Raw genomic sequence first — 64,028 nt, 5'->3', positions numbered from 1 at the left:
GGACAAATAGTCCAGTGGACTGTCTGCACCTTGGCACCAGCCATGATGCCCGGGCAATGAGGGCTGTGTATTTACTGATGAGAGGGGCTGCTGCTTCCTCTGCCATGGCTTACCTGGGTGCATGCTCTGCTAACTCTGATGCAAGGCCTCCTGACCTGCCGCCCACCACAGACTTCTCTGACCTGGGCTCAGCAGGGGTGTACCACTCCTGCAACCAGACTGTTGACTCTCCTCACTTCCACAACTTTGGCTTTAAAGGGGGTTGACTCTGACTTTGATGTCTTTGACTGTGGGGGACATTCATTCTAGTGGGGAAATGATGACATCTACTGCCAAGACTTTCAATCCTCCTGTCCATCCTTAATAGAGCCTCACAGTGGAGGTGTCATAATACCCATAAAACTTCGCGGTCAAACAGGGAATTGGTTCCAATCGCTTTTACACCATTTTTCCCATGGAATTTTAGAAACACTTAAAATAAGGGCTATGTTTTGTGTAGGCTTACCATGGCATGACGTTTTGATAACCATGTAAATCTCTCTCGGACAAGGTGATTTCTAAAATCCCCTATGGGAAAAATGATTGGAACCATTTCCTTGTTTGACCGCTAGGTTTTATGGGTATTATGACTCATACTGTGGTACTCTATGAAAATACAAGGGCAAACAAGGAAATGTTGTCTTATTGTTAGCCCATTTGTAAGTGATATGTGGTGATAAAAAAAACATTGGAGCTCTATTTTCTTATTTTTTATCCTTGTTTGTTTTCAACCTGTCTGTATCCATTCTCTGGCTGTGGATAGAGCATGGCTTTCTTGATACTGTTTTTAATGATGTAATGTAAGCATACCTTCTCTTTTCAACTATTTGTTTTTAGTTTACTTATATGTTGCTTAATTAAATACCAGGGTCCAATGGAAAAGTGTTTCATTGTCTCTTATCCCCATAGCGAGCAATATGCTGCCTTGTGTACCCTAGTTAGTACACAATAATGCATCATCACAAACATTTGATTGATATAAATGTACATAGCCGGCTATACTGTTGCGCATCTTTGTCTACAGAAAACAGTCTTCAATTGCAATAAGGCAGTTCACAATTTCCCTAGTTTTCTACAAGGTCATCCAAGCAAGGAGTACAACTATAAGAGCATTAGGTAAACACCAATTATTGATTTAAAAAATAAAGTTTATAAAGACAAATTCCCTCTCTTGACATAAATATTTGATTCCCTTGTGGAAGGAAGGGAACACAGCGGTCAAAACCTTTTGCCGATTTCTCTCAACGTCAGCTTCCGTAGTTTCTTGTTTGGTTGCCAAGGAAATGAGGATCATGGTGGCTTCAGCATTTTCATCTGATTGAATCCAAGCGGTAGCTGTGTTTTTGACATTATTGTTTTTGTTTTACTGACTATGTTTTGTATAAAGTGATGTATTAAAACGTTCATCAAATGTTCTAGTTTGCTAACTAACTAACAACCATATTTCAGGCCAGCTATGTTGACGAATTTATCATTTGAACCTACGACTACGAGGCTAGCTGGCTAACGTTAGCCAGATAGCTAACTAGCTAGCTAATCCCAGCTAGCCACTGACACTGTAAACAGATGTTCAATTCAGCGTTATTACGTGCTTTACCTGCAGGCAGAGGAGCTGCACATATACCGGTAATGGCAGAGCTGCACATTATCGGTCAGATAGTTGGGGCAAGCGGCTTCCCCCAGAGCAGTCTCTTCTGCAAGTGGGGAATTCATACAGGTGTCTTGTTGTATTCAGATTATTTTATTGAGCATTTTACTTCACCTCATCCGTTGTGATTGTGATACTCAGTTTCCAACCACACGTCTATTTCGTTATGTAAGGGGGTGCATGGCGACTTCTCTCTGGGTTGAAGGAGGGGCAGACCCAAGTGGATTTGCCTCAGACAGGGGACATGGCATCCTGGAGTCATCCCATTGATCTGCACTACACCACTAAAGGACTGCAAGGTAGTTAGCTAGCTTCCTGACAATTTATAAGTAGCAGTTCATCACAGACGTCAATTAAAAGCTACATAACTTACATACCTACATCTACCAAGCCTAGCTTTCAGGTTAATAATAACAGGGTAAGACTGGAAAATTGTCAAAGACTCCAGCCACCCAAGCCATAGACTGTTCACTCTGCTACTGCACGGCAAGCAGTACCGGAGTGCCAAGTCTGGGACCAAAAGGCACCTGAACAGCTTCTACCCCCAATTCATAACACTGCTGAACAGTTGATCAAATGGCTACCCGGACTATTTGCATTTACCTTTTTTTGCACAGACTCTTTTACACTGACTCTATGCGTGGACACTCATTGGACTCTACCCACACACATACACTGACATTCCAACATATGCACACACGTTACACACACACATGCATATAGACGCCTCACACACACACTTTCACACTCTCCACATACGCTGCTGCTCTGTTTATTTTCTATCCTGATTGCCTTGTCACTTTTACCCCTACCTACATGTATATATTACCTCAACTACCTCGTACCCCTGCACATTGACTCAGAACCGGTACTTGTATGTAGCCTCGCTGTTGTTATTTATTATGATTGTTATTCATTGTGTTACTATTTTCTATTTTTATTTGCTAATTTTCTTACTTTTTAATTCTGCATTGTTGGGCTCATATGTAAGCATTTCACAGTAACGTCTACACCTGTTGTATTTGGCACGTGACAAATAAAATGTTACTTTATTTGACTTCTCTTCCCCATTAGGCTGGCCCAAGCTTCACCTGCAGGTTTGGCACCAGGATGCATTTGGGCGCTGTCAGCTGTATGGGTATGGATATTGCCATGTGCCCTCCAGCCCAGGGCACCACCATGTATGCTGTGTGACCTGAAGACCACTGGGATCCTGGCAAGAGCAGATAGCTCAAACCTTTGTGGGTGGAAGTCCCCAGCTGCGCTCCCCAGACATCATATACAGTGGGGCAGACAGATATAGGCTGCACACAGTGGCTATGGGCACTGTAGAGCTGGAGCTAGGCATCATCATGCGACACTTTGACAGATATGGTGTAGAGAGCTGAAATGTTGAGAGATGGGACAGAGCAATGGGTGAATGGAGAGAGGCCTGAATGGAGCACTGTATTGTTAGTGGGTGTGGATTTTGACCATATCTGCAATGGGTACATAAGACTGAGCAGGTCAGATTAGATATTTTGCCTTGTGAGATGTGTTGATGTTGCATACATACACTATAGATACAAAAGTATGTGGACACCAATTCAAATTAGTGGATTTGGCTATTTCAGCCACACCCATTGCTGACAGGTGTATAAAATCAAGCACACTGCCATGCAATCTCCATAGGTAAATATTGGCAGTAGAATGGCCTTACTGAAGAGTTCAGTGACTTTCAACATGGCACGGTCTTAGGATGCCATATTTCCAACAAGTCAGTTTGTCAAATTTCTGCCCTGCTAGAGCTGACCCGGTCAACTGTAAGTGATGTTATTGTGAAGTGGAAATATCTAGGAGCAATAACAGCTCAGCCGTGAAGTGGTAGGCACACAAGCTCACAGAACGGGGCTGCCGAGTGCTGAAGCGTGTAGCGTGTAAAAATCGCACTCAATACCAAGTTCCAAACTGCCTCTGGAAGCAACGTCAGCACAATAACTGTTTGTCAGGAGCTTCATGAAATGGGTTTCCATGGCCAAGCAGCCGCACACAAGCCTAAGATCACCATGCGCAATGCCAAGCGTTGGCTGGAGTGGTGTAAAGCTCGCCGCAGTTGAACTCTGGAACAGTGGAAACGTGTTCTCTGGAGTGATGAATCACGCTTCACATTCTGGCAGTCCGACGAACAAATCTGGATTTGTCGGATGCTAGGAGAACGCTACCTGCCCCAATGCATAGTGCTAACTCTAAAGTTTGATGGAGGAGGAATAATGGTCTGGGGCTGTTTTTCATGGTTCGGGCTAGGCCCCTTTTTTCCAGTGAAGGGAAATCTTAAAGCTACAGCATACAATGACATTCTAGATGATTCTGTGCTTCCAAATTTGTGGTAGGCCTTTTCCTGTTTCAGCATGACAATGCCCCATGCACAAAGCAAGGTCCATACAGAAATGGTTTGCTGAGATCGGTGTGGAAGAACTTGACTGGCCTGCACAGAGCCCTGACCTCAGCCCCATTGAACACTTTTGGAATGAATTGGAACGCCGACTGCGAGCCAGGCCTAATCGCCCAACATCAGTGCCCGACCTTACTAATGCTCTTGTGGCAGAATGGAAGCATGTCCCTGCAGCAATGTTCCAACATGTAGTGGAAAGCCTTCCCAGAAGAGTTGAGGCTGATATAGCAGCAAAGGGGGGACCAACTCCATATTAATAGCCATGATTTTGGAATGAGATGTTCGAGCAGGTGTCCACATCATTTTGGTCATGTATGTGTATGCTGAGAAGACCCCAACATGCAAATGTGTGTCTTTCCCCTCTTTCTCCACAAAGGGGGGGTGTGAGCCTTTAAACACCATCTGCCTTCCTGATTTTCAATATTTTATATTATTTTAAACATTTTATATAACTGAGGTATTTAAAAATGCAAACCAGATTTTATACTGTACTTAATTTCAGTTTTCTATTAACTTAAAAAAATATATATAGTAGAATTATGTAAATAAATCATTACCTGCATGCCTGTGATCTATAATCTAACCTGCATCATTTTGCTTTACAAATATTCCCTCAAAGTTTGCAAGTTTCATATCTACTGACACAATTAATTCACTCATCAATAATTTTATTTTTTGTAATAATATGCAGTCTTTAAAGTTTGATAGTATATTGTAGTAAACACAGGATGGAGACAAAATACACTGAATATACAAAGCATTAGGAACACCTTCCTAATATTGAGTTGCACCCCCCCCCCCCCAGTTTGCCCTCAAAAAAGCCTAAATTCGTCGGGGCATGGACTCTACAAGGTGTCGAAAGCATTCCACAGGGATGCTGGCCCATGTTGACTCCAATGCTTCCCACAGCTGTGTCAAGTTTGCTGGATGTCCTTTGGGTGGTCGACCATTCTTGATACAAACAGGAAACTGAGCACGAAAAACCCATCAGCGTTGCAGTTCTTGACACAAACCGTTGCGCCTGGCAGCTACTACCATACCCGTTTCAAAGGCACTTAAATATTTTGTCTTGCCCATTCACCCTCAATGCCACACATACACAATCCATGTCTCAAGGTTTGAAAATCCTTCTTTAACCTGTCTCCTCCCCTTCATCTACACTGATTGAAGTGGATTTAACAATAAGGGATCATAGCTCTTACCTGGTCAGTCTGTCATTGAAAGAGTTTTGTATACTCAGTTTTGTACTGCCAGTGTACAGTTGAAGTCAGAAGTGTACATACACCTTAGCCAAATACATTTAAACTCAGTTTTTCACAATCCCTGACATTTAATCCTAGTAAAAATTCCCTGTCTTAGGTCAGTTAGGATCACCACTTTATTTTAAGAATGTGAAATGTCAGAATAATAGTAGAGCGAATTATTTAGTTCAGTTTTTATTTCTTTCATCACATTCCCAGTAGGTCAGTAGTTTACATACACTCAATTAGTATTTGGTAGCATTACCTTTAAATTGTTGAACTTGGGTCAAATGTTTCGGGTAGCCTTCCACAAGATTCCCACAATAAGTTGGGTGAATTTTGGCCCATTCCTCCTGACAGAGCTGATGTAACTGAGTCAGGTTTGTAGGACTCCTTGCTCGCACACACTTTTTCAGTTCTTCCCACAAATGTTCTATAGGATTGAGGTCAGGGCTTTGTGATGGCCACTCCAATACCTTGACTTTGTTGTCCTTAAGCCATTTTGCCACAACTTTGGAGGTATGCTTGGGGTCATTGTCCATTTGGAAGACCCATTTGCAACCAAGCTTTAACTTCCTGACTGATGTCTTGAGACGTTGCTTCAATATATCCACATAATTTTCCTGCCTCATGGTGCCATCTATTTTGTGAAGTGCACCAGTCCCTCCTGCAGCAAAGCACCCCCACAACATGATGCTGCCACCCCCGTGTTTCACGGTTGGGATGGTGTTCTTCGGCTTACAAGCCTCCCCCTTTTTCCTCCAAACATAACGATGGTCATTATGGCCAAACAGTTCTATTTTTGTTTCATCAGAACAGAGGACATTTCTCCAAAAAGTACGATCTTTGTCCCCATGTGCAGTTGCAAACCGTAGTCTGGCTTTTTTATGGTTTCTTCCTTGCTGAGCGGCCTTTCAGGTTATGTCGACATAGAACTCGTTTTACTGTGGATATAGATACTTTTGTACCCGTTTCCTCCAGCATCTTCACAAGGTCCTTTGCTGTTCTGGGATTGATTTGCACTTTTCGCACCAAAGTACGTTCATCTCTAGGAGACAGAACACATCTCCTTCCTGAGCGGTATGACGGCTGCGTGGTCCCATGGTGTTTATACTTGCGTACTATTGTTTGTACAGATGAACGTGGTACCTTCAGGCGTTTGGAAATTGCTCCCAAGGATGAACCAGACTTGTGGAGGTCTACACATTTTTTTCTGAGGTCTTGGCTGATTTATTTTGATTTTCCCATAATGTCAAGCAAAGAGGCACGGAGTTTGAAGGCAGGCCTTGAAATACATCCACAGTTACACCTCCAATTGAATCAAATGATGTCAATTAGCCTGTCAGAAGCTTCTAAAGCCATGACATCATTTTCTGAAATTTTCCAAGCTGTTTGAAGGCAGTCAACTTAGTGTATATAAACTTCTGACCCACTGGAATTGTGATACAGTGAATTATAAGAAAAAGTACTTGTGTCATGCACAAAGTAGATGTCCTAACCGACTTGCCAAAACTATAGTTTGTTAACAAGACATTTGTGGAGTGTTTGAAAAACGAGTTTTAATGACTCCAACCTAAGTGTATGTTAACTTCCGACTTCAACTGTATATGAACTATAAAGATATTGTAGCCATGTCAGTCTTTTTAGATGATACTATGGATGATGCTACGTTTTTAGCACTTGCAGGTGAATTGAATTTAGCAAATCAACCAGTTATTTTAAGTTCTTCCATGTGTCTTGTCTTCCAGCAAAGCTAACAGAACAAGCAGCCCTGTGCTTTGAAATGGCAGAAGTTTCACAATGCTGCTCACTTCCTGGACTTAGTGTCATACATTTTTAGTGCAAGAGAGGAACTAGATAGAAATTCAAAGGAACTTGAGAAAAATATCAGTGGCTGAGGATGACTAGTAAAACAAACCGCACAATGAAATGTGTGAACAGTAGGGTCTAACAGGAAAGATTGTGTGCAGAGTTTTTATTTTAGTCTGAAACGTTTTAACTAACTGGATCTGAATATAGTAAAGACTAGAGAGGGAGCTGTAACTACGTGTGGGCGAGTTTGTTGTTGCTGTTAGGATGTCTCTGCTCTTTCATTTGTTGTGGTGTTCTCTGGCAAGGTTGGGATTGGAAAGTGCGTCTACTGGTCTAGTGAGTGACAGCATCAGTCTTGGAGAATTTGAATTGAAACTAGGCAGTAGTTTTTGACTCCTAACATTTCTTGTGCTTAAAGCAATATGCTGTGTGCATGTGTTTATGAATAACTCATTAAGACATTTCCATTTTTCAATATTGTGATTTTTCTACACTAATGAAACGGCCCTTTTGCTTGGAAAGGGAATTGGGTCAATTGACAAACATTTCTTCAGTAATGTTGTAAGAATACTGTCACATTTGCAAAAAAAAATTCATTGAGATTTCCCTTTTATAGTTCATGACTTTCCAAACCTCACAGTTTACACAGGGCCACCTGTTTCCAGAGCTTGTTTGTTATATTAACGCGTGTGTGTGTATTTGGGTCCCAATGACAGGTAGTAATGTGGTGACAGGACATTCCTGAATTGAGACTGCCTCTAGGGAGCACTGAGAGTCTGTGCGGCACCGTACCAGTGAGACAGTGACTCAGTCTAGGCTGAGCTCTTGTGGTGCTTCTCCGTGGTCTGACCTCGGTTCCACAGCGTGCGCCAGTCACAGAGGAGCTCAACTCGAGATCCTGAAGAGCCTCCTGTGTTTCAGTGAGTATTGTGACAGCAGCAGGAGTAGTGCATTGAAATCAGCTCCCGCAACGGGACTCGGCGAGCTCAAACAGGACGGTAAAATCCACATAATAGTCATCTCTGAAAGCCTGCTGTCTTTAGACATCGTTCCTCTTTTAAAGTGTGCCATGAGGGCAGAATGTTTGACGCTGGTTGTCTTATTGGCGCTGGAATATTTGTGTCGGAGTGAAGCCATGTCCACCTGTAAGTCACTGGACTTGGAGCTGGTGAAGAGAAAACGCATTGAGGCCATCCGTGGACAGATACTGAGCAAGCTGCGGCTGCCCAAGGAGCCAGAGACTGATCAGGAGGGAGACACTGAGGAGGTCCCAACCTCCCTGATGTCCATCTACAACAGCACAGTGGAGATGAGTGAGGAGCAGGTGCACCCGTTCATACCGCCCACTCAGGATGCAGAAGAGGAGGCATACTTTGCAAAGGAGGTCCACAAGTTCAGCATGAAACAAAGTGAGTACACTCAGTGCACTACCCTTGCAAGGATAATGACGCTGAGCCTTTTTCTAAAATGTTTTATGAGATTAGTGGACACATTGGAAGGGATCTTAGACCGGCAGGTAGCCTAGTGGTTAGAGCGTTGGACTAGTAACTTAGGTTGCAAGATCGAATCCCCGAGCTGACAAGGTAAAAATCTGTTGTTTTGCCCCTGAACAAGGCAGGTAACCCACTGTTCCTAGGCCGTCATTGAAAATAAGAATTTGTTCTTAACTGACTTGCCTAGTTAAATAAAGGTGAAATAAAAAATTCCTCCATACAGAATCTTTCCAGATCCTTGATATCCTTCATCTGCTCTTTCGGACTGCCCTCTTCAATTCAAACCATAGGTTTTCATTGGGGTTCAAGTCCGGAGACTGAGATGGCCATTGCAAAATGTTGGTTTTGTGGTCAATTAACCATTTATTCGTGGATTTTTGATGTGTGCTTATGTTATTGTCTTGCTGGAAGATCCAATTGTGGCCAAGTGTCATCCTCTTAGCAGAGGCAACCAGGTTTTGGCTAAAATGTCATGGTACTTTGTAAAGTTCCTGATGCTGTTGACCTTAACAAAGGCCCCAGGACTAGTTGAAGCAGAATGGCCCCATAACACCATACCATTGCAAGTAACAAAATATATTTTGGTACTTGTAACAAAATATATTTCTCTGTGCAATTGTATTAGTATATTATCATTTGCAAATGTTTTGAGCATGCTATGTAGCTCGGTATTTGTATGACTTGTTGTACTATTTATTTTGCTAATCTTTATCAAGGGGGCCAATAATTCTTAACCTACCTGTATATCCATGCATGCTGCTGCTTACACAGATAATAAAGCCTGGGTAATTCCAGTCCTCGGGGGGCCTCATTGGTGTCACACTTCTTCTCCATCCCTAGCAAACACAGCTGATTTAAACTAATTGCGTTCTAAACTGAAGATCATGATTAGTTGATTATTGGAGTCAGGTGTGTTAGCTGGGACTGGGGCAAAAAGTGTGACACCAATCAGGCCCCCGAGGACTAGCGTGGCCCAGGCATGCTAGTAGCTTGTCAAGTTAAAGTGGATGTTTCCCTAGCCTTACTTTAGTCAGGTATAGGCGTGTTAAATGGTCGATGTGTGTAGGGGTATCTTCAAAGGTTGATTTTTAAGGTATAAATCTTTAAACAAGGCTGGCCGTTGTGTACAGTTATTTTAACGTTTCATCTTAAGGCATACCATTGGAGAGGCGTGCGAGATATTTGCAGACCTATGCCTATTTGGCAACGCTTTTCCCACGTCGGAGAGTATATCCGTGGACGGTTCTGATAAGGAAATTGTCGTTTGCATCGCTGGGCAGTGCCCAGGAATGAATTAAGTCCAATTGTCAGATGCTACCACCCCCATCGAAATCAAAACCAAACATGCTCAGTTCTACTTCCCGTCTGCGGCAGCAAGTTACCCAATTGCGGGTCTGATTATCTATTCTAGACAAACATGTGAAACACCAGTGTGTATGCTAAGCTAGACACAACGGGGATTCCATGTTTGGTTTTGATTTAGAGGGGGTGGGGACATTTAACAATTGGATGTCATTCTTTAAAAAAGTATAGCCAAACAGGGTCAGCAATCTCGCAAGGTGGCTCAATGTTATACAGCTAGACCAGAGTTAGACCATATTGTCACTTAGAATGTGGAGGGTGAGACCGATGGATGGGGAAAGGGAGGTTTCCTCGGACTGATTCCCGTGTGCTTATCTGAACAGCTGGCAGGGAGGAACACTTCAGGATACATTCTGTTAAATGACTCAAGTCGTGCCCTCGGAAATAAAATGGCTTCTATCCCTGTAAACCATGAAGCATCTGTCAACCGTTTCACCACACTGGATTGTGCGACGTAGGATGATGCAGAGAGGGTTAGCAGACATGCAAATGATTAAGCTAATCAAGGCTATTTCACCCATGTCATATGTTGTGAATATGATGCATTTGAAATAGTGCTGTAGTTTCTGACTGAGCAAATTTAGAAACTGCAGTTGGTGGAACATTTTTAGGATGTAAATGTGTATAATTATGTCCTTTAGATAAGGTTGTTGACTGGAAATGGGTGTTTCTTCCATTGGTTTACTGAACTGACTGCAATGGCCCTGTCTGCTGTGTTTAAAACCACGGCCTGCCTCAACCTTTTACCTCTCCCTACCAGATGTTTCCTTCCCTTTGCTGGATCCTTCCCCTTTTCTGTCTAAAGACAGTATAAATCTCTGCAGTGTAAACTTGTTGTCCAGGCAGTCACTGAGCCGGTTAGGTTTGCCCCAGAAGCTCTCAGGATCGTGACCTCTGATTAGCTCCCTTTTTTATGCTGCTGGTTTAGTGTAATGCTATGTGGTGATGCATCATGGTTTGCTCTCGAGAACCCAAGGTGGCATTCTGCTCAGAGTTCTCAGGCGTAAGTATCGCCCAGAGGCTGGGACCATGTGAACTACAATCCCCACACTCTGCTTTAATGTTTATAAACGTTAATAATCCTCACTTGCAATAAGGTTTTGGAAACATAAAGCCCTCTCTTTTCACATCACATAAAAAACAACTTCACAAATGCAAATTATACACTTACAATTATACACTGTTTTAACACAGTTGCAGCCAACAATATTTTTCAATTAAAACACTGTTTTGGCTTCCTTATTCCGTTACACACAGGTGTTCGGAGCACTCTAGATAGCTAATTAGCACAGGTGGTCGCCTCTGTCTTCTGTCTGTCTTCCGTAAACAACCGCTGTAACATGGAAATATGGCTGTTTGGGAACCCTAACCTTATAAAGGTTCCCCCTCCCCCACGCCGACAGAAGATACCTTTGTGAATAGATGCTAGAGTTAGCTAGAGGCTACAGCATGGTGTGATCTGGCCCCCAGAGCAGGCTCACTTCCTCAGCGGCCTTTCCCATGTGTAATTATTGTTATAGACTCGCAGGGGTAATTTTGGCTCCAGCGGATAGTATTTGAGGCAAAGCCAAACCTGAAACTGCATTCGCCTCTCCCTGAGAGTGTCTTTTTATATAACAGAATCTATCCACAATAGTTTTATTACCGGTACAATGCTTTGTCTATGGCCTCCTCTCTTGCACTGACTGGTCCTGTAGTAGAAATAATTAACAATCACTGACTGACTCTCCTTCTTTCCCAGGTGAGAACACCAGTAAGTACCAAATGCTCTTCAACATGTCTGAGATGCGGTCTGTATTGGGGACAGATCGACTGCTCTCTCAAGCTGAGCTCCGTCTCCTCATCAAAAATCGTGGCATGCTCGACGGCATCGAGCAGAGGCTGGAACTCTACAGAGGCATTGGAGATAAGGCACGTTACATGAAGTCCCATTTTGTCTCAAAGGAATGGGCCAATCGCTGGATCTCCTTTGATGTTACACAGACTCTGAGGGAGTGGCTGCAAGGGGCTGGTAAGTTACAATTTCCTTTAGGGTTGTAGTCATAATTGCATAACACAAACAGTATGTTGAAACACTAACAATCATATCCTGTTACAAATCTGTGTTTGATTGAAGTGGCACTACAAAGAAGGCCTTTGGAAAGCATGTGTAAGAACTTTCCAATAGACTTTTACACCTAAAACAGTAGACCTATTCCTTCAGGTAAAAAAATAAATAAATGATACACAATTTATATTTGGATTTTTACAACATTTTCCAGGAGAGGAGCAAGGATTCCAATTGAAGTTGTCTTGTGATTGTGGGAAAACAATGGAAGATTTCCTCTTTGAAATATCAGGTATTTGCAGTCTACTAGCTATATTCACTATATTGAAATCAACTCAAGCCACACACTTTCTGACAAACCTCCACTGTAAATCTCTTTACTGACAAATGTGTCAATTTTTTATACAATAGGGATGAACAAGCCAAGGGGAGATAAAGAAACTCTCTTCATGAACATGCCAAAGCCTCACATTTTACTGATGTCACTTCCTGTGGAACGCCACAGCCAGCTTAGCTCTCGGAAGAAACGACAAACTACTACTGAAGAGATCTGCTCAGAGTGAGACTATTCTTTATTCCACCGGCCCAAGAGAACATTTTATAACTATCAATTCATGTCTCTTAAATGTGTGTTAATTAAGCAATAAGGCACAAGGGGGTGTGGTATATGGCCTATATACCACGGCTAAGGGTTGTTCTTGTCTGGATACAGGCCTTAGTCATGGTATATTGGCTATGCACCACAAACCCCCGAGGTGCCTTATTGCTATTATAAACTGGTTACCAACGTAAATAGAGCAGTAAAAATAAATGTATTGTCATACCCATGGTATACGGTCTGACATACCACGGCTGTCAGCCAATCAGCATTCAGGGCTCGAACCACCCAGTTTATAATCTCTTTTAGCTGATGGATATAATGTAGGCCTACTTAGACGCCCTGTTAACGCCCTCTTTTTAAGAGATGAGGTGTATAACTCACAGGTGTGTGTGTGTACCCCCAGCAAATCGGAGAGTTGCTGTGTGCGAAAGCTTTACATTGACTTCCGTAAGGACCTGGGCTGGAAATGGATTCATGAACCCACTGGCTACTTTGCTAACTACTGCATGGGCCCATGCACCTATATATGGAACACAGAGAACAAGTACTCCCAGGTAATGTTACCAATCATGTACTTGTAAGCCTCCCTATTGTTTACTGTCTCTAAAGGATCTGTACAGTAATGCCACTATATAGCCACGGGGTGAGATTGAGACCACATACAGAACGAGATGGTCTGTAACTGTTCAATGAGATATCTAGTAACCTTTTGTTTACTTAACCACAGGTACTGGCTCTGTATAAGCACCACAATCCTGGAGCCTCTGCCCAACCTTGCTGTGTTCCACAGGTCTTGGAGCCCCTGCCCATTCTCTACTATGTGGGTAGACAACACAAGGTCTGTGAATACTGTATTGTTAACTCAAACTCTCATAACATCCTCACTGAATTGAAATGATAGTCAAGGAAGCTGCTGGGTTAAAATGTTTCTGAACAATGTCTCCACTGAAGGTACTCTTCCTTTTCTTTTCTTTTCTTGCACAGGTGGAGCAGTTGTCCAATATGATTGTTAAGTCCTGCAAGTGTAGCTAGAATTACATATATCCATTTTCTTATTCATCATATTTCCATGTACTCATGGAGTCCTAGCGAAAATCTGGATGTAGTCCAGACATCATTTCCGAATGTTAATAATATTATTTGACATATTTCCCAGCCGAGGATTTCCCTATTCAATGATTAGTGGATGTTTTTTTTTATTTTTTATATATAGTGGTTTATGGAGTTTTTTAATAGTTATTTAGATTTGCCAATGTCCTGGGTGTGTCAATAGACTTGTCTTATTGTCATTGTGTTTCAGTATTTACAGTGTATTCACAAAGTATTCAGACCCCTTCTTTTTTCCCACATTTTGTTACGTTACAGCCTTATTCTGAAATGGATTAAATAAAATAAAAATCCTCATCAATCTACACACAAGACCAGTAAAAAAGACGATTTGTTCCCCCTCCTCTCCTCTCTACCTAACTTCCCCTTCACAGTCCCTTCAGTTTCCCTTCAGTCCTGTTAGTTTGGCTGCTCAGCCCACCTAAGTTATCCCTCACCCATCATAGCCCTGCCATTCCCAACCAATCAGAGTGCTTGGAAAGGGGCATCAGGACACTGCACCCACCCACTCAGGTCAGAGCATTATTGTTGTCTGAATGGAGAAGACGCATGTGTCTGAGGACTTTTTATTGTCGACAGTAACACGAATGTCTGACTGTTGTGTGCGTCGAAATAACCACAACAATAAGAATCCAAGTCATTCGGATGACCAAAATCATAGAAACACCTACAATGGAAATATCTGTGTGTGTGTGGTGGTGACTATCAAGAGTACAGTGATGGGCCTCAACATCATGTTCTAACCAGACAGCACTATAGTGGGCAGAACCAAACCAATCAGTTATAAGTATATAGCGGGTGAGGGAATTCAGAGCCGACCGCTTAGACAGGTGAGGGCATACCAGCCAACCGTTTTTACGTGGTTCTTCTAGCCGGATTTAGTGACCAACTTTTTTTTTTACCTGTCCCTCATTTGTCCAGATTAGTTTTTACAATACCACATAATGACAAAGCGAAAACCCGTGATTGTGTCGATGCACAGATCTGGGGAAGGGTACCAAAACATTTCTGCAGCATTGAATGTCCCCAAGAACACAGTGGCCTCCATCATTCCTAAGTGGAAGACGTTTGGAACCACCAAGACTATTCCTAGAGCTGGCCGCCCGGCCAAACTGAGCAATCGGGGGAGAAGGGCCTTGGTCAGGGTGGTGACCAATAATCTGATGGTGTCTCTGACAGAGCTCCAGTTCCTCTATGGAGATGGGAGAACCTTCCAGAATGACAACCATCTCTGCAGCACTCTACCAATCAGGCCTTTATGGTAGTGGCCAGATGGAAGCCACTCCTCAGTAAAAGGCACATGACAGCCCTCTTGGAGTTTGCCAAAAGGCATCTAAAGGACTCTCAGAACATGAGAAACAAGATTCTCTGATGAAACCAAGATTGAACTCTTTGGCCTGAATGCGAAGCGTCACGTCTGGAGGAAACCTGGCACCATCCCTACGGTGAAGCATGGTGGTGGCAGCATAATTCTGTGGGGATGTTTTTCAGCGGCAGGGAGTGGGAGACTAGTCAGGATCGAGGGAAAGATGAACAGAGCAATGTACAGCGAGATCCTTGATGAAAACCTGCTCCAGAGCACTCAGGACCTCAGACTGGGGTGAAGGTTCACCTTCCAACAGGACAACGACCCAAAGCACACAGCCAAGACAATGCAGGAGTGACTTCGGGATAAGTCTCTGAATGTTCTTGAGTTGCCCAGCCAGAGCCCAAACATGAACCAGATCGGACATCTCTTGAGAGACCTGAAAATAGCTGTGCAGCGATGCTCCCCATCCAACCTGACAGAGCTTGAGAGGATCTGCAGAGAATGGGAGAAACTCCCCAAATACAGGTGTGCTAAGCTTGTAGCGTCATACCCAAGAAGAATCAAGGCTGTAGTCGCTGCCAAAGGTTCTTCAATAAAGTACTGAGTAAAGGGTCTGAATACTTATGTAAATTTAATATTTGTATTTTTTATAAACTAGCAAAAAAAATCAAAATGTATTTTTGCTTTGTCATTATGGGGTATTGTGTGTAGATTGATGAGGAAAAATTTATTTAATCAATTTTAGAATAAGGTTGTAACATAACAAAATGTGGAAAAGTCAAGCGGTCTGAATACTTTCCAAATGCACTGTATGCTCCCTGGGGCACTTCCTCAGGAAGTATAGAGGAAGGAGACGGGATTAGTTTGGGTCTGTTACTCAAAATACTGAATGTACAATAGCATGAACTCCCTCTTATAAGTTGCCGTTCATCTTTTAAAGAAACGCATCTTCATCACACCCCTCATCAAGTCTCAAGAAGATAATTGAATAAAAATTAAAAAACAAATTATGATTAAGCCTACTCGACCAACAGTTTACATAATTTGTAGATACTGTGTGTCTTTAACTATAAATATGTTAACAGGCTGCTTGACTGACACTATCTGTTGGTATGTCAGGTCGACGTGATAGTGCTGGTTGGCTCTCACTCAAGGTTAAGTTCATGTGAGAGTCTTTGTGCTTGCAGACACCTGCGGCCCACTTTTCACGTTTTCCCTCTCCGCAGTGCATTCCATCTGGTGGAAATACAGTACCACTCCCTCAATGGGAGGCAGTCAGAAGGTGATTAGCACAATACAAGTGAATAAGAGGGAGGCAGATAAAGTAGCTTGAATGAAAGGGTTCTCATCTTCAGGGGTGAACACATGGCAAATGTGAACACATGGCAAATAACGAGACACCCAGGTGTCCACAACATGTTAAATTAGTCTAAAGTTAATCTACTAGTAAAATGTATTTTGAAGCATGGCTGACTTTTGAGACAATATTATTTTAGGCTTTCTAGGCCCGTGTCTGATTGGTCTTTAGTGCCCTCTAGGGGCTTGGCTCAATAAACCAAGTTACAGTATTGAACAAGGTTTCCCAGTAAATCACTGTCTCAGACATTTTATATATATATATATATATATACACATCTTTTAATAATTTAAGCAGGGAAGTCCCATTGAGTTCAATATCTCTTTTTCAAGGGAGCCCTGCATGACAAGACCAAGCAATTACACAATAAAAGTTACAATCAAGGCAGGAGCATATGAAACACACAATGAAAAAAAAACATCTACATTCCTCAGTGAAAAGGTCCTCTACCAACTCTCTGAACTGCCCAAAAGGCACTAATGCATCCAACTGTAAGGTATTCTGTAGATTGTTACATAAGTGAGGTGCGAAGAAACTAAAAGCTGTTTTACCTAAATCTGTAGTGACAGAAGGAATTTCAAAGTTCGCCAGCCCTGTGACCTGGTATGCTATCTCGTACATCTAAAGGTTAGTAATGGCAATAGGTAATGCGGGAGTTTTTGCAAAACAGAATGGCACATTTTTTTACCTATGCGACGTCAAAGAGGGCCAGTCTCCTTTCTGATAGAGAATGCAGTGATAAGTGCAAAATCTGTCACCTGTGGAAGAAATGCAGTGTGCTGTGGTAAATGGCATCTAACAGCTGTAATGAAGTGGCAGCTGCCTTCATGAAGATCCCGCCCCCCCTCCTATACACGTTGCCATGTCTAATGTGTGTTCATGTAATATTTGAGTGACCAAAAAATTACAACAATATCTATGGGCTGAAAAACCTAAATAAAAAAAACATTAGCTGACATGGGCTAGTTGATCTGGACATTTCTGACAAGTTATAAATAGCTCTCTAAGGTATGCAATGACTGACATGACAAGAGGAACTGATGATTCACTACCTAATTTCGAAAATGAACCTGAGTTCCTCTAAAAATATATATTTTTTATTATTATATATATTTTTTTCTGAGATAAGGTAAACTTCCTGCTGTCTCCCATCTACCATTCCTGAACGGTCTTGTCCCACACCAACTGTCCATGTGGCTCCTTGGCCCACTCAGAAAGAAGTGCCTAAGTGGTGGACTAGGGGCCTGCCATGTCAGTGCAGACCCAGCCAGGGCAGCGGGCATTCCATCAGCTGCCCAGTTCTTAGCCTGAATCCTGGACAGCACAGTCACTCCAATCTATAAAGAGGTCAACAAAACTATATGATACATATTTCTACATGGCTAAATCTGCCATTTCCCCTTTCCCCTTGATAGTTGTGTGGACAGACAGTAGCCTATCTTTGTTGTGCTATAGGCTGTATTTGGCCTGGGCCTGATGGTTCCCCCTGCTGAGAGGCAATAACGAACACCCCTATCAGCAAGCATAGAGGGGGAAGGTAGGGGCTCAATGTCAATTAGCATCACCTTCACCAGTGTTGGGGCCATTACTCAAAAAAGTATATATTACCTACTACGACTTTCTTTTTTCAACAGTAACAAATTACTTTACTTATTACTCCCTGGGAAAAGTAATTAGTTACACTCTATATTACTTTTTGCATTCTGACTCAATTTAAACAATGTCAATGTTATGTTACTTAGGCCTGCACACCACTGGATAATGGCAGTATTTCCTCTACTACATACCCAGCTACAAGCATGTTCAGCTCTCCCTGGGTTACAGCCTGTCCTCCTGAATGATTAAAATCAAGCCTTAGTTGTTTGGAGGAGGTAGGCCTACAGTCATCTTCAGCAGCAGTGGTCAGGCCTCGGGGGTCTTTCGCTACGAGTTTTGTCATGGCGTGATGCTTTTGCAGGTGCTTCAAGAGGTTGGAAGTTGTGTTTCTTGCAGTGGAGAGGTGTTTCTCTCCTGGGCACAGTTTACACTTTTTACAGTTCTATTCTTGACATTTTGTCCTTCTACCAAATCAAAGTACTGGGAGTACTTCCACACTGAAAAACTATTTCAAATCGTCTCTCATTGATTCAGGCAGGTGGGTGTCCACCCCAAAGTGCCGCATGTAATTTTTGATTTATTTCAGCTTTATTTAACCAGGTAGGCCAGTTGAGAATAAGTTCTCATTTACAACTGCGACCTGGTCAAGATAAAGCAAAGCAAAGCAGTGCAACAAAAACAACAACACAGATTTACACAAAAAAACGTACAGTCAATAACACAATAAAATAATCTATGTACAGTGTGTGCAAATGTAGAAGAGTAGGGAGGTTAGGCAATGAATAGGCCATGTAGGCAAAATAATGACAATTTAGCATTAACACTGGAGTGATAGATGTGCAGATGATGATGTGCAAGTTACTGGGGTGCAAAAGAGCAAGAGGATATATAACAATATGGGGATGAGGTAGTTGGGTGTGCTATTTGCAGATTGGCTGTGTACAGGTACAGTGATCTGTAAGCTGCTCTGACAGCTGATGCTTAAAGTTCAAGAGGGAGATATAAGACTCCAGCTTCAGTGATTTTTGCAATTCGTTCCAGTCATTGGCAGCAGAGAACTGGAAGGAAAGGCGGCCAAAGGAAGTGTTGGCTTTGGGGATAACCAGTGAAATATACCTGCTGGAGCGTGTGCTACGGGTGGGTGTTGCTATGGTGACCAGTGAGCTGAGATAAGGCGGGGATTTACCTAGCAAAGACTTATAGATGACCTGGAGCCAGTGGGTTTGGCGATGAATATGTAGTGAGGGCCAGCCAACGAGAGCATACAGGTCACAGTGGTGGGTAGTATATTGGGCTTTGGTGACAAAACGGATGGCACTGTGAGACTACATCCAGTTTGCTGAGTAGAGTGTTGGAGGCTATTTTGTAAATGACATCGCCTAAGTCAAGGATCGGTAGGATAGTCAGTTTTACGAGGGTATGTTTGGCAGCATGAGTAAAGGAGGCTTTGTTGCGAAATAGGAAGCCGATTCTAGATTTAATTTTGGATTGGAGATGCTTAATGTGAGTCTGGAAGGAGAGTTTACAGTCTTGCCAGACACCTAGGTATTTGTAGTTGTCAATATATTCTAAGTCAGAAGCGTCGAGAGTAGTGATGATAGTCGGTCGGGCGGGCGCGGGCAATAATCGGTTGAAGAGCATGGATTTAGTTTTACTAGCATTTAAAAGCAGTTGTAGGCCACGGAAGTAGTGTTGTATGGCATTGAAGCTCGTTTGGAGGTTTGTTAACACAGTGTCCAAAGAAGGGCCAGATGTATACAGAATGGGGTCGTCTGCGTAGAGGTGGATCAGAAAATCACCAGCAGCATATATACATATTGATATATACAGATAAAAGAGTTGGCCCGAGAATTGAACCCTGTGGCACCCCCATAGAGACTTCCAGAGGTCCGGACAACAGGCCCTCCGATTTGACACACTGAATTTGATCTGAGAAGTAGTTGGTGAACCAGGCGAGGCAGTCATTTGAGAAGCCAAGGCTTTTGAGTCTGCCGATAAGAATGCGGTGATTGACAGAGTCGAAAGCCTTGGCCAGGTCGATGAAGACGGCTGCACAGTACTGTCTTTTATCGATGGCGGTTATGATATGATTTAGGACCTTGAGCGTGGCTGAGGTGCACCCATGACCAGCTCGGAAACCAGATTGCATAGTGGAGAAGGTACGGTGGGTTTCGAAATGGTCGGTGATCTGTTTGTTAACTTGGCTTTCGAAGATTTTAGAAAGGCAGGGCAGGATGGATATAGGTCTATAACAGTTTGGGTCTAGAGTGTCTTCCCCTTTGAAGAGGTGGATGACCACGGCAGCTTTCCAATCTTTGAAGATCTCAGAGGATCCGAAAGAGAGGTTGAACAGGCTAGTAATAGGGGTTTCAACAGTTTTGTCGGATAATTTTAGAAAGAGAGGGTCCAGATTGTCTAGCCCAGCTGATTTGTAGGGATACAGATTTTGCAGCTCTTTCAGAACATCAGCTGTCTGTATTTGGGTGAAGGAGAAGTGTGGGGGGTGGGGGGGGCAAGTTCCTGCAGGGGTACTGAGCTGTTGACCGGGGTAGGGGTAGCCAGGTGGAAAGCTTGGCCAGCCGTAGAAAAATGCTTATTGAAATGATCGATTATCATAGATTTATCGGTGGTGATAGTGCTTCCGAGCCTCAGTGCAGTGGGCAGCTGGGAGGAGGTGCTCTTATTCTCCATGGACTTTACAGTGTCCCAAAACCTTTTGGAGTTTGTGCTACAGGATGCACATTTCTGTTTGAAATAGCTCGCCTTAGCTTTCCTAACTGACTGAGTATATTGGTTCCTGACTTACCTGAAAAGTTGCATATCGTGGGGGCTATTCGATGCTAATGCAGAATGCCACAGGATGTTTTTGTGCTGGTCAAGGGCAGTCAAGTCTGGGGTGAACCAAGGGCTATATCTGTTTTTAGTTCTACATTTTTTGAATGGGGCAAGCTTATTTATGATGGTGAGAAAAGCACTTTTAAAGAGCAACCAGGCATCCTCTACTGACGGGATGAGGTCAATAGGATACCCGGGCAAGGTCGATTAGAAAGGCCTGCTCGCTGAAGTGTTGTAGGGAGCTTTTGACAATGATGAGGGGTGGTCGTTTGACTGCGGATCCATTACGCACGCAGGCAATGAGGCAGTGATTGCTGAGATCCTGGTTGAAAACAGCAGAGATGTATTTAGAGGGCAAGTTGGTTAGGATGATATCTAAGAGGGTGCCCATCGTTATGGATTTAGGGTTGTACCTGGTAGGTTCCTTGATCATTTGTGTGAGATTGAGGGCATCTAACTTAGATTGTAGGATGGCCGGGGTGTTAAGCATGTCCCAGTTTAGGTCACCTAACAGTACGAACTCTGAAGAAAGATGGGAGGCAAACAATTCACATATGGAGTCCAGGGCACAGCTGGCGGCTGAAGGGGGTGGATTTTTAAAAGCAACATGTAAAATGTTGGTACCATGTTTCATGAGCTGAAATAAAAGATCCCAGAAAATGTCCATATGCACAAAAAGCTTATTTCTCTCACATTGTGTGCAAAACTTTGTTTACATCCCTGTTGGTGAGCATTTGTCCTTCGCCAAGATAATCGATATACCTGACAGGTGTGGCATATCAAGAAGCTAATTGAACAGCATGATCATTACACAGGTGTACCTTGTGCTGGGTAGTCTAAAGGCCAGTCTAAAATTAGCCGTTTTGTCACACAACACAATGCCCCGGAGCATGCAATTATCATGCCGACAGCAGGAATGCCCACCAGAGCTGTTGCCAGAGAACTGAATGTCATTTCTCAACCATAAGCAGCCTCCAACGTTGTTTTAGAGAATTTGACAATACATCCAACAGGTCTCACATCCGCAGACCACGTGTAACCACGCCAGCCCAGGACCTCCACATCCGGCTTCTTCACATGCGGGATCATCTGAGACCAGCCACCCGTACAGCTTATGAAACTATGGGTTTGCACAACCGAAGAATTTCTGTACAAACTGTCAAACATCTCTGTGAAGCTCATCTGCATGCTCGTCGTCCTCACCAGGGTCCTGACCTGACTGCAGTTTGGCGTCATAACCGATTTCAGTGGGCAAATGCTCACCATCGATGGCCACTGGCAACGCTGGAGAAGTGTGCTCTTCACGGATGAATCCTGGTTTTAACTGTACCGGATAGATGGCAGACAGCATGTGAGGTGTCATGTGGGCAAGTGTAACGATTCTCGTCCTCCTCGTCTGAGTAGGAAGGATCGGACCAATATGCAGCGTGGTAAGTGTTCGTCATATTTTAATAATAAACTGAACACTACAAAATACAAAAATAACAAAGTGAATGAAAACCGAAACAGTCCTGAATGGTAACACAAACCCAGGAAAACAACCACCCACAACCAAAATGGCGAAAACAGGCTACCTAAATATGATTCTCAATCAGAGACAACGAACGACAGCTGCCTCTGATTGAGAACCATATCAGGCCAGACATAGAAATACAACAACATAGAAAACAGAACATAGACTACCCACCCCAACTCACGCCCTGACCAACCTAACACAAAGACATAAAAAGAAACTAAGGTCAGAACGTGACAGCAAGCGTTTTTGTTAGGTGAGAATTATCGGTTAATTGAATGATTAGAATATTCCGCCCTGAAACATATAATTGTATGGAAGTGATTAGAATGTATAACATCATAATCAATAAATGTGTAGTCTAGTCAGAATTAGGGTAAAGACAATATATCTTTACGGTATTATAAACACAGACTGTCTGAGCTTGGTGCCGACCTGACTAGAGATTTGGGAGAAGAACAGGGAGTGTGTCTCAAGGACAAGGTCACTAATCTCTGGCGGCTGGGTAGCAGGACATGTGTGTGCGTCTGTTTGTCTGTTTTTATGCATGTGTGTGTGTGTGTGTGTGCGTATGGTTGTGTGAATGTGTGGGCGTGAGAAGTCAGTATAAAATGAATTGTTTTGTATTCCTGACTTTAGAACGTTCTCTGAAGAAACTGTACTAACCTTTTGTATAAGCTGAGTCTTTGACTAATTATTATTATACCCATGGTCTTACAAACCTCGGGAATTGGTCAGAGCTATTGATTGATTGTTATTATCATTGGGATTGGAAATTCTCTTATCAGTTTTGCTGATGTTAATGTTGTGAACAGAGTGTCCCATGTGGCGGTGGGGTTATGGTATGGACAGGCATAAGTTACAGACAACGAACAAAATTGCTTTTTATGGATGACAATTTGAATGGACAGAGATACTGTGACGAGATCCTGAGGCCAATTGTCATGCCGTTTATCCGCCGCCATTACCTCATGTTTCAGCATGATAATGCACGGCCCCATGTCGCAAGGATCTGTACACAATTCCTGGAAGCTGAATGTCACAGTTCTTCCATGGCCTGCATACTCACCAGACATTTCAACCATTGAGCATGTTTGGGATGCTCTGGATCGACATGTACAACAGCATGTTCTAGTTCCTGCCAATATCAGGCAACTTTGCACAGCCATTGAAGAGGAGTGGGACAACAGTCCACAGTCCACAATCAACAGCCTGATCAACTCTATGCAAAGGAGATGTGTCACGCTGCATGAGGCAAATGGTGGTCACACCAGATACTGACTGGTTTTCAGATCCATGCCCCTACCTTTTTTTAAGGTATCTGTGACCAACAGATGCATATCTGTATTCCCAGTCATGTGAAATCCATAGATTAGGGCCTATGAATTTATTCCTTATATGAACTGTAACTCAGAACATTTTTGAAGTTGTTGCATATTGCCTTTATATTTTTGTTCAGTGCATATTCAAACGAACCCCCTGCAACTAGACATGGACGTTTACAAGACGTGTTGTTTTCCAAGTCAGGAATTGAGGAAGTATTGCCAAGAGAAGGTTGGTCGAAAATGATTTGTGCTATGCTTTACAGTACCTACTGTGTAACAGCTGTATGGAAGCATTCACATACAGTATCATCTTTGTTTCAAAGTGTAGCTAAGTCTGAGGCTACTTTTGGAAACAAAGGAATGGGCACAGCCACTCCGACAGACGTTGTGTAATCTCTAACCTGACCACACTCATTTTATATAAAATCGTATTATACATGGTGGGTATCTGATCAAACTTTGTAATAAGACTTTGAAAACATATTTTCAGTTTTCCCACTCCCAGACAGTCCGAGCAAAATTCTTGCTTGAGAAATTGCCCTTTGGTAAGAAGCATTTTCTTTTTTTTTTTTAAACAATCTTAATACTTAATTCTAACCCAGAAATGATTTGATATTGAGATAAAAATGGCTGCATTGGACCTTTAAGTGATTAAAATTCCTAATTATATGACCAAAAACAGAATTATTGCATTTGAATAGATGTGGTAGAGGCCAAAACCATTGAAATGCCATGGCAATGCCACTCACGTGTCACCCTGTGGGGGAAAGATTCAGCATCTCCTCATTGCCGGCCATCAAATTAGTCTACATTTAGGCAATTTCACACTATTGTGGGGTAAACATCTGAGTATAATGCTTGTATGGATGTCAACCCCAACACATGTTCATGTCATCGTCATCAATCAACTCCATTACGCTTAAAAATGGCTTCAAGTACCACCATCGATTTCTAGCTATGCTACCAGTTTATAAGAACAGGGGTAACATTTAGCAGGAACATTTCTAAATATTATGCAGCATAAAAAAAAGAATATATCCAAATCAGATTTTAGTAACCACATTGTGGGCCTGTTAGAATACAAACATTATGAAGGATTTGACAAATACACACTGTAAAATCAGATTTTGACGGCATCCTTGTTATTTTCACCTGTCTGCCTTTCATTGATCTCTTTGCCGCATGTATTGGGCTACAATAGGAAGTCAGTTGGATCACTTGCTACTGCCCTCCCTTCCACTGGCATATAGGTCCCACAGGTCAGTGAGGTTAGGTCCTGTCAGGCCTACACCTTTGTCTTGGGTGTGTGTGAGGCAATATAGCAAAAACAGATTGTTTTTTAAGGGAACAGGGAACATGCCCGAATGATTCCAGGTCCTGTACCTACCTGTCAATCCCACACCTTAGCCCTTGGGTGGTTATTGGTCAGTCCCACACCTTAGCCTGTGTGGTGTGTGTGTGTGTCTGGTGCTTGGTCAAGAATGTGACGTGCACGGTGCATCTCAAGCCTCTCAAAACTTGATTAGGGATTTGCCCATTAGCTTTGTAAAATCTAAGTAGTTTAGGACATATACAGTTGAAGTTGGAAGTTTACATAGACATCGCCTTCCTCTGCATCATCAGCTACAACTGTCTAAAGGTGAGGTTCATGCAATAGTAGATACTACTACTACTGCTACTACTACATACATGCATACCACTACTACTATACATACATACATACATACATACATACATACATACATACATACATACATACATACATACATACATACATACATACATACATACATACATACATACATACATACATACATACGTTTACATACACCTTAGCCAAATACATTTAAACTCAGTATTTCACGATTCCTGACATCCTAGTTAAAATTCTCTGTCTTAAGTCAGTTAGGATCACCACTTTATTATAAGAATGTGAAATGTCAGAATAATAGTAAAGAGTGATTTATTTCAGCTTTTATTTCTTTCATCACATTCCTAATGGGTCAGAAGTTTACATACACTCAATTAGTATTTGGTAGCATTGCCTTATGTTAATTTATTAAAAACAGAACACTAAACAAAATAACAAAGAGAATTAAACGAAACGAAACAGTCCTGTCTGGTACAGACACAAAGACAGAAAACAACTACCCACCAAAACACAGGTGGGAAAAGGCTACCTAAGTATGGTTCTCAATCAGAGACAACGATAGACAGCTGCCTCTGATTAAGAACCACACCCGGCCAAACACACAGAAATAGAAAACATAGAACACAAAACATAGAATGCCCACCCCAACTCACGCCCTGACCAAACCAAAATAGAGACATAAAAAAGGAACTAAGGTCAGGGCGTGACACAAATGTTTTGGGTAGCCTTCCACAAGCTTCCCACAATAAGTTGGGTGAATTTTGGCCCATTCCTCCTAACAGAGCTGGTGTAACTGAGTCAGGTTTGTAGGCCTCCTTGCTCGCACACGCTTTTTCAGTTCTGCCCACAAATGTTCTCCCGCGACCGGGAGACCCATGGGGCGGCGCACAATTGCTCCAGCGTCATCCGGGTTAGGCCGTCAGGGATGTCCATGTCCTATTGCGCACTAGCGACTCCTGTGGCTGGCCGGGCGCAGTGCACATTGACACGGTTGTCAGGTGTACGGTGTTTCCCCCGACACATTGGTGCGGCTGGCTTCTGGGTTAAGTGGGCATTGTGTCAAGAGGCAGTGCGGCTTGGCTTGGTTGGGTTGTGTTTCGGAGGACGCACGGCTCTCGACCTTCGCCTCTCCCGAGTCCGTATGGGAATTGCAGCGATGAGACAAGACTGCAACTACCAATTGGATACCACGAATACGGGGGGAAAAATCTAAATAAACACAGCCAATGTGCTTAACAAATAAAATAATGAAAGATGTGACAGAAAAACAGTTTTCTATACAAATATATAATTACGATAGACAAGAATATAATTAAGAGACAAATTAAAATAGTAAAACAATAGTAAAATAGCAGTGGACGTGAGAGACTAATGCAGCAATACATTTAAAAAAAGGATACTGTATATAGAATGGGATAAAAATAAATAAAGTATATAGTATGGCTAATACAACTAAAAGCACCCTAGGTAAAATCATTGTGAAAAAAGTATGCATTCAAGCTGGAATCAGTAATGGTAAAACTGCCATTCCGTTTGCGATATTACAACAACAAAGAAATTACTTCAAAAAACGTTTTTTTCCCTCATAAATCATTGCATCTTCGATAGAACAGTAGAATATGTATTGCAAATGTTTTTACTGCGATGCTGGATGCTCCCCTTCTCCGTTTCATAAATAAAATAAAAACAACTAGATGGTAACTGCTGTGTGGTCAGCAATTGTGGTCAGTAGTTGTGGTTGTGGTTGTGGTCAGTAGTTTTGGTAAGTAGGTGTGTGGTTCAGAAGTTGTGGTCAGTAGTTGTGTGGTTATGCTCAGTAGTTGTGGTCAGTTGATGTGTAGTTGTGGTCAGTAGATATGGTCTGTAGTTGTGGCCAATAGTTGTGTGGTCAGTAGTTGTGTGGTTGTGGCCAGTAGTTGTGTTCAGTAGTTTTGTGGTCAGTAGTTGTGGTTCAGTAGTTCTGGTCAGTAGTTGTGTGGTTGAGGTCAGGTGCTGTGTTCAGTAGTTATGGTCCCTAGTTGTGTTGTTGTGGTCAGTTGTTGGTTGGTTGTTGTCAGTAGTTGTGTGGTTGAGGTTAGTTATTGTAGTCAGTAGTTGTGGTCATTAGTTGTGTGGTTGTGTAGTTGTGTGGTCAGTAGTTGTGGACAGGAGTTGTGTTCAGTAGGTGTGGTCAGTAGTTATGGTCTCTAGTTGTATTGTTGTGTTCAGTAGTTGAGTGGTTGTGGTCAGCAGTTGTGTGGTGAGTTGTTGTGTGGTTGTGGGTAGGAGTTGTGATCAGTAGTGGTCCGTAGTTTTTTTAAGTAAGTGTATGGTTCAGTAGTTGTGTGGTTGGGGTCAGGGTTGTGTTCAGTATTTGTGGTCAGTAGTTGGTTGGTGGTGATCAGTAGTTGTGGTCAGTAGTTATGGTCTCTAGTTTTGTTGTTGTGTTCAGTAGTTGTGGTCAGTAGTTATGGTCTCTAGTTTTGTTGTTGTGTTCAGTTGTTATGGTCAGTAGTTATGGTCTCTAGTTTTGTTGTTGTGTTCAGTAGTTGTGGTCAGTTGTTATGGTCAGTAGTTATGGTCTCTAGTTTTGTTGTTGTGTTCAGTAGTTATGGTCTCTAGTTTTGTTGTTGTGTTCAGTAGTTGTGTTCAGTTGTTATGGTCAGTAGTTATGGTCTCTAGTTTTGTTGTTGTGTTCAGTAGTTGTGGTCAGTTGTTATGGTCAGTAGTTATTGTCTCTAGTTGTGTTGTTGTGTTCAGTAGTTATGGTCTCTAGTTTTGTTGTTGTGTTCAGTATTTGTGGTCAGTAGTTGGTTGGTGGTGATCAGTAGTTGTGGTCAGTAGTTATGGTCTCTAGTTTTGTTGTTGTGTTCAGTAGTTGTGGTCAGTTGTTATGGTCAGTAGTTATGGTCTCTAGTTGTGTTGTTGTATTCAGTAGTTATGGTCTCTAGTTTTGTTGTTGTGTTCAGTAGTTGTGTTCAGTAGTTATGGTCAGTATTTATGGTCTCTAGTTGTGTTGTTGTATTCAGTAGTTGTGGTCAGTAGTTATGGTCTCTAGTTTTGTTGTTGTGTTCAGTAGTTATGGTCTCTAGTTGTGTTGTTGTATTGTTGTATTCAGTAGTTGTGGTCAGTAGTTATGGTCTCTTGTTGTATTGTCGTGTTCCATAGTTGAGTGGTTGTGGTCAGTAGTTGTGTGGTTGGGGTCAGGGTTGTGATCAGTAGTTGTGTCTCTAGTTTTGTTGTTGGGTTCAGTAGTTGTGTTCAGTAGTTGTGGTCAGTAGTTATGGTCAGTAGTTGTGTTGTTAGTAGTTGGTTGGTTGTGATCAGTAGCTGGGGTCAGTAGTTATGGTCTGTAGTTGTGTTTTGGTCAGTAGTTGTGTGGTTATGCGCAGTAGTTGTGTTCAGTAGTGGTAAGTAGATGTGTGGTTGTGGTCAGTAGTTATGGTATGTAGTTGTGTTGTTCTGGTCAGTAGCTGTGGCCAGTAGTTGTGTGGTTGTGGCTAGTAGTGTTGTGGTTAGTAGTTATGTGGTCAGTAGTTATGGTGTATGGTTCATTAGTCTTGGTCAGTAGTGTTGTAGTTGTGTTCAGTAGTTTTGTGGTTATGGTCAGGAGTTATGGTCCCTAGTTGTGTTGTGGTCAGTAGTTATTTTTATTTAACCTTCATTTAAATTGGCAAATCAGAACAAATTAATATTTACTATGATGGCCAACCGCGGCCAAAGCCTAACCCGGACGAAGCTGAGCCAATTATGCGCCGCCCTTTGGGACTCCCAATCACGGGAGGTTGTGATACAGCCTGGAATCGAACCAGGGTCTGTAGTGACGCCTCTAGCACTGAGATGCAGTGCCTTAGACTGCTGCGCTACTCGGGAGCCCAGTTGTAGTTGTGGTCAGCTGTGTGGTCAGTTGTTGGTTGGTTGTGTTCAGTAGTTGTGGTCAGTAGGTATAGTCTCTAGTGGTCAGGAGTTGTGTGATCAGTAGTTAGTTGGTTGTGGTCAGTAGTTGTGTGATTGTGGTCAGGGGTTGTGTCCAAGACTGCTGTGCTGAAGAAATGCCAGGCCACGCAGAGACGCAAGAGATTGAACTTCACTGAGTTCGCTCCATTAGTTTGCACTATATATATAGATCAACGTTTTTTTCTGTGATCGAATCAACATTATATCAGCCCCTTTTCAATGCAAAAAAAAACAACAAATCTAACTTTGCAAGATTGAGTCTGTGATTTTGTTGTAGGCAGAGCCAGAGCGCAAGGGAGTGGGGGTAACCCACAAGTGGTCTTTCAATCACCCAGGATTGAATGTGCTTTTCAAATCAGTTCAGATCAGATCCGTGCGTGTGCAAATTTGTTGATATTCTTTGCTAGTTATTAGCCCAGTTATAGATAAGTATAGGGCAGCAATGGAGAATTACTGCTTCCTACAAAGCACAAATCGTTTAGGCTTAGGCTACATTTCAAGCTGTCTTTGAAAAGCCAGTCAGTTAAAAAGCTTATGTCTTAATGGGGCAGTGTTGTATTTTGAAACATGATTGAAGACGCAAATAAGCCAATAGGCAGAGAGGAAGCCTACATTGTCTAATTCTCTCTATGGTAATAATAATTTATTTTGCTTTGTAAAGTGGTTTCTTGCATCATACAACACATTACTATGCAATTTACAGTCACTTATTTGGCTCATGGTGTTACAGACCAAGTAAAAAACAATGAATTAATATCAAGCCCTTCAATGTAAAAACGTTTTTAAAAGTGTCATGCAATGGAGGCCACATATAGACTACTGTAGGCTATATCATAGAAATCAAAAGCTATTTCCATGTGGAAGTGTTATTGGATTTGCTCTATTGGTTTTGTTGGTAGGCCTACATTATGCTCAAATAGCCTAATGCCTAAAAATGTAAGGGTACAGTTTCAGTGTTCACTGTAAACGAGCGCCGGAAGTTGCAACTCAATATTAGGAAGGTGTTCTTAATGTTTTGTCCCCTCAGTGTATTTGTCTCTGAGTATTACCAATGTGCTATAGTGAGAATGATTTTTGAGGGATCTCCACTAAAACTAAACAGGTTCACTATTGCTGAATGCCAGCACTCCCATTCAAACGGCAAATCCAATACTGAAGTTTCCCAAACTTTCAATAGTTGAGTGAATGAGACAGGATTTGGAAGGACGTCCACGCGACACTATAACAGATTACATGTAACAAGGATTATAATGTAATCAGATTACGAAAACTAAGTAACTAATCAACCCAGATTACTTAAATGTGTGGCCCTAATCAGATTACAGTTACATTCTTAAAAATAGCCAATTACTTAATCTAATTTCAAGATGTGGGCTGCAAGTGTTTTTATCAAACACACTGAAATTGCAGATTTTTGTATTTACTTTTTTAACATCTAAGAGACACACAGCTTTAAGTTTCCTTTCAGTGGGAAAGGAAGCTTTCCCTTCTGTTATTATTTATCTGAAATCTCCAAAATCTCCCCCATTTAACCAGGATCTTTGTATCAAAAGGACATTTTTGATTAGTCAAAACAGTTCACTTCCCAAGCACTGAGATGAAATGCATAAGAAATCAGCTGCTTAGGCTACTCAGCTAAATCTCTAGTTTCGTTAAACTAAATTAAAATACACTGCGGGATGTGCTTATTAAATTGGCTGGATGCTGTGGGCTGAAGTTGCCCATCCCTGCAAAGGACTGGAGTGTGGAACACATAAAATATTAAAGCTCCAATGCAGACATTTTTATCTCAATATCAAATAATTTCTGGTAACAGTTGAGTACCTTACAGTGATTGTTTTCCATTAAAATTCTCCCCAATAAACAAAAATAGCTTCTTAGCAAAGAGCAATTTCTTAAGCAATAATTGTTCTAGGACTGTCTGGCAGTGGTCTGAGTGGGGAAGGGAAAAATAAAACTAGCTGTTATTGGCAGATCTCTTTCTTATTGGTCTATTAACTAGTTTACTGCCTGATGATGTCACCAGGCAGGCCAAAACTCCTTCCCACCAAAACAGGCTGACATTTCAGGTGTTCTTTTCAAACACTAGAAGGAAATTATCATAATTTTTGCAATTTCATAGTATTCCAACCTCAGTGTGAAAATATATATATATATAACCTTCTTGACTGCACTGGGCCTTTAATCTCAAGAAAGAAAAAAAAAAAGTTAGTTTGGGAACAGGTCTCTCTCTCTGCCCAGCTCACAGGAAGCCTACTGTAGACCTAGTCTGAACAAAGCACGAGGTAGACTAGCCACAGAGTCATCGGACCATCCCCCTGCGAACCCACAAACAGACCAGTCTGCGTTCTAGAAAACCCTCTCACTCAAGCAGCAGCAGTGGTACTGGCAGTACGAGCACGGCCCCACGGTTCCTCCTTCAGTCTCCACAGGCAAACTCCGTTTTCACACCGGCTGCCTACTCCAGGCATGGCTGACGGCTGTACCCAGTCATGGCACTGCGACATTACACCCTCGACTTCAACCTCTCAGCGCCAGGTAAATTGCACACACGGGCATTCGCTACACTACGAACGGTTTCAGCACGAAATGCTCTGAGACCAGGTTGCACTACAGGACATGGGCCGTTGTCTTTCCGCATCTAGCTAGCTAACTACTGTACGTTAGCTAGCTAATCGTTGGCAATACGCGCAGTCTGTCCAATATACTTGCATAATATAGCTAGTTAGCTAGCTATGCACGATTAGTGGGGTGGGGGTGGGGTTCTCCGAGGACATAACTCGTTAAAACTGAGTAAGAATATGTCTAGCTAAATGGCATCCGCTATCTTGATAGCTAGCTAGGTAGCATAATTCCAAGTCACTGGTTGCCAGCAGATTGACAGGCAAACGGGTAATATGACCTTTCGTGCAGTTGCTAGCAAGCTAACTAGATTAGCAAAGCCATGTGTCTGCTGCTGCGCCTGTCTGCGTGACTGGACAGACAGTCAAACTGCGACTAGCTAAACAATGGTGACCATGTTTATTGATGTGCTTTATTGATGGCTAGCCTCAAGGTCCCAGTGGCCAATAATCGGTATGATATCCATAGCCATTCACTGTAAAATAGTTAAATTAGGCTACTGCCATCATTTTCTTTGCATTGTGCTGCATAGCACTTTCAACTAACTGTATGGTCTGCCTGTATGGTGCACACTCAGTCAAGATAAGAACATACAGCAGTTAGCTAGTTATCAAGAGTATTATTTGTAATTTTCGCCAACTATTATAGGTGGTTGTTACAAGGTACAGTTCCGGTGTGTGCAGTAAGAAACCCATTCTTATTTACCTAGGAAGATGACACCTACTTAAACCTGCACAGGGACTGCAGTCATTGGCCCTCTCGAACACACCTGACACATTCTGTTTAGTTGGGGTTGGAAGAGGCTCCCAGGGCTAATCCCCTACCTAGCAGGCCTACTCACACTATGAAACACCGAGATGTCTGAGCTATAGCCTACTTCTCCCGTCCAGTTCAGTCATCAATCAGGCTAGGCAGAAATGAGTCTGGGACTGCCCTCTGGGAGAATGGGCCATTTAATGGTGATTCTGTCTGGAAGAGGAATTTGATGAGGGGGTTGGTTGTGGTCATAACTGTGTTCTCACTATATATACCCCTCTCCTTTTCTGTTTAGCTGACTGTCCTTCGACTGTGCGTGGGCTGCAGTCTATATTTCAAGAGCAGGAAATGACAGAGACTGTCCATGACACTGAGGGACATGGATACCTTGCTACCTTCATTGGCAAGAATGGCAGGTAGGCACCAGTTCAATCAACACCGTCATTATTTATGTCACAATCAATATATTTTGTTGAATAAATATATATATATTTTTTCAAAAAGTCAAAGTGCTATAATAATAATAATAAGACATAAAAAAGCACAGGAGACAGTCAATGGGGATGTATTCAAACTTTTTTTAGGCACTCTGTAGGGCAGGGTGCCACTAGTTCATGTATGGGCATTTCCATGTGACACAGACACCCAGACACAGACTCTTTTTCACTTTAAAATGTTTGCCAAACAAAAAATATTGATTGCAAAGTTTAACAAACCATACCCCTATGTATATGCAAAAGTCTACTTTTAACAATTGCCACTGAAAATGTTGCTGAAACACATTTTCTTGAGGTGCAGATGCAAAGTTTGGTAACAGAATGACAGTAAAATCTCCCTCAGTTTTTTGACTGCATTTTTCCAAAACTTGGTTAAATATCAACTCCGAATTGAGATTCAAAGATGTCTGCAGAATGAATGACGTGACACCTTGAGTTTGAAAAAAATCTATTTTGGTTATTGAACTACAGTAAGTGAATAGAAGAAGGTCAACACCCAGCAACAGAATGACATCATGTGTCCTTGATCTGTACTATACAAAAAGGCCTAATTATAAATGTCATTCTCTTCATGAATAGGTTACAAAAGGTATAACATTTTATTATGCGCCTTTGCATGTTTGGATATTATTCTACACACGGGCTATTATTCTAATGAGCTTCGCCACCAAAGATCTGTACCCTCTCTTCTCTTGCGGCTGCTTAGATTCACCATAAGTTTGCATGCTGTTCTGTTAGGTCAAATGCAGTCAACAGATTGTTCCAAACTAGAACGATGTTGCTTTCCATTGCTTCCTAATATAAATAATTATATTTCTATAATCACATTTCCATCCAACCTTTTTTACACAAGTAAAGTACATGTTTGATAAAAGAATGTCACGACAGGCCTGATGGAAACAGCAAATTTGTCGGTAAACTTTCCAAATGTCGACAAAACAAAATACGCTAGACAGGGTAGGTTATTTTTGTGCCTGAAATTAATTATGTAAGAAATGGAGGTGGAGGCGCCTTTTTTAATGCACAAATATTGAAATAACAACCATCATATTGAAGTAAATTTGGAGTCACGCAAAAAATATGTTGTGTGGTCCAACCACTACGACTCGGGAAAGCGTGCAGTTCATTAGGCTACAGATGAAATAAGTTATAATGAACTTGGCAGGGTGGTAAACGTGCATGATGATGAGCTTGACGCTTCTTTCCAATAAATATTGAGGGTCTTATTCTGGTGACGTGATGATCGATGCTTGACTGCCGTGTGACAAAATAAAATTTAGCTCAATTGTCCATTTTGTAATCTCGTGTAGGTAGCCTACCCGCACTGTATCTGCGAGCTGTTGACTGGAATACACATGCCAAGACCAGAGTGGGCCCCCTTTGGCCCTCAGAACAACCTCAATTTCTCAGGGCATGGACTCTACAAGGTGTTGAAAGTGTTCCACAGGGATGCTGGCTCATGTAGACTCCAATGCTTCCCACAATTGTGTGAAGTTGGCTGGATGTCCTTTGGGTGGTGGACCATTGTTGATACACACAGGAGACTGTTGCGCATGAAAAACCCAGCAGCGTTGCAGTTCTTTTACACAAACCGGTGCGCCAGGCTCTTACTAACATACCCCGTTCAAACGCACTTAATTCTGTTTTGCCCATTCAAACTCAGAATGGAGAACATGCACAATCCATGTCTCAAGGCTTAAAAAATGTGAATAGTTCGCCTAATTTCAGTTTGTGTGACAAAACAAGCAGTCATTGTGTAGGGAATCATTGTAAATCAAGTCAAATGTTATTTGTCACATACAAGTGTTTAGCAGATGTTATTGCGGGTGTAGCGAAATGCTTGTGTTTCTAGCTCCGACAGTGCAGTAATATCTAACAATTTCACAACACCCCAATACACACATCTAAGTAAAGGAATGTTATTAAGAATATATAAATATATGGACGAGCAATGTCAGAGCGGCATAGACTAAGATACAGTATATACATATGAGATGAGTAATGCAAGATATGGGTAAAAAAATGGAAAAAAAGTGACTAGTTTTCTCCGTTTTATTAAAGTGGCCAGTGATTTCAAGTCTATGTATATAGGCAGCAGCCTCTGTGCTAGTCATGGCTATTTAACAGTCTGATGGCCTTGAGATGGAAGCTGTTTGATGCACCTGTACTGACCTCGCCTTCTGGATGATAGCGGGGTGAACGGGCAGTGGCTCAGGTGGTTGTTGTTCTTAATGATCTTTTTGGCCTTCCTTTGACATTGGGTGCTGTATGTGTCCTGGAGGGAAGGTAGTTTGCCCCCGGTGATGCGTTGTGCAGACCTCACTACCCTCTGGAGAGCCCTGCGGTTGCGGGCGGTGCAGTTGCTGTGACCAAGCAGTGATGCAGCCCGATAGGATGCTCTCAATTGTGCATCTGTAAAAGTTTGTGAGGGTTTTAGGTGCCAAGCCAAATTACTTCAGCCTCCTGATGTTGAAGAGGCACTGTTGCGCCTTCTTCACCACACTGTCTGTGTGGGTGGACCATTTCAGTTTGTCAGTGATGTGTACGCCGAAGGAACTTGAAACGTGTACCATCTAAACTGCTGTGAAACATATTTTACATAACCAAAAATATTGTATTTTCATCTGTTTGAAGCTGGTGTACAAAACTGAAGAATGGGAAGCATAGAAATAGATCTGCTGCTTCTTAGGCTTGCTTTCAATGAGTGACAGATCTATAACTATATTTTCTATGTGAATTTGGTCGAGTCCACCCAAAAGTTACATATTGTAGCTTTAAATAAAGTTTGATTTAGTCCTATTCTTTAACTTTAATACAAATGAGGAGTAAGCCAGTAGCTCAGATGAAACTATCCAAGCATTACATATCCTTTAAATGTTGATTTTTGGTTGTGTTTGTCAACCAAACTGAATTCAATAATACTTTTGTTATACAGTAAGGCGGAGATAAGTGGCCGAGATTGAGACGTGCATGTGTAGCTTACAGCAGTGAATGCACCAATTCATACTACAAGCACAGTGAGCCTAATGACAATTGCCGAATGTCATTACACTATTAGATGTTTTGTAACATATTTCTCTTTCCATTCATCAAATTGCGGGTGCACTTTTGAGATGCTGGAAATATTTTGTGAGTGGACAAACGTGCATGGCTAGCCAGCAGGAGGGGCTTTTGAAGTGATTGTTTGACAATCGGACACAAACGCCATAAATTAATGTGTTCCTTATGTAAATCTATGACTGTATATAGTTGGTCCCATACCGGTAAGACATGAAATGCACTTTCACCCCTGAATGTAACAGTATTTATTCAACCTTTAAAAATGAGTAATGCATCCATGTCCACATTGAGGTTAGCTTACTGTAACTATACATGTCTTCCTATGCAATCATATTCTGCGCGGAATCTTGGTTGTGCTATTAGCTGAAGCACAGTGATAACTCATTAAGTTGATGTATACAGTTGAAGTCGGAAGTTTACATACACCTTAGCCAAATACATTTAAACTCAGTTTTTCCACAATTCCTGACATTTAATCCTAGTAAAAATTCCCTGTCTTAGGTCATTTAGGATCACCACTTTACTATTATTCTGACATTTCACATTCGTCAAATAGAGTTATTTCAGCTTTTATTTCTTTCATCACATTCCCAGTGGGTCAGATGTTTACATACACTCAATTAGTATTTGGTAGCATTGCCTTTAAATTGTTGAACTTGGGTCAAACGTTTTGGGTAGCCTTCCACAAGCTTCCCACAATAAGCTTCCCATTCCTCCTGACAGAGCTGGTGTAACTGAGTCAGGTTTGTAGGCCTCCTTGCTCGCACACACTTTTTCAGTTCTGCCCCCAAATGTTCCATAGGATTGAGGTCAGGGCTTTGTGATGGCCACTCCAATACCTTGACTTTGTTGTCCTTTAGCCATTTTGCCATAACTGTGGAAGTATGCGACCAAGCTTAAACTTCCTGACTGATGTCTTGAGATGTTGCTTCAATATATCCACATAGTTTTCCTGCCTCATGATGCCATCTGTTTTGTGAAGTGCACCATGCCCTCCTGTAGCAAAGAACCCCCACAACATGATGCTGCCACCCCCGTGCTTCACGGTTGGGATGGTGTACTTCGGCTTGCAAGCCTCCCCCTTTTTCCTCCAAACATAACGATGGTCATTATGACCAAACAGTTCTATTTTTGTTTCATCAGACCAGAGGACATTTCTCAAAAGTAAGATCTTTGTGCCCATGTGCAGTTGCAAACCGTAGTCTGGCTTTTTTATGGCGGTTTTGGAGCAGTGGCTTCTTCCTTGCTGAGCGGCCTTTCAGGTTATGTCGATACAGGACTCGTTTTACTGTGGCTATAGATACTTTTGTACCTGTTTCATCCAGCATCTTCACAAGGTCCTTTGCTGTTGTTCTGGGATTGATTTGCACTTTTCGCACCAAAGTATGTTCATCTCTAGGAGACAGAACGCGTCTCCTTCCTGAGTGGTATGACGGCTGCGTGGTCCTATGGTGCTTATACTTGCGTACTATTGTTTGTACAGAGAACATGGTATCTTCAGGTGTTTGGAAATTCCTCCCAAGGATGAACCAGACTTGTGGAGGTCTACAATTATTTATTTTTTTAGGTCTTGGCTAATTTCTTTAGATTTTCCCAATGTTGTCATGCAGAGACACGGAGTTTGAAGGTAGGCCTTGAAATACATCCACAGGTACACCTCCAATTGACTCAATTGATGCCAATTAGCCTATCAGAAGCTTCTAAAGCCATGACATAATTTTCTGGAATTTTCCAAGCTGTGTCAAGGCACAGTCAACTTAGTGTATGTAAACTTCTGACCCACTGGAATTGTGATACAGTGAATTTATAAGTGAAATAATCTGTCTGTAAACAATAGTTGGAAAAATTACTTGTGTCATGCACAAAGTAGATGTCCTAACCGACTTGCCAAAACTATAGTTTGTTAACAATACATTTGTGGAGTGGTTGAAAAACAAGTTTTAATGACTCCAACCTAAGTGTATGTAAACTTCCGACTGCAACTGTAAATACAAAATATCTGACATTTGTATTCCCATTTAATATATAATAATCCCATTTGAACTTTGTTGTGCTTTTAAATGGTTGAAAGCACAGTGATAATGCATTTAGATGACAACTAAACAAAAAATCAGACATTGTTTTTCCATTTGAATTTGGTTGTGCTTTTAGATGGTTGAAACCATAGTGATAACACATTGGGCATTCAACAAACTTCTGGCTGTCTTTTTGAATGGGTGAATAAAGACTGAAATCTCGTTGATAAATTTCTCAACCAAATATTACCCAAATTTCCATATTGAAATTACGTGGTGTGCCTGATTTGGTAACAGTGGCGCATTTTATTCACTTATTTGTAAACAAAATTGTTATCAGTAAAAACACTAACTAATTGGTAGGTCAACTTTTACTTGTTACTTCTGTGAACCTCTATAATAAGCATGCACACCAATAGAACATATTTTGTGTAGAGGTGCTAACAGCGAATAAACTGTGAGCTATAAAAATAGTTGCACATTCTATATTCTATATTCGGCATCATGCCTTTTTCAGACCTTAAAGAAGGCATAGTGATGCTGAAACGTTGGTGCATTACCCAATAAATTACTGTGAGTTTAAATATAGAGTGCGACTGTCTTTATTTTTTAACTTCTGTGAACTTCCTCACGAGGTAGAGAAATTCAAAAATATAAAGATGTTGGTAACGGAATTACAATTTCATAAGCTTTTACAGAAAGTAAATAATTTCTGTAAAACTAAATATAAATGTTGATATTAGTTGGCAGGGGACTTCAACATTGTGTTTTAATGTATTTCTAATACCTTAGGACTTTTTCTAGTAATGTTTTTTAAGAACCATTTTCCATCTGTGTGACCAGAAATCAAAGCCTTTGCTTATTCCTTATTTTTACGATGGAAAATGGTTGAAAAACGTATCAATGCCTTAATTTCCCCAAAATATTGACTCTTTTCAATTGACACCAAATGTGATCTGCTCCTATAAACTTCCCTGGTTGGTGCTCATGGGTCCTTTTTACGTGGAAATGACTGTATTGGTAGATAACCTCTTAGATCATCACAACATTTAAATTCAGAAATTCCAAACAATGTAGTTAGCTCAACAGTGTAATATTCCCTCAGCAAATACTCTAACAGCAGTTATCTGTCACGGTTAGTCGGGATGAAAGGGAAGGCTATACAGGCTGCACAAAATGTTGTAATTGAGAAATATTTAATGTGTGTGAGGAATTTGTAAAATCCCAGTTCTTTTTACCAATACCCAGACTGTCCAATGAAAACACCAGGTGTGTTACAGTGGTCAGACACCCTTTAGGAAGACCATTGATTGGCCAGTTAAGTGTATCATTGGTACAACAATGGCTTTCGTTCAGTTGAACGCATGGCCCTTTAGTGGCTTTGTGTATCGGATCAAAGGGCTTTGGTGCTTCCTGTTTTGTTTGGTGAGTGGTAAACACAGCTGGTGAGGCATTGTGTGGGCCTAAGCCTGCATGAATATGGCTGCCCGCAGCAGCACAACACACCATTTTGGATAAAAAATGCTCAACCTTCAGCTGCCCCTGGCTCTCCACTGGGCTTTCAGAAAGGTTAGGTCAGTAATAGGTCACAACCTGTATCATTCCACAGCCGTAGCCTATAGGATATCTGCTAATCATGAGCTCTAGGTTTAAGGAGAGAAGTGAGTGAGAAGTTATAGCCTAGAATCAATGCTATTCTCCCCCTCACTTTAACTCTGCGCTTCTTTTTTGTCTCTCTTTTCAGGTTGGTTATTCTGCGTGTGCACTCCCAAGGTCTGGTTACCGTTGATCTGCAGTGTTGTGAAGGAGATAACATTGCACAAGTAGATAATGTAGGTGACGAGAGGAAAAACAATTGTCTTTGCACTGGACCTGCTAATATCCAATCACTATAACGGAAATATAAAAACAAAATATATACTATTTAACAGACCTTCAGAATGCCCTTAGTAAGACACCTTTCCATGAGTTCGTTACAGCAACACTTGACCATAGGCCTTTGGACTGTTTTGACATTTAGGATATTTTGCTTCATGTAACATTGGGATATGCAACATAATAAATACGATTTTTCTGTTTTTCTCTCAGCTTTTGAATGCACTGGAAAAGAAGCTAAAAAGTCTCCTACATGGAAACATTAGGAGGGTCAAGAGGTAAGCCCTGAGTGGTGGATGATCATACTGTAGTGGCCTTGTTGTGTGATGACTGGAGAGCTACACAAGCTGTAGTGTGACGTGATTACCCTGTTACCATGAACATGATTATCGACTATTCCCCCCCCCCTTCCCCAGGCTCCCAGCTCTGACACGAGGTGCAGCTGTTGATCGATACTGGCCCACAGCCGATGGCAGACTGGTGGAGTATGACATTGATCGGGTTGTATACGATGAGGACTCTGCATACCAGAACATAAAGATCTTGCACTCACAGCAGTTTGGCAATATCCTGATTCTCAATGGGGATGTTAGTAAGTAAAATATAACATTTCTACCAGAGTATGTGAGCGTGTCCAATATGATTGGAGCACGGAGCTAGTTTCCCATCAGCCTTCTTGTCCGCTCCAATTTCGCTGAGGGCATGCCTGGCCCAGCATGCATTTGTAGGCTACTTGTGTGCTGCTATAGCCCCTTGCTTTAGCTACTGTCATGGAGTTCACTAAATATTTTCATGAAGAAACAGATTAAACACACAGGTGCAAAATCAAGGTGACTTACAAAGATGAGGAGGACCAAGAGCAAGAGAGGCAGTGCGGTGATGTAGTGTCCACAACTAAATAATCATTGTGGAATCTGAAAAGCCATATCCCGAAAGCATGAGGGTGTACTTACTACGTGCACATGAGGAAGGAAGGAGGTAGGTAGCTAGCTAAGTGTGTGAAACACATTTTCTAAAATCAGATCTCTTTAAGGTTTGTTAATTTTCGTTCTATTATCTATATGATAGGCTATCATTGTTGGCCCAATAGGCCTGGCATATTACCTCTTTCAAGGAGCTTTCTGTTTTGTTAGGGTTATTTTGCCTAAAAAACTTTTAGGCCTACCTAAATAAAACTCTGCATCCCTGTCCTGCCTGGCAAGAGGGCCTCGAAGGGTGTTTAGCATCCCCGGTGGTTCTGCAAGTGTGGAGAGGGTATTCTCCACTGCTGGCCTGCTCTCCAGGCACCATCGCATGAGCTTGAAGTCACAGACTCTGACCAAACTCGTGTTTCAAAATTCAAAGACACTAGACTGAGCCTAATAAGGCATTTTTCATAGATTTTTTATTTTTTTTATTCTAAGTAAGTCACAGCCTATATGCGCAATTTATAGACTAATGATTTAATACAATGTTTAAATGCTGAACGCTGTAATGTCCCTGCCAGCCTAGTGTGTCGAACTCGCAAATGCTTCACAATTTATGTATTTGTAGGCCATTTATGTATTTGTAAGCCCTGAAATAATAGGCTAATAATATATTGTTCCTTATTAGGATCCCTGTCTGGATCCTGTCCTATTTAGTGTTTATATGTTTAATACGACATGTAGCCCATATGATTTCATTGAAATCATCAAGTTTGGTTTTAATACTTCAAAACCATATTATAGGTCCAGGTAGACACAAAAATAGATGGATGTTGGTTAAATTGTGATTTTAATGAATGGAGCAAATTTGGAGCGGCAGTTTTAAAAACCATTTGAGTTTGGTGCGGTTTTTAACGGAGCGGTTGGAAAGGATGTGGAGTGCCGGTGCGCAAACACCGCTACGTAAGCGATGAGCGGGATTTCCAACCACTCAACTCTGTACTTTGATTCCTACAGGCTGTGATTTAACGGGTTAGTTCACTAAAATTACATATTGGTTTCCTTACTCTGTAAGCAGTCTATGGACGAGGTATGACACCAATCCATGCTTTGGTTTGGTATCCCGGGCACTGTTTCCAAATGCTCTCGTTTTAGCGATTGTGGTACATCCCATTTAAGTCATGGTACCGATATTAGTGTTTTTCCGCACATCTTGTTCTCATCATCTATACATGATTTTTGTTGAGCTTCACAATACATTTGACATACTTTCTGATTAATTGGACTTGATGTGTGAGAAATGCATGACTTAAATGGGATTTGTGCCACAAATACTAAAACATTAGCATTTGAAAACCGTGCCAGGAAAATCGAATCAAACCAAAGCATGTCTTACCTTGTCCATAGACTGCATACAAGGTAAGGAAACTAATGTGATATTTGTGTGAACTATCCCTTTTAAGATATCATTTTTGATAATTATTCCATCACTTACTGCTCACTCATTAATTTATATTTACTTTTATAATTGTTATTTACTGTAATTGAGGTCACTATTGTAATTTTTCATGATTTGAAATCTGAATCTAGTAAGATTAACATTTGACTGGGTTTCAGTAATGGCATATCTAATAATATTGTAATGTAATTATATGGCAGATCTGTCAGAGAGTGACCTGCCCTACACCCAGGCCATCATGGGCAGAGGGAAAGAGAACTATGCAGGGAAGGAGGTGCTGATCTTAGGAGGTGGTGATGGAGGAATCCTCGCTGAGGCCGTCAAACTCAAGCCAAAGATGATCACCATGGTGGAGATATCCTTTCAGGACGCTATCTGTCACTTCTCTCTGTACCCAGTTAAATAGTTGTGGTGCAAATCCCTGAAGCAATATGTTAACACTAACCTTTGAGCGTTGTTTTTAGACATAACCCGGTAGGACTATCTGGTCTGTGATCTGTGCCTGGTTTGTAATGCCTTGACAAAGTCTCTACATCGACCAAATGGTGATTGATGGGTGCAGGACGCACATGAGGAAGGCATGTGGGAGTGTTCTGGACAACCTGAAGGGAGACTGTTACCAGGTGAGGATTACAGTGCTGTCCATTGCACTTTTCCTTAGTAGAGATGGAACATTTGTCATTTGCCCACTACTCTTGAAAGGGTTGAACCGGTCTGTATTAGAGGTCGACCGATTAATCGGAATGGCCGATTTAATTAGGGCCGATTTCAAGTTTTCATAACAATCGGAAATCTGTATTTTTGGACAGCGATTTGGCAGATTTATTATTTATATATATATACAGTGGGGAGAACAAGTATTTGATACACTGCCGATTTTGCAGGTTTTCCTACTTACAAAGCATGTAGAGGTCTGTAATTTTTATCATAGGTACACTTCAACTGTGAGAGACGGAATCTAAAACAAAAATCCAGAAAATCACATTGTATGATTTTTAAATAATTAATTTGCATTTTATTGCATGACATAAGTATTTGATCACCTACCAACCAGTAAGAATTCCGGCTCTCACAGACCTGTTAGTTTTTCTTTAAGAAGCCCTCCTGTTCTCCACTCATTACCTGTATTAACTGCACCTGTTTGAACTCGTTACCTGTATAAAAGACACCTGTCCACACACAATCAAACAGATTCCAACCTCTCCACAATGGCCAAGACCAGAGAGCTGTGTAAGGACATCAGGGATAAAATTGTAGACCTGCACAAGGCTGGGATGGGCTACAGGACAATAAGCAAGCAGCTTGGTGAGAAGGAAACAACTGTTGGCGCAATTATTAGAAAATGGAAGAAGTTCAAGATGACGGTCAATCACCCTCGGTCTGGGGCTCCATGCAAGATTTCACCTCGTGGGGCATCAATGATCATGAGGAAGGTGAGGGATCAGCCCAGAACTACACGGCAGGACCTGGTCAATGACCTGAAGAGAGCTGGGACCACAGTCTCAAAGAAAACCATTAGTAACACACTACGCCGTCATGGATTAAAATCCTGCAGCGCACGCAAGGTCCCCCTGCTTAAGCCAGTGCATGTCCAGGCCTGTCTGAAGTTTGCCAATGACCATCTGGATGATCCAGAGGAGGAATGGGAGAAGGTCATGTGGTCTGATGAGACAAAAATAGAGCTTTTTGGTCTAACTCCACTCGCCGTGTTTGGAGGAAGAAGAAGTATGAGTACAACCCCAAGAACACCATCCCAACCGTGAAGCATGGAGGTGGAAACATCATTCTTTGGGGATGCTTTTCTGCAAAGGGGACAGGACGACTGCACCGTATTGAGGGGAGGATGGATGGGGCCATGTATCGCGAGATCTTGGCCAACAACCTCCTTCCCTCAGTAAGAGCATTGAAGATGGGTCGTGGCTGGGTCTTCCAGCATGACAACGACACGAAGCACACAGCCATGGCAACTAAGGAGTGGCTCCGTAAGAAGCATCTCAAGATCCTGGAGTGGCCTAGCCAGTCTCCAGACCTGAACCCAATAGAAAATCTTTGGAGGGAGCTGAAAGTCCGTATTGCCCAGCGACAGCCCCGAAACCTGAAGGATCTGGAGAAGATCTGTAGGGAGGAGTGGGCCAAAATCCCTGCTGCAGTGTGTGCAAACCTAGTCAAGAACTACAGGAAACGTATGATCTCTGTAATTGCAAACAAAGGTTTCTGTACCAAATATTAAGTTCTGCTTTTCTGATGTATCAAATACTTATGTCATGCAATAAAATGCAAATTAATTACTTAAAAATCATACAATGTGATTTTCTGGATTTTTGTTTTAGATTCCGTCTCTCATAGTTGAAGTGTACCTATGATAAAAATTACAGACCTCTACATGCTTTGTAAGTAGGAAAACCTGCAAAATCGGCAGTGTATCAAATACTTGTTCTCCCCACTGTATATATATATATATATTATTTTTACACCTTAATCTTTATTTAACTAGGCAAGTCAGTTAAGAACACATTCTTATTTTCAATGAGGGCCTAGGAACGGTGGGTTAACTGCCTCGTTCAGGGGCAGAACGACAGATTTTTACCTTGTCAGCTCGGGGGATTCAATCTTGCAACCTTACAGTTAACTAGTCCAACGCTCTAACCACCTGATTACATTGCACTCCACGAGGAGCCTGCCTGTTACGCAAATGCAGTAAGCCAAGGTAAGTTGCTAGCTAGCATTAAACTTATCTTATAAAACACAATCAATCAATCATAATCACTAGTTAACTACACATGGTTGATGATATTACTAGTTTATCTAGCGTGTCTTGCGTTGCATATAATCGATGCGGTGCGTATCGTTGATCCAATGTGTACCTAACCATAAACATCAATGCCTTTCTTAAAATCAATACACAGAAGTATATATTTTTAAACCTGCATATTTAGCTAAAAGAAATCCAGGTTAGCAGGCAATATTAACCAGGTGAAATTGTGTCACTTCTCTTGCATTCATTGCACGCAGAGTCAGTGTATATGCAACAGTTTGGGCCGCCTAATTTGCCAGAAAGTTACGTAATTATGACAACATTGAAGGTTGTGCAATGTAACAGGAATATTTAGACTTATTGATGCCACCTGTTAGATAAAATATGTAACGGTTCCGTATTTCACTGAAAGAATAAACGTCTGGTTTTAGAGATGATAGTTTCCGGATTCGACCATATTAATGACCTAAGGCTCGTATTTCTGTGTGTTATTATGTTATAACTAAGTCTATGATTTGATAGAGCAGTCTGACTGAGCGGTGGTAGGCAGCAGCAGGCTCATAAGCATTCATTCAAACAGCACTTTTGTGCGTTTTGCCAGCAGCTCTTCATTGTGCTTCAAGCATTGCGCTGTTTATGACTTCAAGCCTATCAACTCCCAAGATTAGGCTGGTGTAACAGATGTGAAATGGTTAGCGGGGTGCGCGCTAATAGCGTTTCAAACGTCACTCGCTCTGAGACTTGGAGTGGTTGTTCCCCTTGCTGTGCATGGGTAACGCTGCTTCGAGGGTGGCTGTTGTCGATGTGTTCCTGGTTCGAGCCCAGGTAGGAGCGAGGAGAGGGACGGGAAGCTATACTGTTACACTGGCAATACTAAAGTGCCTATAAGAACATCCAATAGTCAAAGGTTAATGAAATACAAATGGTATAGAGAGAAATAGTCCTATAATTCCTATAATAACCACAACCTAAAACTTCTTACCTGGGAATATTGAAGACTCATGTTAAAAGGAACCACCAGCTTTCATATGTTCTCATGTTCTGAGCAAGGAACTTAAACGTTAGCTTTCTTACATGGCACATATTGCACTTTTACTTTCTTCTCCAACACTTTGTTTTTGCATTATTTAAACCAAATTGAACATGTTTCATTATTTATTTGAGGCTAAATTGATTTTATTGATGTATTATATTAAGTTAAAATAAGTGTTCATTCAGTATTGTTGTAATTTGTCATTATTACAAATACATTTAAAAAATTGGCAGATTAATCGGTATCGGCTTTTTTGGTCCTCCAATAATCGGTATCGGCGTTGAAAAATCATAATCGGTCGACCTCTAGTCTGTATGGTCTTTTATGTTACTACAAGGGGTTACCATGACTGTATTTCCAGGTGTTGGTAGAAGACTGTGTTCCGGTTCTGAAAAAGTATGTTGAGGAAGGGAAGACGTTTGATTACGTCATCAATGACCTCACAGCAGTTCCTATCTCCACAGCGCCAGAGGAGGGTGAGTGACAGATGCTCTCATGAGGTTCTCTTGGACATGAATTTCTAACTGTATATTGATGAATACCGGTATGGCTCATGTAAAGAGGAACTGCATTGTACCTCTGCAAAGAATTGATCTGATTTAGGATGTGGACAGTGTAATGTTAAACTGTTTCTTGGATAGGAGGAAATAGGCTTATATGGCACACTCACATAATTGATTGACAGATGGTTTACTCTGTCTCAGACTCTACATGGGAGTTCCTACAGCTTATCTTGGATCTTTCAATCAAAGTACTGCGTCCTACTGGGAAGTACTTCACACAGGTAAAACCGCCTTTCTCATATTAGCTGAATGCTTCATACAGTCACTCTACTAACTAGTCAAGTCAGTTAAGAACTAATTCTTATTTACAATGACTGCCTACCCCGACCAAACCTCAAACCGGATGACACTGGGCCAATTGTGCGCTGCCCTATGGGACTCCCAATCACGGCCGGTTGAGATACAGCCTGGAATCGAACCAGGGTTTGAATCAAACCAGGGTCTGTAATTACGCCTCTAGCATTGTGATGCAGTGCCTTAGACCTCTGCACCACTCAGGAGCCCCCGTGCCGTCTGCCTCTTGGGTCTTTTTTGTTCATGAGAGTAGTTTATCATAATGTGATGTTTTTAATGATACATATATTTTGTCACATGTGGTCCATGTTTTAACCCCGAGTTGTGTGTCCTCAGGGAAACTGTGCAAATCTGACTGAGGCACTGGCTCTCTATGAGGAACAGCTTGGAAGGCTCTCATGTCCTGTGGACTTTTCCAAGGAGGTGGTGTGTGTGCCCTCTTATATGGAACTGTATCCTTCTAAAAAGAAGTATTGCCGTTATCAGACACTCCTGCCATTTACAGCCAGACATAGTCGAACATTCATACAGAGACGTGTGGTTGCTTGTTGTTGTCTGCATGGAATTCTCCTTAACGAACTGACTCAGGTGGGTTTTCTACACCGTCTGGAAGAAGTAAAGAGCTCCCTCTCTCCCCTTCAAGCCCTGCCTGCCGGAATGTGAAAACTGTCCCCCCACCCATGATCCGCTATCGCACTGAGGGGAGATATGACCCCCCCCCCCGAAAAAAAATTCTCTACTCACACTGTTTATTTTTTTTTATCCTTCCAAGTCGAACTCTCAAACTCTTTTTAGATGTTGGTTTTATAATTTAATGTCTAAACTTGCAAGAGATTGTATTTCTGTTAATTGGATATTTTGAGTTGGGCTGTTTTTGCGTGTGCCCTCCAGGGAGAGCTGTGGGGCTGCTACCACTGGATACACTGAAACCTACTGTAGAGGATGACTCAGCATTTCTATAGCTGGTCCCAGACCTGTCTGGGCTTTAGACTTCTCTGACTATAGCCTGGTCCCAGACCTGTCTGAGCTTTAGACTTCTCTGACTATTGTTGTCATGCCATACATGTTACATGTCTTATACATGTTTGAAAGGGCAACAATACTCCTGAGGAGTTGCCTAAAGCTCATAGAAATCTGGGACCAGGCAAGTATTGACACACACCTTCTGCACCTGTCCCTCTGGGTTACTTTTCAAATTTGAGTTATAAAAGCAGCACCAACATACTTTTGGGTTCAGATTGTGTGATAGAATATGTGCTCACCATAGTTTCAACTGAATGTCTGTTTGTGTGATTGTTTTTCCTCTTCTGTTGTAACTGCGGCTTGAGTGTGATTTTGATTACAGGTGCTTTTCAAGATGTTGAAAAGGCAGTGTGACCCTGCCCATTGAGGCTGAAGTGTCTGAACGTGTTTTTAAAAGGGAAAAGGGTCCTCCTTTGTTGGCGGTTTCTTGCTTGTAATGGTTTATTTTTACATACTTCGTTTTAAATTTGTCTAAAATTCTGTTTGGTGCATGTGCTGGAAAATGAAAGTTTTATTGAATGTAGCTTACCATATACACAGTGCACATTCATGCCTTTGGTCATTATTGTGGTGCTTTGTTACATTTATTTATTGGATATTATTTCACCAAATGCTGTTTTATCCCACTGGAAAAATGTTATGTTGTTCAGCAGTGACTACCTGCTATTAAAATGAGTTGGAGAATAAAATATTTGGTTTCTTTCTTTTGCATGGAAATGTTAGATTTTTGATAGATTAGCTAGTAATCCAAGATGTTAAAACTGACTGACAATTTCGGTTACAACTAAAAATCAAGAAAAATAAAGTAACCAATGCAAAACTTCAGAAAGAGAACTGGGGTGTACAAGTATTTAATTGTGTTATGGCAGGTGGTAACTTTTGTAATAATACTTTCAGTAGTTAGCATACCCTGCTGCTGCATACTCAGTGTGGTTTTAAAATTCAACCACACATTTATACTTGTGAGTTGTCACAACTCCTTTGTCTCAACTGTATTTGCCCCAGCGTTTGTTTTGCCGTAGAGTTTGTATATTGGTCAAGTAAACACTAGTAATACAGTATTTCTTTATTTCCTTGAGCAGGCTTTCCTCAGTCTTTTGTGGTTCTATGAATGAAGCATTTGACATTGTTCAATTTGTATTGGAGTTCTTAGCATATTGTACTGTTTGCGTATTGTCTCGCTTGTGTGTAGAACCTGAATGGCAAATTCTCAGGTAACAACGCCACTGGATAGGTCTGAACATGAGAAAATCATCATTATCTTTCACCATCATTAACCCCTCTGTGATCTCTGCCTGTGGATTTTCTCAGTCCAGCATGTATACATGGATCGGATATAGAACTCATGAACAGAGTATGCAGGGTTGGGGAGTAAATGACATGTAATCTGATTACAAACAAACCAGATACGTTACCAGCTAAAATATTGTAGTCCGATTTAGATACTTTTGAAAAACTCGATTACTTCTCGATTACTTTCTGTTCTCAATGACATTCAATTCAGCATTGAAAAAACGTGCAAGTTTTTACGTTTATTCCACCTGAGAGTCTGACCACTGATGACACAACATATGTGTTTAATGTATCATTTGTCTTCTAATGCCTTTTAAGGGGAAAGTCCTCTCAAAGTAATCAGATTAAGAGTTTGGGTATGCAAAAGTTACATTACTGATATTTAGACAGGTGACTAGATTACATTTAGAAAGTAGCCTGCCCAATCCGAAGAGTATGTAGTAGTGTGTGGCCAATTGACTACTGAAGATGGGTATGATCAGGACCTGACTAAAGTACGCCACAAATTGTGACGCGGAATATGTGTGCAACTAAAGAACTAAACATTCAACTTCTGCTACCATTTCTGCCAAGCCATCTATACAGTTTGACACGCGTTCGATAAAGCAAACGTATGCACCACACAACGCACTGCTCTGCAATGCTGCAAGGCAAACGTAGCGAATGTACTTCTGGTATGCCAAAACGCAACTATACTGTCGGTGTGATCGAAGCGTAACTACATAACTACATTTGGGGGGCTGCGGCCTCATTCATAACCGTGGCGTACATTTACCACTAAATATCTGTGTGCGCCATTTCTAAAACATCTGCACATGTACAACAATATTGCGATTTATAAACTTGGCGTCCGCCAAACAAACACGTTTTTGGTTATGAATCAGACCGGTCGTAAAACTGCGCTCGTGAACGAGCAATATAACTGCCTGAACAACCCATCATTCACCTTTTTATGGTGACAATAACGCCCCTACCTGCTGTATACGTTATAAGTATTGGAATTAGGCCAAGATAGCAATGGCGAACTTTGTCAAATGTCTTTGGAGGTGTTTGCAGTGACGATACCTGTTTCTGAATTGTTGTGTACCTGAAACATTGTCTACTCGGAAAGAAATTAAAACTTCCGTATGCCTACTTACAGTGGTAGCCTACACACTTCAATTCAAATGTCAACTGTCTGCTGTAATATTTGTGTAGCGGAGAAAATTACCAGGTAGGAGACAAGAGTACAGTTTAGTGTCGTTTAGTAAAAACCTCGTGCTCTACAGCCGGGCCTAATCGTGCGCATGAGCATTTCCTATTAGTTGTAACATAACACTGCCATAATACATTACTGCTTAGTAACAGCATAGTAACTAATATAAACAGATATAGATCACCGATACTACATCTGTAATTTGTTGTATGTCTATTTCGAAAATATGAACTCAGCATGGCCAGAAAAGGTGAGGAATTTATTCTGCAATGGTTATGATAAACACTATATATACAAAAGTATGTGGACACCCCTTCAAATTAGTGGATTCGGCTATTTCGCGTTGCTGACAGGTGTATAAAATCGAGCACACGGCCATGCAATCTCCAGAGGAAAATATTGGCAGTAGAATGGCCTTACTGAAGAGCTCAGTGACTTTCAACATGGCACCGCCATAAGATGCCATATTTCCAACACGTCAGTGCATCAAATTTCTGCCCTGCTAGAACTGCCCCGGTCAACTGTAACTGCTGTTATTGTGAAGTGGAAATGGGTAGGAGAAAAAAAGTCTCAGCTGTAATGTGGTAGGGACTGCCGAGTGTTGAAGCGCGTAGCCCGTAAAAATCGTCTGTCCTCAGTTGCAACACTCACTACCAAGTTCCAAACTGCCTCTGGAAGCAACATCAGCACAATAACTGTTCGTTGGGGTAGCTTGTTGAAATGGGTTTCATTGGCTGAGCAGCAGCACACAAGCCTTTGATCACCATGCGCAATACCAAGCGTTGGCTGGAGTGGTGTAAAGCGCGCAGCCATTGGACTCTGGAGCAGTGGAAACGCATTCTCTGGAGTGATGAATTAGGCTTCACCATCTGGCAGCCCGACAGATTAATCTGGGTTTGGCAGATGCCAGGAGAACGCTACCTGCCGCAATGCACAGTGCCAACGGTAAAGTTTGGTGGAGGATAAATAATGGTCTTGAGCTGTTTTTCATGGTTCGGGCCAGGCCTCTTAGTTCCAGTGAAGGGAAATCTTAACGCTACAGCATACAATGACATTCTAGACAATTCTGTACTTTCAACATTTTGGAAACAGTTTGGGGAAGGCCCTTTTCTTGTTTCAGCATGACAATGCCTCTGTGCACAAAGCGAGATTCCATACAGAAATGGTTTGTTGGTGTGGAAGAACTTGACTGGCCTGCACAGAGCCCTGACCTCAACTCCGTCAAACACCTTTGGGATGAATTGGAACGCCGGAGTGCGAGCCAGGCCTAATCGCCCAACATCAGTGGCTGAATGGAAGCAAGTCCCTGCAATAATGTTTCAACATCTAGTGGAAAGCCTTCCCAGAACAGTGGACTGTTACAGCAGCAAAGGGAGGACCAACTCAAAATGAATGCCCATGATTTTGGAATGAGATGCTAGACGAGCAGGTGTCCATGTCATTTTGGTCATGTTGTGTATATATAATGTAATGTTTATGAATGAAATATTGTCAATTCGAGAAATTTGACAGTATTCAGACGTAGCCTACAAACGTCAAAGGAAAAGGTGAACTGTCTGTGCTTAAACGTCGGATCGCATAGAGCAAAACTTGAAATAGCATATCTGTTTACTACTGTGAAGTAGGTCAAATTAAAATGAGATATGGGACGAATGGTAGCCTATTCTAACTTGTCGTAGGCCTATAGGCTATTTGGAAATGAAATGAAATAATAGGAAATAGATGCCTATTTTAAAAAAGAAGGCAAAGATTAAATACAGCAATTTTCACTCCTCACTAATGGCAAATGATTGCATCTTATTATATTTAGCTAACTGTTTTCTTCTTATAAATAACAGTGTCATCATACATTCCCCATTTGCACAAGGCTACTAGGATACGTTTGCCTTCTTGCAATGCAATACTTGAACTACTGGAACTGTGAGTATGCATGGTTTAAAGTTTGCGGGAAGGAAAGCACATTCTCAAGTCAAGTTCAGATAAATTCCAAATTTTGCATGAAAACTGGGACACGCACATTTTGGGGTCTATTTTGTACTTACACACAGTTTAAAAATGATCAAGAACATTTTGGAGACCCCCCTCATGGTAGTGGAGCGATTTAAAAAAAGAAGAAGCAAACTTTCATCAGTTATATGCATTTTGCCATGGGTCTGAGAGAAAGTGTTGCCGTTTTCAAACAAATTTCTTGCTATTCTACACATTCTGCCATGACGTGTTCATATGCTATCTGAGCAGGACAGCTAGCCTTTTGGCGCTCCCTACTGGTGAAAATTATCATAAATCACTGTCCATGAAACAAACTATCAGTCAACTGCTAAACACGGTGCTACTGAACTACAGAATATTTGCACTACTACATTAAAAATTGAAATACTTAACTACTTCGAAATTGCACCTTGAGTATTCAACTATTTAAACTCTCAACAGAAATACTTTTTTAGTATTATCATTTTTTGGTTGGGGGGACCTCATCGGTAATCCAGCCATGGTCACGTCCACTGTGGATATGAACTGGTAAATTATCTCAAAGCAACAGGATTTTCCATTGTTCACTGGCTTGTGCCAACCATAAAGTTGGCCTCTGCTGTCTGTCACTAGCATCTGTTTCCACTTCGACACTCCATTCATCCTTTTGGAAACTAATAGGTGACCCAGTAGATATAAACATTTAGAAATATTCCACTATTCCATTCATCTATTGTCCCTGTAAATTCCTTGATTATGCTGTTTTCCCTAACAATTCATCAATGATGTCCTTCATTAATGCACTATATTCTGAACAGGGCAATGGCAGCACTAGAGAGGAATGTGACAGAGCTGTACTGCAGTGTGTTGCAACACTTTGTAACCTACCTGTTTATATTGTCATGTTACTGGATATAGCTCTTCCTAGCTACTGATGCATGGGTGAGGAATTGCCAGGACAAGAATGAGTCAAGTTTGATGGAAATTTACTGAAGGAACTTCTCAGATAATACAGGTATGATGATGATGGGAATTCACAATACTGGCATTCAGTAGATGTTATTATACAAATGGAAATAACACATGCTATGTCTAGGTGCTCTTGCTCGGGCACAGAACGATGTTCATGCGATGAGCATGCAAGCAAACCTTCAACTACTGTGGGAAAAACTAGACAACTGGCTAACTTAAACATGGCACGCCCATTTACCAATGAGCGGCTGTCATGCATACAGAACATGTATGCACCATAGAGCACATGGGGGTGGTGGTGGTGGTGGTGGGGGGGGGGGGCAAGGCCTATGCCATCTGCACTACACTACTCCCCTCCAGGAGTACCAAGTTCCTTCGGTACAGGTGACCCTAAGTTACTTGCTGTAGACTGGCTTAAACAATAAAGATTAATAAACAAAGTCCACAGTCTCTCTGACTTATAACTTTTTACATTACATTTACATTTAAGTCATTTAGCAGACGCTCTTATCCAGAGCGACTTACAAATTGGTGCATTCACCTTATGATATCCAGTGGAACAACCACTTTACAATAGTGCATCTAACTCTTTTAAGGGGGGGGGGGGGTTAGAAGGATTACTTTATCCTATCCTAGGTATTCCTTAAAGAGGTGGGGTTTCAGGTGTCTCCGGAAGGTGGTGATTGACTCCGCTGACCTGGCGTCGTGAGGGAGTTTGTTCCACCATTGGGGTGCCAGAGCAGCGAACAGTTTTGACTGGGCTGAGCGGGAACTGTACTTCCTCAGAGGTAGGGAGGCGAGCAGGCCAGAGGTGGATGAACGCAGTGCCCTTGTTTGGGTGTAGGGCCTGATCAGAGCCTGAAGGTACGGAGGTGCCGTTCCCCTCACAGCTCCGTAGGCAAGCACCATGGTCTTGTAGCGGATGCGAGCTTCAACTGGAAGCCAGTGGAGAGAGCGGAGGAGCGGGGTGACGTGAGAGAACTTGGGAAGGTTGAACACCAGACGGGCTGCGGCGTTCTGGATGAGTTGTAGGGGTTTAATGGCACAGGCAGGGAGCCCAGCCAACAGCGAGTTGCAGTAATCCAGACGGGAGATGACAAGTGCCTGGATTAGGACCTGCACCGCTTCCTGCGTGAGGCAGGGTCGTACTCTGCGAATGTTGTAGAGCATGAACCTACAGGAACGGGTCACCGCCTTGATGTTAGTTGAGAACGACAGGGTGTTGTCCAGGATCACGCCAAGGTTCTTAGCACTCTGGGAGGAGGACACAAAGGAGTTGTCAACCGTGATGGCGAGATCATGGAACGGGCAGTCCTTCCCCGGGAGGAAGAGCAGCTCCGTCTTGCCGAGGTTCAGCTTGAGGTGGTGATCCGTCATCCACACTGATATGTCTGCCAGACATGCAGAGATGCGATTCACCACCTGGTTATCAGAGGGGGGAAAGGAGAAGATTAATTGTGTGTCGTCTGCATAGCAATGATAGGAGAGACCATGTGAGGATATGACAGAGCCAAGTGACTTGGTGTATAGCGAGAATAGGAGAGGGCCTAGAACAGAGCCCTGGGGGACACCAGTGGTGAGAGCACGTGGTGCGGAGACAGATTCTCGCCACGCCACCTGGTAGGAGCGACCTGTCAGGTAGGACGCAATCCAAGCGTGGGCCGCGCCGGAGATGCCCAGCTCGGAGAGGGTGGAGAGGAGGATCTGATGGTTCACAGTATCAAAGGCAGCCGATAGGTCTAGAAGGATGAGAGCAGAGGAGAGAGAGTTAGCTTTAGCAGTGCGGAGCGCCTCCGTGACACAGAGAAGAGCAGTCTCAGTTGAATGACTAGTCTTGAAACCTGACTGATTTGGATCAAGAAGGTCATTCTGAGAGAGATAGCAGGAGAGCTGGCCAAGGACGGCACGTTCAAGAGTTTTGGAGAGAAAAAAAAGAAGGGATACTGGTCTGTAGTTGTTGACATCGGAGGGATCGAGTGTAGGTTTTTTCAGAAGGGGTGCAACTCTCACTGGTAACTTGACTGGAAACTACACAGTCCATGTTCTTTCTTTTCCTTATTTAACTACTGTTGTATCTCACAGGTTTGTGAACCTTTTGTCCATGCAGTGTCGTCTTCACTGTCTTGTTTTCCGTCGGGTCTTTGTCTTCGTCCGTGTCTGACGTTTCCACTTTTTGTGTTTTGTACTGTCGACGACAGCGTGCAGCAGGTTACCGCTTCTTTTCTTTCCTGTTTGGCTCCTGTTCAGGAGTCTGAAGCTGTGTTGCTGCCATCTGGTGGTGGCTAAGGTAGTTGCTGAAGTTCCAGGTGTGCTGGGTGTCTCAGTGGAGTCTACACTGCTGTAGGACCTGATTAATTTGTTGCCTGACCCACGTCGGGATAACCTCACTATCGTAGGACTTGAGGCGGTCGTGGTGCATTATCCCTCTGTGTAGTTTTCCTTGTATCTCATACAGCACAGGGCCACGGCATGCAGAGACAACATAGGGGCCCTTCCAGGGTGCATGGAGTATATTTTCTTTTGACGCTGCTCAGAGATGCTCACTTGAAGTTCTGTGTGCTTCCTTTAGACCTTCTTCCATGTTGTAGAGGAACTCTGGGACTTCCATCCTGTCAGACCTGTCCTCTGCTGCATCAGACCAGATATCCCAAGGTTGATGGGCCTCTGTTCCAAGCATCAGCCTATTTGTAGTGAACCCAGTATTTGCATGCTGGGAGCTGCGGTAAGCTGACATCAGGATCGGCAACTGTTCATCCCAGTTTCATTGATTCTGGTCCACGTAGCAGCGGATCATCTGGAGTAGTGTGCGGTTGAACCGCTCAACCTGACCGTTGGAAGCCGGATGATAGGGAGTTTTCCTTCTCTTTGAGATCTGCAATTGCCTGAACACACTCTTGAACAGGAAACATTCAAAGTTTCAACCTTAGTCTGTGTGCAGCTCGAGTGGGGCACCGACGCGCGCAAAGTCCTATACCAGTCTCTTGGCAGTAGTTTCAGCTCCTTGGTCAGGAACAGGAAAAGCTTCAACCCACAGAGTAAACTGGTCGCTGATGAGGAGGATGTACTTGTTTCCGGAACTACACTACCGGTCCAAAGTTTTAGAACACCTACAATGTTGTTAGCACTAGAGCGCTAGAACTAGAACTGTTCCTGTTTCCTTTCATTATTATAAGTAACATAATACCAGAACAGACTACACCACAGGGAATTCATACAGTACACCCACTCATTATTGTCTACTCTTCAGCTCTATATTACTTTAATCATTGACATACTGTAATCAGCATGACAGCATTTTTTGTTTACTATCCTGGTTAAATACAACTTTATGTGTTGTCTTTGCAATTAAGCTTTTAAAGGTCACAAACAGTGAAAATCATGTTTTTAATCAAATTGGATGGTATTTAGAGGAAACCAGTAGGTTGAAAAATGTCTGTAGCTGGTATTTATAAAGTTTGATCATAGTGGTTCCCTCCCCCCATGTCAAACACTTGGATTCAGGAGGCAGGCATTACCAGTGATAGCATTACCAAATATCTTTTATAACTAAACCAAGATAGATCAGAGGTTGTCGTTTTTAAATGGGAACAAATTAATCATTGTGGGCAGAACAAGCAAGGAGGTGGGCAGAGCCAAGCACAAGCTAGTGAGAATCCTATTGGCGCGTTCTAACATATGTTTACTTATTTTATTGTTCTCATTGTTCTATCTGTGACATTACCAAGGATTTACTTCCGGATTTATGCAACGGTCACATAAAGCCGGAAATGTAATACACCAATTAAAACCGCCATCACATGTGCCCCTACGCTTTGCTTTGTCTTTGTTTATAAACCAAGCAGAAAGTACAACCAAAGGTACTGGTAAACCTTTCATCTGTGGCTGTGTGACAGGTTTAATGTCTATGGGTGTAACTATTAGCAAGCAAGCTACTTACCAGCATGCTAGCAAAAGCTTTTCATTTTGTCTGGACAGACTGCACTGAAAATTAGCATTATGTCACGCGTGTGCAGAGAACATTTCGAGTGAAGTGGGGGAGAACATTCGATATGGGTGGAAGCTAATCCTGAAGACGTGCTGTTTCATCATTGACAGTGGATCTTACAAGTGCTGACCATAAAGTATCAGAGTTCGATGAGTGTGACACACTAGCCAACATTTTGGATCGGGGGACTAATGTTAAATAACGCAACTGTGGCTGTTTTGACTTGTGAAGGGTATATTTTCTGTAACACACCTGATAGTCACTGTGTTTTTTTCCCCTTCCATCTCTAAGCTCCATACATTGAGGCTTAGAGCTGCCAGAACACAACTGGCACGAAGGAATGTTGTCTCACACAACTGGCACGAAGGAATGTTGTCCACAAAAGGAGTTGCGGTGTGTATAGTATTTGTAATTTACCCCTGGAAATCATACCATTCCATTGTGGGTTGTTGTCTTACAGCTTGTGTCATTGCTAATCATGAGGATTGAGGGTGGGGGGGGGCTATTGTTATTTCACTTTCCATCTCATTTTGTCTTTCCACTATCATCAAGCTGTAATGATGTTGAATTTTCTAAAATGTCTGTCTGCACAGCTTCCCAGGCCACCACTGCAGTCAGAATGCTGTAATACAAAATCCAATTTCCCAAGGCAAAGAAAGGGGTATATATAGCCTGTGAAGACAGACGCAGCATACTATAAGTCATAGTTATTCATTGAACATCTGCATTAATAGGGCATTTCAGGCAAACAAAAATTCCAAATGCATACATTTAAAAGTTTTGTGGTTTTATTGGCCCTTCCACCACCACCTCCTCATTGGAGGACAAAAGTAACTTTCTTACAAAATACATTATTGTTACAAATACATTTGTACATACATGGGATTTTTTTTTTTTTTTTTTTACATATCACATAACATATTTGGATTCATTGGATAAAAAAAAAAAACTTTTGTAAAACTATTACAGATGAATAACCATTACAGATTAAATCCACCCCTCAGCCCATCCCATCTATCTCCATAGACTACCCTTTCTTCCTCAGCTTCCCCTCAGCCCATCCCATCTATCTCCATAGACTACCCTTTCTTCCTCAGCTTCCCTCAGCCCATCCCATCTATCTCCATAGACTACCCTTTCTTCCTCAGCGTCTCTCAGCCCATCCCACCTATCTCCATAGACTACCCTTTCTTCCTCAGCGTCTCTCAGCCCATCCCATCTATCTCCATAGACTACCCTTTCTTCCTCAGCGTCTCTCAGCCCATCCCACCTATATCCATAGACTACCCTTTCTTCCTCAGCTTCTCTCAGCCCATCCCATCTATCTCCATAGACTACCCTTTCTTCCTCAGCTTCTCTCAGCCCATCCCATCTATCTCCATAGACTACCCTTTCTTCCTCAGCTTCCCCTCAGCCCATCCCATCTATCTCCATAGACTACCCTTTCTTCCTCAGCTTCTCTCAGCCCATCCCACCTATCTCCATAGACCACACTTTCTTCCTCAGCGTCTCTCAGCCCATCCCATCTATCTCCATAGACTACCCTTTCTTCCTCAGCGTCTCTCAGCCCATCCCAGCTATCTCCATAGACTACCCTTTCTTCCTCAATGTCTCTCAGCCCATCCCAGCTATCTCCATAGACTACCCTTTCTTCCTCAGCGTCTCTCAGCCCATCCCAGCTATCTCCATAGACTACCCTTTCTTCCTCAGCGTCTCTCAGCCCATCCCAGCTATCTCCATAGACTACCATTTCTTCCTCAGCGTCTCTCAGCCCATCCCACCTATCTCCATAGACTACCCTTTCTTCCTCAGCGTCTCTCAGCCCATCCCATCTATCTCCATAAACCACACTTTCTTCATTTCCTAGTGTTTTATTGTTTTACATCGATTCTGAACCTTTCTAATCGCACATTATCAACAGATTGCGATTTAAAAAATGAATATTTTTTGCTAAGTAGTATTATGTTGTTGATTGATTGACTATGGTTTTCCAGATTGCCTATTTGTAGGTTTCATTTTAGAACAATGTTATGACTTCACAGCAAAATCTGCATAGCTGACATGGTTGTATGCCCCATATAACATTTAGTTAGTAACAGAATTTTGTATAATCATTTAAATTGAAAAACTGAAATTGTTTAATCAATCGTTGTTTTGTATATCAGTTAATAAATCAAGTGCCATGGAATCTGAACATTGAAGACGTCTTCCCAGCTTTTTTGTAACCTGTGTGGCACAACTGTCAGCATTTTTGTCCTCAAATGGAACTTATTCATTTAAGAAAAAATATATATAACTTTTTTCCAGCCAACTTTGATCTTTAATATAGGGCAGACAAACAAGTTCTCTACCTTCTTCCACTTGCCTTCTCCATTTCTGTGGTAAATGCTGCAATCAATTGGTTGTAACTTTGTATTGAGCAAACATTCACATATATTTTCGATAGCTGCATGTGTGACAACTCCACCATTCCTATTCATAATATAATTAATAAAAAAATGCTATTTAAAAAAGAATCCATTAAGTAAAAAAAAAATCAATTAGTATAGTAGAGTTTAACTATAATATTTGTTGTAATAGTTGTTCTGTCTTTTCTGGAGGCTGAAATTGAACTTATACCTAGCTTTGTATGGCTTGTTTGAGAAAGGGCGATACTTTGAACAAGTTTCTTTGAACAAGGTTTCAAATATTGCATATTTCAAATTGATTACTTAAAAAACACCAGCAAACACATTGTAGAATGAGTAGATCACTACATCAATGAACTGCTAGCATCATAACTCAGAACAGTACATACAAGGACATTAAATTCATTGCCCATTTAACAAGCATTTCGCTTTTCAGAAACATTACAGGCTACGTAGACAGGCTCCTGGATCTCCTCTTCAACGAGGTCACCCGCTGTGCGAGCTGTCCATCCCAGGACTACCCAGTGTGAGAGGCCTGACAAGGAGGCCATAGCTGGATTTGTCTTCCACTTCAATCTTGGGGTGACTGAAGCCTGCTTGATTGAAGCAGGGTACATGGGTCCCGCTCCCCTCCCCATCAATCTCTGTAGTTGGTTGCATTCCTAAAGCCTAAGTAATTCACTTTTCCATGATATAATATATTACAAATATATATATATATATACAGTTGGGAGAACAAGTATTTGATACACTGCCGATTTTTCAGGTTTTCCTACTTACAAAGCATGTAGAGGTCTGTCATTTTTTATCATAGGTACACTTCAACTGGGAGAGACGGAATCTAAAACAAAAATCCAGAAAATCACATTGTATGATTTTTAAGTAATTAATTTGCATTTTATTGCATGACATAAGTATTTGATCACCTACCAACCAGTAAGAATTCTACATGCTTTGTAAGTAGGAAAACTTCGGCAGTGTATCAAATACTTGTTCTCCCCACTGTATATATACACTGCTCAAAAAAATAAAGGGAACACTTAAACAACACAATGTAACTCCAAGTCAATCACACTTCTGTGAAAGCAAACTGTCCACTTAGGAAGCAACACTGATTGACAATAAATTTCACATGCTGTTGTGCAAATGGAATAGACAACAGGTGGAAATTATAGGCAATTAGCAAGACACCCCCAATAAAGGAGTGGTTCTGCAGGTGGTGACCACAGACCACTTCTCAGTTCCTATGCTTCCTGGCTGATGTTTTGGTCACTTTTGAATGCTGGCGGTGCTTTCACTCTAGTGGTAGCATGAGACGGAGTCTACAACCCACACAAGTGGCTCAGGTAGTGCAGTTCATCCAGGATGGCACATCAATGCGAGCTGTGGCAAGAAGGTTTGCTGTGTCTGTCAGCGAAGTGTCCAGAGCATGGAGGCGCTACCAGGAGACAGGCCAGTACATCAGGAGACGTGGAGGAGGCCGTAGGAGGGCAACAACCCAGCAGCAGGACCGCTACCTCCACCTTTGTGCAAGGAGGAGCAGGAGGAGCACTGCCAGAGCCCTGCAAAATGACCTCCAGCAGGCCACAAATGTGCATGTGTCTGCTCAAACGGTCAGAAACAGACTCCATGAGGGTGGTATGAGGGCCCGACGTCCACAGGTGGGGGTTGTGCTTACAGCCCAACACCGTGCAGGACGTTTGGCATTTGCCAGAGAACACCAAGATTGGCAAATTCGCCACTGGCGCCCTGTGCTCTTCACAGATGAAAGCAGGTTCACACTGAGCACATGTGACAGACGTGACCGAGTCTGGAGAAGCCGTGGAGAACGTTCTGCTGCCTGCAACATCCTCCCGCATGACCGGTTTGGCGGTGGTTCAGTCATGGTGTGGGGTAGCATTTCTTTGGGGGGCCGCACAGCCCTCCACGTGCTCGCCAGAGGTAGCCTGACTGCCATTAGGTACCGAGATGAGATCCTGCACAAAGGTGGAAAGGTGGAGGTAGCTATTCCATTTGCACAACAGCATGTGAAATGTATTGTCAATCAGTGTTGCTTCCTAAGTGGACAGTTTGATTTTACAGAAGTGTGATTGACTTGGAGTTACATTGTGTTGTTTAAGTGTTCCCTTTATTTTTTTATTTTTTTATTTTTTACAAGCAAGCATTCAGACAAATCAATGGGTTCTGCATACTGTAGGGCATCCGGGTGCCTATATTAGGCATCCGGGTGCCTATATTAGGCATATGGCTTTAATCATTTTTAGGGGTCAAATTATATTCTACCTTTTATTTCTCATGAGTGTTCATGTTGATCAATATTTAGTCTATGCTGGCCTATTGTAAATGATCAAATAAATATTAAATGATCAATACATACAATTCTGAACATATTGTCATTTATAGTGCTAATGCAGAGGCACCAATAAGTTGTCGAGTACACTGTTTTCATGTACATTCCCTTACAGTGGGGCAAAAAAGTATTTAGTCAGCCACCAATTGTGCAAGTTCTCCCACTTAAAAAGATGAGAGAGGCCTGTAATTTTCATCATATGTACACTTCAACTATGACAGACAAAATTAGAAAAAAACATCCAGAAAATCACATTGTAGGATTTTTAATGAATTTATTTGCAAATTATGGTGGAAAATAAGTATTTGGTCACCTACAAACAAGCAAGATTTCTGGCTCTCACAGACCTGTAACTTCTTCTTTAAGAGGCTCCCCTGTCCTCCACTCGTTACCTGTATTAATGGCACCTGTTTGAACTTGTTATCAGTATAAAAGACACCTGTCCACAACCTCAAACAGTCACAATCCAAACTCCACTATGGCCAAGACCAAAGAGCTGTCAAAAGACACCAGAAACAAAATTGTAGACCTGCACCAGGCTGGAAAGACTGAATCTGCAATAGGTAAGCAGCTTGGTTTGAAGAAATCAACTGTGGGAGCAATTATTAGGAAATGGAAGACATACAAGACCACTGATAATCTCCCTCGATCTGGGGCTCCACGCAAGATCTCACCCCGTGGGGTCAAAATGATCACAAGAACGGTGAGCAAAAATCCCAGAACCACACGGGGGGACCTAGTGAATGACCTGCAGAGAGCTGGGACCAAAGTAACAAAGCCTACCATCAGTAACACACTACGCCGCCAGGGATTAAAATCCTGCAGTGCCAGACGTGTCCCCCTGCTTAAGCCAGTACATGTCCAGGCCCGTCTGAAGTTTGCTAGAGAGCATTTGGATGATCCAGAAGAAGATTGGGAGAATGTCATATGGTCAGATGAAACCAAAATAGAACTTTTTGGTAAAAACTCAACTCGTCGTGTTTGGAGGACAAAGAATGCTGAGTTGCATCCAAAGAACACCATACCTACTGTGAAGCATGGGGGTGGAAACATCATGCTTTGGGGCTGTTTTTCTGCAAAGGGACCAGGACGACTGATCCGTGTAAAGGAAAGAATGAATGGGGCCATGTATCGTGAGATTTTGAGTGAAAACCTCCTTCCATCAGCAAGGGCATTGAAGATGAAACGTGGCTGGGTCTTTCAGCATGACAATGATCCCAAACACACCGCCCGGGCAACGAAGGAGTGGCTTCGTAAGAAGCATTTCAAGGTCCTGGAGTGGCCTAGCCAGTCTCCAGATCTCAACCCCATAGAAAATCTTTGGAGGGAGTTGAAAGTCCGTGTTGCCCAGCAACAGCCCCAAAACATCACTGCTCTAGAGGAGATCTGCATGGAGGAATGGGCCAAAATACCAGCAACAGTGTGTGAAAACCTTGTGAAGACTTACAGAAAACGTTTGACCTCTGTCATTGCCAACAAAAGGTATATAACAAAGTATTGAGATAAACTTTTGTTATTGACCAAATACTTATTTTCCACCATAATTTGCAAATAAATTCATAAAAAATCCTGATTTTTCTGGATTTTTTTTTCTCATTTTGTCTGTCATAGTTGAAGTGTACCTATGATGAAAATTACAGGCCTCTCTCATCTTTTTAAGTGGGAGAACTTGCACAATTGGTGGCTGACTAAATACT

The 64,028-nt window shown here is 42.1% G+C and overlaps 2 protein-coding genes and 1 pseudogene across 2 annotated transcripts; all 3 read left to right on the top strand.

Annotated features, from left to right (window-relative positions):
• Positions 1-1,478: 1,478 nt before the first annotated feature.
• Positions 1,479-3,186, top strand: LOC139537027 (B9 domain-containing protein 2-like; annotated as a pseudogene).
• Positions 3,187-7,280: 4,094 nt separating this feature from the next.
• On the top strand, positions 7,281-14,068 carry LOC139537026 (transforming growth factor beta-1 proprotein-like). The gene is made up of 8 exons (XM_071337831.1): positions 7,281-7,507; positions 7,888-8,580; positions 11,768-12,037; positions 12,288-12,365; positions 12,485-12,632; positions 13,078-13,228; positions 13,402-13,512; positions 13,659-14,068. Exons 2-8 carry the CDS (start codon positions 8,241-8,243, stop codon positions 13,704-13,706), a joined length of 1,146 nt encoding a protein of 381 aa, XP_071193932.1. The 5' UTR covers positions 7,281-7,507; positions 7,888-8,240; the 3' UTR covers positions 13,707-14,068.
• Positions 14,069-31,331: 17,263 nt separating this feature from the next.
• sms (spermine synthase) lies at positions 31,332-48,849 on the top strand. The gene is made up of 11 exons (XM_071337830.1): positions 31,332-31,841; positions 32,977-33,097; positions 39,998-40,085; positions 40,342-40,406; positions 40,545-40,720; positions 42,693-42,849; positions 43,028-43,115; positions 46,642-46,756; positions 46,985-47,064; positions 47,474-47,589; positions 47,726-48,849. The coding sequence occupies exons 1-11, from the start codon at positions 31,796-31,798 to the stop codon at positions 47,754-47,756; spliced, it is 1,083 nt and encodes a 360-aa protein (XP_071193931.1). The 5' UTR covers positions 31,332-31,795; the 3' UTR covers positions 47,757-48,849.
• The last annotated feature ends 15,179 nt before the right edge of the window (positions 48,850-64,028 follow it).

This window comes from Salvelinus alpinus, chromosome 13, assembly GCF_045679555.1.
Source record: "Salvelinus alpinus chromosome 13, SLU_Salpinus.1, whole genome shotgun sequence".
NCBI lineage: Eukaryota > Metazoa > Chordata > Actinopteri > Salmoniformes > Salmonidae > Salvelinus > Salvelinus alpinus.
The sequence above is the reverse complement of the archived record's forward strand: the minus strand, read 5'-3'. Positions and strand labels throughout refer to the sequence as shown.

Bases quoted from the DNA above. Each gene is read 5' to 3' on its own strand.
- sms (XM_071337830.1), top strand. From the start codon at position 31,796: ATGGCACTGCGACATTACACCCTCGACTTCAACCTCTCAGCGCCAG. The intron at 43,116-46,641 runs GTGAGGATTACA...CTGTATTTCCAG, and splicing joins TGAAGGGAGACTGTTACCAG to GTGTTGGTAGAAGACTGTGT. The intron at 47,065-47,473 runs GTAAAACCGCCT...GTGTGTCCTCAG, and splicing joins CTGGGAAGTACTTCACACAG to GGAAACTGTGCAAATCTGAC.
- LOC139537026 (XM_071337831.1), top strand. From the start codon at position 8,241: ATGAGGGCAGAATGTTTGACGCTGGTTGTCTTATTGGCGCTGGAATAT. The intron at 8,581-11,767 runs GTGAGTACACTC...CTTCTTTCCCAG, and splicing joins CAAGTTCAGCATGAAACAAA to GTGAGAACACCAGTAAGTAC. The intron at 12,038-12,287 runs GTAAGTTACAAT...AACATTTTCCAG, and splicing joins GGAGTGGCTGCAAGGGGCTG to GAGAGGAGCAAGGATTCCAA.